We start from the raw sequence: 72,089 nt of genomic DNA on the forward strand, positions 1-72,089 counted from the left end.
GCAATTTTGGAGTGTGTGGTGTGTGAAGACGTGACTATTGACACACAGCCATGGCAACTACATATTTTTACATGAGCGTGTATTCCATGAGCTTTGTTCACTTCACAATCTTCATACCTCACACTGATGAAGAGAAACAGACCTTAAACTTTTAATAGTCTAATTTGGTTTCAACTTAAATTAAAAATGGTGTGTGTGTGGTGAAGGTTGCCCCTTCACTTTAAAAGTACTTTCCAGGAAAAGACAACTAACCCACACACACTAAACAAATATATTTGAGGTCTGTAGCTAAAACCCTCTACCCACATAAATAGGTGCTGTATTGTATTTGTATGTTAGCATTTTTGCCCATACCCTGAGCCCACAAATAAAACTGGCAAGTTGCATTTATTCATCTTTCTTACATCTTTGACAGAATTATTTTGGTCGTCCACAGTTGCTAGCAGGAACACAACCAAACTTATTCCCCATGCACTTTGCCCATCTCAACAGTGAAAAAGGCCAATTTGTGGTTGTGATTAGGACTTCTGCTAAGAGCGTAAGGTGTTGATGATGCTTGTGTCTTATTTAAACACCCACGATTAGAATGGTCCCAAAATGTTTACATGTTGTCTAATGAAAGACATGCAGTATGATAGTTTATTTTGTGGCATGAGAAGGTATACCCCTCTTGTGCACACAAGTAAAGATAAAATAAGAAAAAAAAGATGAATTTCTACTTTTATCACTGATTTTGAAAAGGTGTCACCAGCAGTACAGAGAATCATAATATTCTTCCACTCACAATACTGTTTATCTCTACTGTTTACAAAGTACCACATTTTCCCTTAGCGCTGTGCTATCACTTCTCAGAGTCTGACACCTGTACTGATGAAAGAACAACCAAACACATAAAGTAGAAAAGAGATGAAGATTTTAGTCATAAATCTCATGTGTGTGTGGTGTGTGCATACGTGACACAAGGCACCTACCCCAAAAGCCCAACATCATGTTTCATCAAAAGCTGAGCCTTTCCGTAGCTTTTTGCACCTTGCAAATATCACACCTTTCATAGCCACCAGCCAAAGACACAGTGCTGTTGCAGATTATTGCATACTTGAGGGTTGCATTGCTAAAGAAAAGAAAAACATATGACACCTCTTACAGTACATACTGTAATACAAAACAAATACAGTAAATATGAAATTCAGCTATATGCCTCAAGACAGCTCTATGCTAAATATTCTGTGGTATGCTATAGTACAGGGGTGGCTAACCAGTCCAGCTCAAAGAGCCTAAACAAAACCCAACACCATTTCGAAGAGCCACACGAATCTAGGTTCCCACTTTTGGTGAAGAAAAGCCCCTACTTAAAACCTATTATGTTCCCTGTGACCCAGCAAAACTAGGGGGGTCTGGGGGCATGCTCCCCCATAAGATTTTTTTGAAAATAACCTTTTAAATAGTGTCCTCTCGTGGGTTTTAGGAAGAGAAATAAACAAATTTTGATTTAAAATATGGCACAAAAATAAACATATTGAAGACATCTGCTGAGATAGGTGCTAATTATACTGTAGCATGGTAGGGATTTGCAGCTCAAGTGAGTAGGTTAACGTTGTAGGCTAGAGTCCACTAGCTAGTTATAGCTGGCGAAGCTACTGAGTAAGGTAGCATACCCGCAGGATCAATGAACCGGCATGATAAAAAAGAGCCACGACATCTATAATTAACTCGAGATGATTTAACCATTTCGTTTCTTTTACTATTTTAAACTTCATATATATTTTTCGGTGGGGCTAAGGAAACTTTTGGGGGGGCTACTGCAGGGATCACTTCTCAAGATCTGTACATAACTGTGTCTCAATTATGTTGTTAATGTCAGATATCCTCTGTTCAATTTTCGTGCCTGACAGCTGCAGGTCTGACACAGACCGCTATGATCCGTAATTTTCAGGGTTGAGGATAGCAACGACATCACGTACACAAGACCTCACAAACTCTCCCTCACTATATTACTTTTTTGCTCGAGCAATATTGCATGACACCTGATACGATGCCAACGTGACCGTTTCAGAGTACTTCGTGAATTTCCGAAAAAGCTGAGTCTGACTGACGTTTCAAAGTATTTACCTTGTGCTTGCACAGCTCTGTGCCTTTAGGAACTCCTGGGCCATGTTAGCATGGTGTGTGGAGAGACGGCGCTCCAAGTTTGAGGCTTTAAAATGCGACAGTGACGTCTAGCATATTAAGCAGAGGTGTTTTCCATTTCGCTCCGCAAAGAATTCCTCCCATTCAGGCAAAAAACGTCCGGTGTTCATCTTCATATTTTCGTTTAGCTTTACCCTTTCCTGGATTAATGGCATTCTGTCAGTAGCTACTGCTAGTCTGGCTAGTAACTCTCTGAGAATGGGTGCACACATTAGAATGTTTCATGTTTGAAACATTAACGTTACTTAAAGACATCTCTCAAGATCGCGTGATGACAAAATATACATGAATAAATACCACATTCAAATCGGACAGCTTTTTGTCTGTATTGCCAAATATATGCATATGCATTTTAGATGTTTATTTTACAATATGAAAATTCTGTACACCAAGAGCAAAGTCAGTGAGCAGTCGAGCTGGAGCCGAGCCGCACGTCAGCCGGCAAAGAGCCGCATGCGGCTCGCGAGCCGCAGGTTCGCCACCCCTGCTATAGTACAAAAGAGTGTGCAGACACTTCTCATTCCCAGTGCAGGAAGTGGACAACAACACATGAGAGTGCCACTAGAAGTGTCCTGCAGCCCTAATGCTGTGTGTGTGTGTGTGTGTGTGTGTGTGTGTGTGTGTGAGAGAGTGCCACTAGAAGTGTCCTGCAGCCCTAATGCTGATCTGTGGTGTCCTGAATTTAGCGTGACATTTTTGTGAACTTCACATTTACAGTACTGTAACATTCTCCCTTGCCTTTAATTTTTTACAGGCTAAATTCACATATGCTATCCTGTTTTAACAATGTAACAGTCAGTTCAAAGGGATGTGTTAGGGCATTTTCAAACAGTTCTGACAAGATACCATTATGTTTCAACTAATTTATTTGTTTGGAACAACAAAAGAAGCACTACAGTTTACTCCTTGTAAAACCGTCCACATTGTACATCATTGTCCTACTTTGTAATCTCGTCTGACACATTCATTTTCAAGAGATTGCTCGACAATACTATTGGTCAGCTTTAACCAAACCTTTCATTAATTTTCTTTGGTGTGAACATGACTATGTTTTTTTTTTTTTTAATCAGAATTGAATTGAATTTCACATGGAACCTTTTTAATGCAGTTCCCTCTGTCGAGTTAAAGCTTTGATTATTAAAATCCTTTTTTAAGCATTATTTTGAGTTCCAACAATAATCATTGAAACCTATAAACTGTAAATGTTCTGTTATGTGTATATGAAAGGGTCAAAACATCACTGGTACATACTCATCACTTCTCAGAGAAAACATTTTGCTGATATTGGGGAGATTGACCTCTAGACTTGGTTAAGGTCACTGGCTTTAGTGTTGGAACAGCAATATTTACAGGTTCTTTGTTAAGAACAGCTTGTGAGGGACCGAGGCGGCCACCCCACGTTTTGGGATGTGGGCGACTGGACTTGAAATAACGAAATAAACACACATCAATCAAAGACACAAACAGTAAAAAGAGTTCACAAGAACTAGGCAAACTAGGCACATTCTAGGCACAAACTGTATTCACTCGTCTAAATACAGGGTTCACTTAACCTCACAGCAGGTAAATGTTCTTTTTCTCTCACGCCACACATGCCTCTCATGCCTCTTTCATCCTCCCCTCATGGAATGAGGCCCTCTTTAAATAACACAGCCCATTGGGCTAAATTGGTCCAATCAGCTCCAATTGGATCCAACCATTGACGTGGAGGAGCCCAGACCCCTCCATTGTAGTGGGGGAGCCCTCCCCACATTAGTCCCAAACTCCACTCCAGTGCGTGGAGAGAAGGGTGAATTCACCTTCTCACACAGCTGCAGCACAAAATGTCCATAAAATGTCTGGTTTCAAAAGTCCTTAGCTTGTTAGCTGCATACACATACGCACACAGCAACACTCATACTAGGTTGAATGACGAAGACCATCAAACCACAATTTTGTAACTATATTCTACTGTTTCAGTTTCAGCTTCACTCACTTATTCAAACATACAGACAGCAGCACAGTGCTCAGTCATGCATAACACACATAGACCCTCACAACTGTCTTGACTATAGAGCAAGTGCCTAGACTAACGGAAGATCTGAAATAATTAAGTTGTCAATTTTGGAGTGTGTGGTGTGTGAAGACGTGACTACTGACACACACCCATGGCAACTACATATTTTTACATGAGCGTGTATTTCATGAGCTTTGTTCACCTCACTATCTTCACACCTCACACTGATAAAGAGAAACAGACCTCAAACTTTTAATAGTAATTCTGTTTAAACTTAAATAAAAATGGTGTGTGAGTTTGTATGCGTATGTGTATGCGTATGTGTATTTGTGTGTATGTTTGTGTGTGTGTGTGTGTGTGTGTGTGTGTGTGTGTGTGTGTGTGTGTGTGTGTGTGTGTGTGGTGAAGATTGTTTGGTGAAGTACTTTCCAAGGAGAAGACAACTAACCCACACAATAAACACATACAATTGAGGTCTTTAGCTAATATTCACTTAAAAAAAAAAAAAACTCTACCAACATAAATGGGTGCTGAATTGTATTAGCATGTTAGCATTTTTGGCTATACCCTGTGCCGACAAATAAAACTGGCCAGTTGCATTTATTCATCTTTCTTCGAACCGTGACTAAAAAATACAGTCATCCACCTAGTTGTTAGTAGGAACACAACCAAACGTAATCCCCAGGCACTTTGGCCATCTCAACATTGCAATAGGATAAGGCACATTTGTGGTTGTGGTTAGGACTTCTACTAAGTGCGGAAGGTGTTGATGATGCTTGTGTCTAATTTAAACACCCATGAGCTGTAGAGTTCCATTACTGGAACTCCAAATCAACCAATGCAACCTACATGAATCAGGTCAGTTTATTTAGGTACTTGTGTCCTTAAGTACAGACCTGAGAAGATTCCTAGTACACTCAAGAATGAACAAGCTAAATTAGGACTGGCTAATGTGAATACTGCTCAGCGAAGTCTGTCCCTGGAAAAAAGATAGTTATGTCTGATGCAGTGCAAACTGACCTAATTTTTAACTAATATATTAAAACAATAAAGAAAATCTTTATTTGGCTTAAATGCAAACAAGTAAGTGAATGCTGATGTAGGATTCACGTCAACATAAGATTAAAGTTGTTTTTAAATCTGCTTTATAAATAAATTTGACTTGACTTGACTTGACATATGATGTACTGTGAATACTTAGTATGCATCCCTTGTTCCCCTCCAAGGTCAGATCATAAATTATTAAACAAGAAAACCATGTTTTTTTTTAATGATGTTTATACAATGTTTTGCAAGCAGCATGGAGGGCCCTTCAACAGCTGATAGCCACAGAAAGAACGCTGCTGCTGAATGAAGCTCAGTGCGCCTCAGGTTGCCATATCAGAGTAGCAGAGAAGAAGACGCCTGTTAGATCTTGTATCTTAAAGCCCACACCCCTCACCCCTTTTCTCATTTTCCATCATCAGTGGGTGAGACCTGTGGTTTCTGATCTAGGCTACGACCGAAGGTAGGTGTTGCTGCAGTCATGCTGACAGCTGATTTGGTCATAAATCTCATTGACTGGTTAAGCTATAAAATCCCTCCTCATAAGACCTGTCAGTCGTTACAGCGACCTGTATAGACCTATTAGACCAACGTGAAGCTAGGATGGAGATGAAAAAACTACTTTTGTGTTTGGCCCTGCTGGTCCTGCTATCTGGCTGTGTCAATTGTACAATTGGGAAATGTAAGTGTCTTGAATCTATGTTGTCTATGGCACAAAACAAAGTGGGGTCTTGCTTTGTGGTGCTACTACGCTGGGCACAGTGGGGAGTTTACATGTTTACTTTAGCTTCCACAGCAATGTTAGCTGTGACTATTTTGTGTGTATATCCCTGTGTCTTTATATCTTCATTTCTACCACTGGGTAACATTGTAGTTCCCGCTCCAATCAGAGTAAAATGTTCTCAAGCTTGCAAGCAAATTGGCAAGATTGTCGTTTATGTTGGTTCAGACAGGGCAAATGGCACACAATAAAACAGACCTTAACTTTTCATGTATCCTAAATATGTACCCAAACCTTGCCGGTAGTTTTGTGATGTGGTTTGGGGAGGAGTTGTTACTTCCTTTGTGACTGACACTCAAAACTGCTCTGAGGTAAAGCTGAGTTATTGAAGTTATTTTGAGACAGATAGCTTCTGGTTTTGGTCACTGAGGAGCGGAGAAGAGTAATCGACGCAATGAGGTGTACTTTGGTGATTGTCATCATGGGGGCTCTGCTTGTGGCTGTCATAGGACAGCGGGGTCGCTGTAAGTATCTTAGGAAAAGAGAAACATATTCCTTGGCATTTCTGGATAAATGGATCTAGGGACAGTTAAAACTCTTACTTTTTTATGTAATCAAATAACAATGTAATTTATTCGAGGGAATTCTTTTTTATTTTAATGTCTATATCCCTGCATATTCAGGTGAAAATGATTTCATCATTCAGATAAATTTACTCCAACTGCAAGATGCAACTGGATTATCACACTGTTCGCCTAAACAAAGTTTAGCTTGTTTTGTTTGCTTGTAAGTGGTTGCCAGAAATGTTGTGTCTTTTCTATGCTATTCTGGATAAACGAAACAAATTCTGTTGCTTGATTATAGGAATAATGATGAGAACTGTCATAATGTTGATGTGCATAGCCTACTTTACCTTGTCATAGTGCCGTTTCCTGTTGTCACACACACTCTTATGTGTGGTTATGCCACTCTGTCTCTTTCGAGTCTCTGTTGGTTTCGGTGTCTGGTTGGACTGTGTCTCAGTGAACGATTACAGCTCAGTTCCACCGCTGCTTAACTACTCTGTTTCTCCATTGCAGACCGCAGGCCAACCAGGGTGAGGACCGAGTGCTGTACGAGCGTCAACCGTGCCGTCATCCCCAACATCAAGGCAGCCAAGATCCAGAATGCCCTGCCTCCGTGTGTGGAGGCCATGGTGTGAGTGGACATCTTACTATAATCCAGAATGGTTCTGACTGGCCCATTACAATATTAGACGTTCCTCTTTTCCCATGTTTAACTCACAGAGACTTCATACAGGCCTTAGGCCAAGTAATACAACTGTGTAGATATACATACAGGCCTTAGGCCAAGAGGTATACATCAATTTGCTAGCTAGCCATACAAAATGCTCAGTCATGGGGAGTATATACTTCTCAGCTCCGAGAGAACACAAGTCATTTGGGATGGGATGGGACCTCCTGAGTGTGTTTGATAGTCCAATAAATAATGGCTTGTATTGCTATTGTAATGTATTTATGTGAATACACTTTAATTGCAGTTTTACCACTGAGGACGGGAAAGAGTACTGCACCGATCCAAAGGCAGCCTGGGTACCTGCAATTCTGAGAGGTATGTTTTTAAAAGATGTATACATACACATGTGAGTTCTTTCACTACATTGACAAATATTCTCATTGTGGTTTAACATGTCTCGTATTTCACATGATAAATGAATAATGTGTATACTTGTTGACAAGAAATGGAATGTCTGCAACATCCCAGAAAAGAAAGTAACAGTTGCAGTGGCAAAAAACAGTTTTAGACAGTTTAGGAGATACTTGAACAACCAGAGTTCAAGTATCTCCAGAAATGTATTTTCCTATGCTAAGCTTATCAATTTGTTTCTAAAATAACTAAGTAATACTGTATGGTAGTAAGTACTAAATGAGCAAATGGAGGATGGAAGTAAACTGAACACAGTTAAGATAGCCTACACACTCCTGACATGCTGCTATATCTAATAATCGCATATCTAATAATACATTTATATATTTATCTATGTTCTATGCAGGTTTGAACATGACCCAATGAACAAGATTGGTGTTCTGGAATACACCACCCAGGATTTCTTCTCACAAGTGGAAACAGTGAAATATGTTCTTGTATTATATTCACTGTATTGGAGCTTATTTGAATTGGACCTTTGGTGGGGACTTTTTGTGACTTTTTTTATGCTTTAAAAAAAATAATAATGCTTTAACTATTGGTCTTCATATAATTTAATTTCATATACCTATGCACGTGCACACACACACACACACACACACACACACACACACACACACACACAGACATACACATACACACACACACACACACACACACACACACTTACAGTGTGTCTTAACAGACTTTTCATAAAATGGTTGTTGACTGTTGATTGATCATGTCCCTCACACACACTTAGGCAAGACAAGTTTATGTACAACATTCCATACACTGAGGCAATTAAATATGCTTTACATAAATAAAAAACAAAAGGAATATTTTTTTGTTGTTGTTGTTATTGTTCTGTAGAATTTGGCCCAAAGGCAGCATGTGAAGACCAGAACAGAAGAGGTCAGAGAACTGATCCCAGAGGGATTCCGCAAATCATGGCCACTCTATCAGATTCATAACTGCCAATGCTGAAGTAACTCCAGCCTTCTAAACAAGACCTGAACCAATTTTAAGGACTGCTCTGAAAAGTCATACCCGATTCTCCAACATGTCCAGCAGTATTCTGTGATCCACAGCGTCAAATGCAGCACTGAGATCTAGTAAAACCAGAACTGATATTTTACCTCAATCAGTATTCAGCCATGTATTATTTAAAGGACCCATCGTATGCCCATTTTACCACAAGTTGATATGGTTCCTTGGGGTCTTAATGAAATGTCTGTAACATATTTTGGTCAAAATACCACAAGGATCATTATTAATGGCATCCTTTTTACCCTGCCAAACACAGCCATTCTGTCAGCGAGCTGTTTTGAGCGCCTATGCTAATGAGCCAGCTAACCCCTCCCCCCGCCCTCCTCCCCCCTCCTCTACGGTTTTGGGCTAAAACATGGCGACTGGATACGAGATTGTTCAGACCCTGAACAAGAAGAGGCTCCCAAACAAGTTCAGGACGTTTCTGAATGGTAAGTACACTTTGTCACTTCACTTGTTTTTACTTTGGCTAAGGTCATACGGTCTAGTCGGTGACGAGAACATCGCACTGCTAGATACTAGTGTGTGCATGTACGAGTATGTCACAAATACAGTGTGTTTATGTAAGTTACTGTTTGTAAAAAGTGTTTATGTAAATGCAAGTAACGGGAACGCCATTATGCCTGCTACACGAGTAAAGCTCCAGCTGTAAAGTAAAATGTTTTCTGACAACAGTAATGGACCAAGCAGGTTGTAGTGGCTAAAGTTCCCTTCTTGTTATCAGGAATTCATTTTCAACATATTCATTCACTTAACCACTCTAGACGGAAAGAACGAGTCTCTACGCGTGTTTAGTGCGTTTAACAACGGTAGAAAACAGTGTTTTCGCTCCGTCTTTACTGAATACTGAACAATGAAATAAATCGCACAGTTCTTATACATTCCATCAATGCGCGAGCAGACTACGTCGTAGCTCACTACCACGCGCACTCCAAAGCAACTCTTATGTCCCATGCATATCTGGTTATTCTAAGCAATGCATGTACACTAAACATATATTAAACTGAAATGCAAAACTATAAAATACAATTATGCAATCATTATAATGAGCAATCTCTAAATATGAATCTAAACAAAATAATATCTTAATCTGAGTCTAAATTACAATGTGGAAAATGGCACTAACACAGATGTAGAACATAACGTAACGTGTTTACCTCCGTTTATTAGCGTTCAAACATTGTTTTCTCATTATATCGTTTGTATTTGTCAACTTGTGTCTGTAATTGTAACACAACATTCAAATACACTTCACCTGCAATGTTTTGCACCTGCACTTTTTAAAACCCTTTATCTATACAGGCGTATTTGTGCCAAGTGTGAGCAAATGCCTACAGAGCCTGAGAATGGATGCTGCAGGGAGATGCCACAGGTAAAATTATTTGTGAATGACATGGTAATTATGCAGTCATCTTGTTTTATATTCCATGATACTTACACTTTCAATATTCAAGGTAACAAGAAGACTACTGCAGCATCCAAACCAACCAACGTGCATCATCCGGGACTTTTAGCTGTGTGATTGAATGTGTTCTCACTACAGAATGCATTCAACATCTATAGAGCAGACTATGGGTCTTATGTCTAAGGGGAATATAGCAGTAAGTTGTTTTGTTTTTTATGCATATGAGTCATCAGCGATTTCTGCAATACAAATATAACTGGGGAAGAAAATACAATAAATTCATCTTCCCTCTGTCTTACTTTGCTTACTGCTCATCTTGCATGTGTCAACTGTTGACATGTTACATACCAAAACTGTTTCTATAGACTTGCTTCAAAGAATGCCACAGAGCTTTTTAAACATAGTTATTAAATGTACTGGCTAGTACATGGGTAATAAATACAAAAAAGACCAATTATAATAAAAACATTGATTACAAAATCACACTTTGTGCCATCAGTAGCCATACTGTTAACAAAGGAAGACTCAATAGATGTGTGTCACCATTTATTCTCTAAATACAATGTAAACTTTGCTCAGACGTTACAGGTATTTGGTGTACAGAAGCTTTGTTAGCTGGTCTTGGGGCTTTCTGGGACGGAGAATCTGGGTGGTCCTGCTCTCCTGCTCCAGATGCTGCTTTGGAGGATCTGTCTGACAGGCCACATGATGTAGCCTAGGACACTGTTCAGATGTTCTTCCTTAACCACAAGAGCAGCAATGTTATTCATGTTTTTTCCTGAATGTAATAAAAGGAAAATACTCCATACTGTAAATAAAATGTCATCTCACTGACCATTATCCTTGCACTGCGATGCATGAAACATGAACTAAAAGCCAATACTTCTCTAGCATTTGAAGAAATGTTGTATTCCATTACACCTAATATCAGTTTCACAACACAGAAAAGTAGGTACAATAACATTGGCATACTACCAACCCGGCATTTTTCTCATAAATCATTATGAAATAATCATACAGTGAACAGTATTTTTAACTTGTGCTGTACTATACACAAAACCCTCAAATGCAGTGGCGTAACGTAGTAACGACGGGCCCAGGTGCAAGATATTATTACGGGCCCCCCTAGTGAATGCTTAAAAAAAAAAAAATAATCATACCGTAAAAAATGTTCGCTATAACTATTTACCCAACTTGTAGCCTAGTAATCCTGCCCTACCATAATGTATGTAGGCTATAACTTGTCTTGAAATGTATATCTATCACAATAGCCGTAGGTTACCTGTTGCATGGTTGCTGATACACCACTGAGGGCAGAAGCAGCGATGCTAATCCCAGTTGAACTGCTGCACTGCTGACTCCGTGGGCTGGCTACTCGTTGACGGGCTAGCTAAAAAGCCAAAATAATCTAATTTAGGCAGCTTTGCCGCCTTCTCCTCCTGTTCTTTTTTCTCTTGCCCTTTTCTACTTCCACTCTTGTGCTTAAAAGGCATTGTTACGAGTAAAGTTGTGCTGTGCTCAATGAACTAGGACCTAATTACTAGGTTATCAGACCTTCAAATTGGATTAACTATAGCATATTGTGTTGTCACATGATCAAATAGATACTTGACAATTGACAACAACATAAATATTACCCAGCAATCATCATTGCTAATCACAAAAATACTAAAGAAAATAAGAACTTAGTTTCTATAGCGTATGTAGGATAGGCATATGATTTTGTTATAAATTGCTACTTTTCCCGAAAAAATTATAAAAACCATGACTGAGATAAGTTTGCCTTTTCAAGCGTATAAATAGCATTTGACACTGCTGTTTGTTTAACAGTGCATATTAACATAATCATATCTGAGAAAATATGATGACACTGCACTGCTGGTGGGCCCGTCGAGCGACGTGTTTGGAGGGGGGGCCCGTCTACGGGCCCCGAAACCCCACATGTATTGTATTTCTTTGGGCCCGGCTACGGGCCCCGAAACCCCACGGGCCCAGGTGCAGCCGCACCTGCTGCACCCCCTATAGTTACGCCCCTGCTCAAATGCCCCACATTGACAAACCTTTGGTAACTGCAGGTGAGTCTAAGCTGCTTATCAAGTCGTTTATGAATGATGCCTTTTTAGTGCGAGAATTCTCTAACCTTAACAACAGGAATCATACATTTTAGCGATACATTATTATCCGTTGGTTAATCAACTACTATTATTAGCTATGATACTGTCTTGAGCAATCTACAGCGCTAATAGCTAGCGAGCTGTTTACGGCCACAACCCACACAAAGTTCTAAATGCCCGTGATATGTTGTGCTGTTGGACGTGACAACAGACGCCAAAGAAACCTAGATGTACAATTGATACAATCGTGAATAATTGCTGTGTCTTCTCTCTGCAGCTAAACTCTCCTGAGCAAGCTAGAGTGCTAATAGCTAGCGAGCTGTATAGCTCTTTTCTATGGGCTTTAGCTACAACTCGTTAGCCCATATTGACACTCTCATGCTAACGTCGTTAACCACCACACTGAATGGGCAAGTAACAGAATTCTTTTTTAAAAATACTTACATTTCCCTCGCCTGAAGTTCATTCAGGGACATTGCCTTCAAATATGAATTCAATCCATTTCGTTCGTGTCTTCTGAGGCTGGAACGTGATGTAGAGATCTGTGCAGCCCACCACAGCGCATCTTGAGTACTTAGTTTGCTTCATGCTGCTAGCTAGCTAGCTATTCAAAGTATATCCGAGCTTTGCAATAATGGCTTGCGCTCTGGCAAATATGTAATGAGTGTGTGGGGGGGGGGGGGGGCGGGGGATGGGGGGGGGGGTGGGCCAAGGCCATGTAGGGAACCTCCCAATGTGTTGTGACAGGCCAACACACGGGAATCTCATTCGCAGACTCAATCATGACGTTTCTGACCTAGAGGAACCATAACAAAGATCGCCAATGGTTTTTTTCCAGCGTTTTTGGGTTGGTAGACACGCCAGATACCCAAATGAACGTGTAGAAGCACTAAAAAAGTGGAATTTTCATAATATGGCACCTTTAACACTTTTATGAGGATCGTTTCAATACTGTGGAGATGTTGGAAGCCTGATTGAAGTTTGTCAAAATGACCATTTGAGTTCATAAAATTGCTCAGCTGATTGAAAGCAATGATTTGATAAAGGAAGATTTGAGACAGCCCTATAGTTGTTAAACACAGAAGCATCCAGAAGCAACACAGAAGCATCCAGAAGCATCCATAAAATTATGTAAATTAACCCACCACACAACAATCTCTAATTTGATGCTATTGGGCTATTTAATTCACAAGTAGCACTATCTGTTGGCCTGCAAGCTCATATACAGGCTACCTCTTGAGACAACCAACCAGCCCTTATGTAAGAGAATGGTAATAGACATATGATGTTCATATATATCCGTTTAGAACCTACCCAGTCTTGGATTCAAAATGTTGTACGTTTTTGGCTTACTCTGTATTTCATAGGCTCTTAATTCAATCAGTTAAATATATTTTAAGGACTTTTGTCTGTTTTGCTATTTGCTATATGGATGACCAGTTGATGCCTGTGACCAGAATCTTCCATAATTTAGTACTTTTTATGTTTTGCCCTGACAGCCGTTCTCATATTGTTACTGGACCACTGATCTAGTAGCATTACATTATAAGGCTGATGCTGTTCATGTCAATATCTTGGTTAAATGCAGGTGTAACCCAGCCAGCACTGCCCCCATGTGGTGAGTTCATGAAATGGACATCTCTCACTCCGAGCTGATTTAGAATTGTTGTATGTAATATGTGGATGTATTTTGCAACAGCTCAACTGTCTTCTTTTTGTAAAAGCATCCACCTCCTGAAGTGTGGCTGTCCTCTGATGCCCGGGAGATAGCCCACCTGAGTACTGAAGGCCTGGGGAGAACCTGCCCCCCAGTACCAACAGCGCCCCATGCGGGAATTGAACCCAGGACCTTCTTGCTGTAAGGGGGCAGTGCAAGCATCTAAGCCACCGTGCCAGTTAAACAGAACTATTTACAGTTTATTGAATAGGTGAAAATGGAATACATTTTAAAACAGTAATATAACCCATTTATTTATGTTGAGCTATGTTGACTTTTGTCGTGCTCTGCAAGATTTCCTCCAGAAAAAAGAATCTTCTCCTAAGTCTAGTCTCTGGCTACACCTGTACCGTGTCAGCCTCTTCCGCTTTGGCTTTTTTCTCTCGCTTTGCTTTCTTCTTCTTCAGATCCTCAGCCTGCTGCCTCTCCTTAGCTTCCTGTGTTTTGTCTTCATTCAGATCAGTCTTGTACTTTTTTCATTTTTTCTTTTTGGAACTTTTTCTTCCTTCTTGCAGCAGCCTTGGTCTTCTGTGATCTTCTCATTTTCTGTGGTCTTGGCCCTTCATCTTTTGGTCGATCTCACCTTGCTCTGCATAATGACCTGCTCAATTTCCTTACAGTAGCAGGAAGTCTAAGAACAGTAAAAAAGATCAGATTGTCTGTGTAGGAATTACAGTTCAGTGGTAATAATACAAGTTATAAGCTGTCACAGTTAAATTATAGCTTTAACGTGGCAACCGCATGGTACCTGGAGGCCATCATAAAGGCATCACTTGTGCTTTGAAGCTTCATCCATTCATTCCTCAGCCATCCGTTCTAAGAGAAACAGCAGCCTCTTCTTTTCCAGTGCCAGCCCTCCTTCTGTCCCTCATCTGTGACCCTCTTTACCTCATAATTCCTTTGAGGGAAAGAATCTCTGTATTTGTCCTGCTCTTTGTTTCTGAGGGGCTCCATTGCTGCTTCCAGTCTTTGATTCTCTTTCTGTCATTCTTCTTTCTCAGACCTTTAGAAGGTCTCCAGCTCCATGATGTCTTGCAACAGCTCTTCTTTTGTAATTCTCATCGCCTGCTCTTTCTGGTGTGCCTCCTCAGCCATCTCAGTAAGGACCAGTTTAGGCTTTTCAGTTATGGTCTTACCCATGACTGCCCTCAAAGCCTCACTTAGTCAATTAATTGTGTAAATCTTTTTTATTTTTTTAAAGATTCATTTTTGGGCTTTAATCGGACAGGACAGCGAAGAGAGACCGGAAATGAGCTGGAGAGAGATTGGGAGTGGGATCGGGAAATGACCAGCGAGTCAGATTCGAACCCGGGTCCCTGTGGGCGTTCAGACTCATTTGTGGTACTGAAGAAACCGGTATTTGAGATTTATAGTTAATAAGGATATGCCATAGTCAATAATTCAATGTACTTTTATTTGGACTTAAGTTAGAATGTAATCATTTCTGGTTAGAGAAGATAGATTATCCTGAGGAGTGAGGTGTGACAAGTGGTCTCACTCCCTTCCCCCATGTCAAATCAAGGTGCCTTGTGTAAGATAAATTCAGTTTAGGTATGAATTTATTAACATTTTATTTCTATTAACAATGTATGCCCATTTAACCAGTATAACTGAGCAGTTGGACAGCAGGTTTCAGACAGAGGGGCCTAAGATAACATTCAAAGAACTGCTTTCAAGTTCAAGAATGACCAGTGACATAAATTCCAAGGTCATAGGGCACCCTGGGCAGGAGACAGAGGATATAGGGAGACGATCTGTACCAGGGAGTGGAGATTCACAGAAACTTAATGGTCAGGCCAGAAATTACGACTGAAACATGCAAGTCACAGAGAGGCGTATACGTGTGGGGCCCAGGAAGCACCATCAGTGAAGACTAGACTTATAAACCATTGTTATCACATGTAAAATTCAGAACGCGTTCTCCAGCCGTGGGTGACAGAGCCATTGTGAGCTCTGCATCTCCGGCTGAATCTTGTCAAATCTTAAAACCAGTAAACTCAACTGTATCAAACCAAGTGCTACGTGTGGCGGTCCATTACTCTGATTTCTCTGTAAACCAGCACGCAGATAGATAATTTAAACTTAACACTTGTCTCCAAGGCCTATTGAATATAGGGTGACACCCCTGTTTCTCAGAGAGTATTTAAGAGCAAATCCTTCAATGGATAAATCAGATGAGTCTGAGGTGAAGCTTTGAGTGAAACTTCAGGCTTTGTCTCCCTTGGAATGGCCACCATTGTACACAATTAAACCTGAATCCTGACTGATTAAATCTAAAGCAGCTTCCACACTGCCCCGACAAACGCCAACATTCTCCAACTAACGCCAACATTCTAAAGTTGGCAGTTGTTGGCAGTAGTTGGTACCTGTCTTTAGAATGTCCAGTAAACCAACTGCCAGCTCCACACTGCTCAGACTTTTTCCAACTAGCTACTTATTTTTTCAATTGTGTGTTAAATTATTTTAAGATGGATGAGGTTGATACCTAGATTAACGTTTGCTTGTCAAAACATATTTGGAAAACAAGTAATTTGATTAGGGTGCCTAAATATTTGCACAGCCTATTTTTCACATTTGATTTCATTTCACACAACTAAACACTGCTACACTCAGTGGTTAAATTGGCTTTTGTGAGGAGTCGGAGCCCTTGTGTGCGGTCAATGGTCATCTTTCAAAAGCATCTTTATTTATATCACTCTTACTTACATTATGAATGAATGCATTATTACACTAAAGGGGCTCTTTTTCCACTTCTAATGTGTAGGGGTTGAATAGTTTTTCAAACAGACAGGCTACAATTCAATGTATTATCTTTTTAATATCATCAAACAACATTAAGAAACCTATTTATTATTAACACATAACAAAGCTGCATGAAGAATATCAAATGTATGTTCATGAGTACATTAGTGCAGCTATCATTAAAACAGACATTGGTATGTATACAGTATATCATCACTTGTTTCAGGATCATTGGAATCTATTACAGTTTTTCAAAATTACTTTGCACCAACAACCTTAAGTTAGCCTATGTGAACTTAAATATTGTGTGTAATTCAGAGCTGAAACCACAACATAGGGACACATGTCCTTATATTATATTATCCTAGTATTTTAGCTAAACTGGTATTGTCAAAAATATATTTTTAAGCAAGTATTGGAAAACTAATAGTTGAGTTTGATTATTTCAGTTAGGCCTATATTGCAAAGATCATAGGAATCTAGGTAACACTGAAGACCCCTTTGTTAGTCAATGAACTATGAAATAGGCTAACTAATTGTGTAACTTAATTGGAGACTGTAAACAGAGGCAATATTTAATTTATTTGTCAAAATTGGGATTATTGGCCTGATTATACAGTATGTGAGAAGATCATTACGTGAAGATCCCCATCAACATGTAAACTGGATAATTTGATGATACTCTGAAGACAGCATAGCGTCAAGAGAACACGTAGGCTACAGGATTTGACATTTGCTAGCGGCTAGCTAGCCAGTGGTTTGTATGGTGTTGCTTGCTTTTTAGTGCGGGCGTCATTGGCCATCATATGCGTTTGGCTGTGCCCTTGTTCACCTATGGATATTTGCTCCTTGATGCGAGTTCAACTGCACTTTGTCGCAAAGTTGTGCCATGTTTTTTCTTTGGGTTAGATAGGATGGCTAGTTGGCTATTAGGTTATGTTCTGAATGAAGGCTAAGCTGCTTGGCTGCGTCCTTTAAGTTAGGTTAGTTTATTTGTTGTTTCAGGCTGAAATGTCAGTGTGAATACCAAAAACAGATCATAGAACACTAACCTTCTTCACACATTCTAGCGGTGGCGCTTTGATGGACAACTTATTAACAACAACAATTATCCTTTAGAAAAACGTCTTAACAATCACCAAAGATTATAGGTGTCGATTTTTGACGTTCACTGACGTGCACTTCACGAGAGAATCAGTAGAATGCCTCTCATAATTCCATGTATCATTGATGGGCTACAGTGTCTTTGAGTAGTCTTGTGAGTTATATAATATCATATTGCAATGCGTTTGGTCAGGAGATGAACAAATATTAAAAGTAGTATATGATTATTTTACACTGAGGGAGACGGGTCTGAGCTCCGGCGGGGTTTGTTGTGGATCTAAGGAGTCGGAGCGCTCCGGCCCAATTTAACCTCTGGCTACACTAAATACCTTTGTCTGGAAAACACCCCAGTACTCAGTGTTAACTAGAAAATGAACAATATACCACTGTGATCTTTTTTTGGTGAAGACAGAGTAAATTATCATGCAGCCTCAGAGGGGTGCCAAAACGTTTTCATACAACAGCATAAAAGCAGGCGGCGTGCATATTAATATTTCGAAAACCAACGCGGTACGTGGAACGAAGTGGGAGTGGCCGATAGCTAACATAAGTGCAAACGTACTCCTGTAAAGTGTCAACATTAATTTTAATATTTAGAAACACGTTTTCTTGCAGTGTTAAACGAGTCGTAGAAGTTGAAATACCGGTAGACATATATGTCTCGAAAATCGTTCGTTTGGGGAAGCTAATACATAACGTTAATCTATAAATAGACTAGGACAAACTGGCTGATAACCATCATAACTTCGACATCCAAGAGAGCTCGAGGATGTAATGCACGCAAGTTGAGCCTAGTTGTCAAGGTAATGAGCTGTCAGAATGTTGGAGTTCGTTGGAATGGTCAGACATTCTCCAACTTTACCCGATCCGACCCGATCCGACTAAACATGTTGAACTCTTCCGACAATACCCGACTAACGCCAACATTCTCCAACTAACACCAACTGCCGGCCCACACTGACCCGACCGTTGGAGAATGTTGGCGTTAGTTGGAGAATGTTGGCGTTTGTCGGGGCAGTGTGGAAGCTGCTTAAGACTGGATCTCCAATATATGGTATAACATTAAATACTATTAGATGGAGGTCCCACCGAGATACACTCTTGTATTTGCTGATTCGAGTTTGCGTGTGTCCTCATCACCCCGGTTGGCAAAACACGTGTAAGTACTTTTTTTTAATTCTTAGTGCTTACCTAATTTTGGGAAATATGTGCCATAGATTCCAGTAATTTCCAACAGGAAGTCCCTGTGTGGAGATAGACAAATTTGAGCTTCCTTGAAGCTCCATATTCAAGTGTTCTGCCAGAAACTGGAGTAATTCTCCCCTGTTCTGAAAGACACTCCACGGACTTACCAAAAGTTCCATTCAGGCTCTAGAAGAGACTTCACCAGTATCTGGTGCAACACAGTCTGAGCTGGGGTTGTGCATTTGTTCCACGGATCTAGTTTTGCCGCTCAGATATTTAATCCCAAGAGAATAGAAGTGTTTGTGTTCATAATGGGTGTTTGGAAAAGGATCTTCAGCGTTTAAATATTTGAATTTGAATTAGAATGTGTAAATTGTTTACATTAAATTGTCGAGACCTAGTTCTTGGATTTGACCAGCCATGATTCAAGCCATAAGATTCCTTCGAGTGTCCAGATTTCACAATGCTTTTGAAAAAGTCAGATGTTAAGACTGCTAAATGTAAGACTGTTTCTATTCACACAAAAGTTACAGACAGCACTCACACATACCATTTAATTCACACTTCAGATACAGCCGCCCCTGTGACCTTGATGGCCCATTAGGCTGAAGTGAGCACACCCTAGCCAGATAGCAGGACTACAGACTTTAAGCATTTTGTGCCTACACATGATTTTCTTAACCCAAGTTAAAATCATTGTATGAAGTGTTACAATTACGAGTAATTGTAAGCATATTTTTTTGGAACAAAGTCTTCATCCTGCATAGATGTGTTTAAGGTACATGAAGAACATGGCTGAGTAATGTTCTCACAGCAGATGTTAAGACTGCTGTTAGATCAAAAGGGGGAGGAGCTGAGATGATAACTGCAGAATGTGTTTTTTCTCAAAACAGGTTTTAGCTGCTGAATTTCTGACTTCATCAAATGATCCAGGAGCACTGAATTAATTAAGGAATGCCTTAAATGGTTTGGCATTCAAGGGCCATTGGAATCTGGATGAAAAAGGCACCTTATGGAATCATTCTTTAATTTAATACATCTTGCTTCCTTTCTTTTAGGGATGGACACCTCTGTCTCCTGAGCAAGCGAATGAATGTATGTGTGTCTGTGTGCCGGCCGGCCGTATGAATGCACTTACAGGACTGTTTAACCTACATTTGACCACTGACTTTGTCTTTAGGTGAAATTGTTTTCTCTTCAGGAAAGGCTAGATTTGCCAAGTTGATCTTTGCCATGGAGGTATGGAGCCAAATTCTGTGTTTCATGTGGGCGTCTTTTCAGGCCCTGAACTCAAACCTGAATGGATATCTAGGATTAACTTTACATTGTGGTTAAAACAATAAAAAGATTTTCTCTAATTTTGCATCTCCTTAATTTCTTTATTAAACATTTTAACGTCCTGCTAAAACTGAATATAATTGATGTGTTAAAGGCAGGCTATCCATGTATAACAGGGCAATCTTGTCCAGCTGTTGAGGGAAGCAAATTGATTACAGTATTACTGGAGAAAATCTGGATGTTCAGGAGGTAGAATTTCTTTATTGGGTTCTCTATGGCAAACCAAGTTTAAGAAGCCACCTTCAGTCAAATGTCCTTTCTTTTGAACTGTTAAGCTTTAGGTGTGTTTTTAACATGCTGCCATTGGTTATTCCAGAGACTCAAATGCTCCTTAAAATGGACAAAATTGTAAGCACCCTGCATCAGTGTTTCAATGATCTCCTGTTAACCACATATAGGCAGGTTTCATTTATATAGCAAGTTCTTAAATTCATTTCAGATGGTGTATTCTAAAGAACATGGAACAATACAAAAGCCAAAAGGGAGGAACTGTAACTTCAAGGTCAATTTCAAAAGTAAATGCAGTGCATTTGAGCAGCCTACTGCAAGCGTCTAAGAACAGTTGAGTCTTGCTGGCTACAGGTACTGACAACATCCTTGATGTCATCTGGAAGTTGGTTCTGGAGCTGAGCATCATTGCGTAAAGCTGATTCACCTTTTAATATATCTTTAGATGTGACTGGTCTTACCAGCATATTTTTCTCCAGTGATCTAAGAGGTCAAGCAGGTGTGGACTGCTGAAACGTATCTGAAATTGACTGCTGGACACTTGCTGTGATCTGTAAGGGATAATGTATATAGTCTGTATATTTCAAATACACAACTGTTTATATGTAATTTTACTGTAAAAAGACTACTACATATAATACCAATTCTTGTGTCAGCCTAGGGCGTAAGCAAAGTTATTCAGTTTTACACATTGAACAGCCATTATATTCATTTAAGTGGCTTTATAAGGTCTAGTTGATGTTCTAAACTGATATATAAAAGAATATATATATATACAGTATATACTATCATAGTTACTGTATATATAGTTACATAACTCACCCAAGGCGATGTTCATGAGCTTTAAGAAATGACAGCCACCCTTATGTCCACAAAGTTTTATTGTGTAGATGAATTTTCCAACACCACAGAATAAAAATTACACCAAGGAGCTTCATAACATCAAGAACAATAAAAATATACATTATGAAACTATGGTATTTTGCTAATCTTACCTGATTACACAATATTACAAACAGAATTAAAAGCAAAACCACTACATGTTTTAACATGTACAGACTCATGAATACAATCATTACACTGTAATTATATAATCTTACAATAGCAATGCAAAATGCAGTTTTGTTATTTTTACCTGATTACATGATATTATCACGTCCTTACATTTTTGTAATATGTACTGTCACTATTGCAATTTCAATTTCAGTTTAACACAAAATATGAATTTATTCAGACGTGTTTTTCTACGCATTAGTTTAAAGTGCAGTGTCAAAGACAACCTTCTCATTCTCATGTTCATAATCATCATTAGAATGCTCCCTCAGTATTGTTGCCAGAGTACCAACTGTACTGTTAGGATCCAATAATTTAACAAGAGGGATATTTACACCTCTTTCCTGGAAGATCTGATTCTGGAGAGTCATAGCTAACATGGAGTGAACACCAAGAGTCGAGAGGGATGTTTCCTCATCTAGCTCATCATACTCAACACTGATGGTTTCACTGAGCACAGACCGGACATATTCACTTGGTGAAGACACTGAGGTTTTTTGGGCTGATACATGATCAGACATTTTGGCTCCCCGGAGACTGTCCTCCACTATTGCTCTCAAGCGCATGTAGAAGAAGGTGTTTTGAGAGCGAACATGGAACCGAATGCTTGTGAAGTTGAATTTACACGCTGCCTGTTGTGGTTTGTTTAACAGGAGGCATTGCTCAAGGCTCTCATGAATTTCAGAGACGTCCAAAACCATCAACCCCTGTGCCTCAAGAAACTTCTGAAGTTGCTCTTTGTTCAGCAGAAGACCAAGGTTCAGGGCCCCCCAGTTGATGGACTGGCCAGGAAGTCCAAGGTTCCTGCGGTACTGACAAAATGCATCCAAAAATGCATTTGCAGAGGCATAGTTTGTCTGAGAGGCATTTCCCAGGAATGAAGCGATAGAGGAGTAGCAGACAAAATATTCTAGCTCACAGTGCCGGGTGGCATGGTGCAGATTCAACACACCATTCACTTTTGGACACATGACTTTCTCATAGAGGGACTTATTGAGGCCTTCAAGAAGCCCATCGTGAAGCACAACTGCACTGTGGAATACTCCTCTGATTGGACAAGTGGGAAAACTCTGACCAACCTGAGTGACTGCTTGCTGGACATTTGCAGAATTGGACACGTCACATTTAAGGCTAGTAATGACGGCAGACCATTGGTTCTGGACATTGCTTATGTCATCCAGGACCTGTGGGGGAAGGACTGCTCCTGGAGAAGATAACAATGTGTCCTCCACCTCTCTGGGCAATGAACTTCACCGTTTCAAAGGCCCAGCCCAGACAGTCCACCGGTCACAATGTTACACTGCCTTCTTGTGGAATAGCTGCTTGGGTTTGGGCAGCAAAGGGATATCAGACAGATCAGTGCTGTTTTTTCAGCATCAGCACCGGCAAGTGTCTTACAACTGAAGTAAGATTCTAAATCCTCGATGGGAAGGATTTGAAAAGTGGACTTCTTAAAAGCCAGTGACTTCTTGTCCAACTGGCATTAATCTGAGCCACCGGTAGATATGTGGCTTGTGCATTCGCAGGGACAACTTTTGCAAAAATGCTGGACATGGAGATGATCCGCATATGTTCACCTCTGCAAGCCCTTTGAGTGAATAAGGTGTTTGTGTACATGTCACAAATGATAATGGTTTCTGTATTAGTGGACATTTCCCCACTTTTTCAACCATAGATTCATGAAATGGAGGAAGTAGAACAAATGCATCAACTTTGTCAAAACGGGAGCTAGGATCAGCTCCTACTGTGACATTCCACCTTGTCTTTTTTGCTGTGAGCATCAGGATCCTCACAAGATTAGAGTCAGGGGCAGAGGTGATAATGCCCAAATGGCCGTGTTGTTTTGGCTTTGACAATGCATGATGCAAGACCTCCATGCAAGAGCAAAATGTGACAGGCATGGAGCTTCTTTGAAGACGGGAAGTTTCTTTGTTTGTAGCAAACCTCTGCTGGAATAACACTTTTGAAGCTGCTGCTATGGGGTAGCAGGCTGCAATGTGGTCTCCCACTCTCAGTTTGCTCACACTCTTCCCCACAGCTGTGACTGTGCCACTGAAATCAAGAGCCAGGAGCTTTGTGGTTCTGAGATGTGTGTTTATTCCAGTATATTGTCTGGCCAAAATTGAAGTCAGAGGCACTGACTGGAAGTAGTCTGAGGAATGCACACATATTTCATTGAGTTCAACCTCAACATTTTGCTCATCAATCTGACCAGCCTCTTTCTCAAATGGAATGGCTGACAATCTGGTCATTTTATAAGGGTCAGCCGTCTGCAAAGAAAAGCATTCTGCCTGTGAACAGTGATCCTTACTCTCAGGAACTATGTAAGGCTGGTGTAGAGGTATGAGTAATTTTGTGGCTGGAGAACTTGCCCATCTTTCACCACCAGTTCTGGGTATTTGCTGCAGGGGGTAGGAGGTCAGACCTGCGAAAGGGCCCCGATGTCTTCAGATGACACAGAGCTAATGTCAATCAGCTGAAAGGAGAGGTTTGAGATCTCGCTGCACATGCTCGTGTCATGCCAGAAAGCACAACCCTGGACTTATGTGGATCTATTCTGTCTCCAGTAGACTGATAAGTCACCACTCTGATGGAGTGTGAGAAATTAATATCCTTCAGATAGACAAACTATCTGCCGGAGAATTCTCACAGCAACCGGCAATGTTCTCTAGGATTGTAATCAGCTTCTCGGTTGGTTATGTCACCATGACCCACATGAACACAAACCTCTGATTGAAGGATCTGTTCCTCACATCAGGATCTTTCAGCCCTGAGAGCATGCTGGGGAATCCATGATTCAACATACATTGGCACTTTGTAGGGTAAAAACCCTGGAGGCTGGGCTCAAAGTGCTTTTTCAATGCTTCAGAGACCCCTAACTGGTCAGCAAAGACCAATGCTCTGGGGAACAAAAATGGCCTTCACTGCTTCAGACTTTATTGGCAACAAACAGTTGTTATGGTAGAAGTACTCATCCACAACTCGAGAGCGACTTCCAAGGAACCTGACCATCAGATGCTTCAGTTCAATCAAAACTGCACCCTCTTTGTCTGTGAAACACCCACAGATTTCAAAATCATCTGCTCCCACAGTCACTGCTCTCAAATAGACTACCATTTCGTTCTGCAGAGGCTGCATGACTGTTACGTCCCTATTCTTGAGGGAAACCCGGGCCGGGCAAGAAATCATGGACTGTGACAGGCACCAGCTGCATCAAATAGTCTAACACAACGGGATGAATGTGGTAATGTGTAGCTGAGGAACAGCTCCTCAGGTACAGTTACAACAGAATAAGCTTCCCTGAGGTCCTCTCCATAGTACACATCTCCTTTGTTCCTGAACACTGTACCATACTCAAACCCCCCTAGACAGAGAGACTTGTAGAACTCATCAGCATTTACAACTGACTGACATCTCTGGCGGATGCTGTCCAGTGCTATTCTCTGCTCCTCAACAACCCTCCCTTGCCTGTGCTCCACTGTGCCAGAGGCATAGGTGGCCGACTGGGAGAATATTTTGAAATTGGTCAGATTATCTGCTGGTTCAAGCTGTGCTTTCATGTCAGGGGCGTTCTGGCTGAAAATAAAAGGACTCTGAAATTGATACTGAGCTGCAGCGTGTTGAGTGGGACCTTGGGTTTGGCATTCCATATATGCAGCAAGGCCCAGCTCAACATAAAAGGCCCCTGGAATGATTGCAACTCCATTATTTTTGTGTTCATACAAATACGACAGTGAGTCAGATGTCAGATCACAAGTGAAGGTATTACCATCTGTCCTAGACTTGGATATCACAGGATGGCTGTTAGTGTTGGTGTTGTGTGCTGACTCAATAATTACATCTTTTTTAACATTGTCAAACTGATATCTTGGAAATGGTGTTGGTAGGGCCCTAAAGCCTTTGTAAAATTGGTCCCAGTCTACATTAAACCCAGTGTCAAACAATGTTCCTACTGTCATGAGCATTGCCTCGTGATCTTTTTCTGGCTGCACAGAGGAGAGAACTGTAACATCTTTACCCAGAGTCTCTATGATGTTCCTCTGCAAAGCTGGTCTTGGGCCGATCTCTACAAAGACCACATTCTTTCGGTCTTTGGCTGCTGCTCTCACAGCTTGTTCAAACAATACAGGCTCACGGATGTTCTGGGCCCAGTACTCGCCACTGACAAAATCTGTAGGGGACACGGCATTTCCTGTCACTGTTGAGAAGAGTTCTGTCTCCTTGGCATGTTCTTGCATGATTCCTATACGATCCCTAACCTCCGATAGAATGGAGTCCATCATGTGACTATGGTAGGCAGCAGGAACATCCAAAATGCGAAGAAAAGTATTTTGGGATTTGTCACTGCTGCTTATATTTTGGTGTAGTTTGACAATGGCCTCTGCATCCCCTGATGCTGTACAAGACTGAGGACTGTTGTATGCTGCCAGACAAACCTTTCCTGAGTAAGCGGGCAGAAGATTTAAGACCTCTGGACACTTGCCATGTTGCTGACAACCAGGCATTTTCCCTCCTGTGACCCTTGCTTTGGTAAGCACTGCGGTTAATCGGATGACTTTCACTGCATCCTCAAGACGCACAACAGGCCAGAGCAATTGAGCTAGCAGCAACCTCTCAACAGAATGCCCCAAAGGACAGGGCATTCTGTCTGACACCCAGTGTTTCAGGAGAGTAAGCAATAGCAACTTGGATAGCCCAAAGAGCAGTGGGCTTGGGATGACTCAGGCTTTGAGAATCATCATTTCTAATCTGTCTCTGCCCTCCTAGCTGTTCGTATGATGCTTAACCTTCGTAGCCTTTGGAAAAGAGTTTCAATCTCCTTTTACTTCTGTTGGAAAATAGGCCTCTTCTCTGAGGAGCTGCCTGCACATTGCCTCTGTAAGTTACACCATTGCCACAGAATACAAACACTAATTTGGGGTCTGCTTTTGACCGGACTATCTTTTTGTTGAGAGCAGATCTAAGCTGGTCTGTCAAGTCTGTTATTGTGGTGGAGTGTAAGGCCATTCTGTATCTGTGCTTTAAGTGAGTTCTCCTGCATGCTGATGTGTACGCTATAGCTTGGAGATCAGCCATGATCTCTTTCTCAAGTTTATCTGCTGTGTCTTCAATTGTCATGGTAAGTGATTTTTCAGAGGCTGCAGAGAGCACAAAAAACTGATGATTTTTGCTAACTGAAGCTTTTAGTATTTGTGGCTGTTTGTGCTGCTGGACAATTGCATGGGCATTGGTCCCACCAAAACCAAAGTTATTGATTCCTGCCACTCTTCCATCTGGATAAGTGCTTTTCCATTTCTCTACCCTAGTTGGTATTCTGAGATTCAGAGCTTTTGCATCTATGCTAGTGTTGTCTTCTGAGTAGAACACTGATGGAACAATCGTCTCATGTTTCATCATAAGGAGCACCTTAATCAATCCTGCTACACCAGCTGCTGATTCAGTGTGTCCAATGTTACTTTTCACAGAGCCTATAATAAGAGTCTCTGATCCTGGGGGTCTGGCTTTGGCAATAACGTTAGAGATGCTGCTTGCCTCTATTGGGTCACCTACTGGTGTTCCAGTCCCATGAGCCTCTATGTACTGGACACTCGTCAGGTCACTCTCTGTGGAGTAGATCCTGCTGAGAAGCTCTTTCTGCTGAACCATGGACGGCTTGGTGATCGGAGTTACAGTGCGACCATCTTGGTTTACTGCAGTCTTCCTGATTATGCCCCAAACATGATCAGCGTCTTTAAGAGCCTTAAAGAAATACAGATGTGTTTTCAAAATGCAGCTAGTTTAAAGCTGACCCCAACTCCAATATTATTTAACCTCCAAAGGTACCTTTTTCAATGGCTTCAGCAGGACAACTCCACAGCCCTCCCCTCTGCCGTAGCCATCTGCCCTGCTAGTGAATGGTTTACTGGTGCCATCGGGTGATATCATCTTGGCTTTGCTGAGGGCCACAAAGACTCTTGGATCAATGATGCAGTTCACACCACAACACAGGGCCATCTCACAGTCACCTGCCACATTAAACACAAATCAGATCAGTGAGTTTTCAACACTTTCACATGTAAAATCTCATAGATGTAAAGTAAAGTTTTATAGACTTGAGAGTCTCCTGAGTCATACTCTTCACACTAGGGTAATACATGAGGGGTAATAAACCTTGTTTTATGGCCTGGCATGCAATGTGAAGAGCAACAAGAGATGAGGAGCAGGCACAGTCAATGGACAGGGAGGGTCCAGTAAAGTTGAAGGCGTAGGAGATCCGATTAGCAGCGATGCTCATAGCTGATCCAGTGCTAGTGCTGTGGTTGATGATTTTTGGGCTGTCATTCACCCTGGACAGCTCATAGTCTCGGTTCATCAAACCTAATATAAAATAAACAAAGAAAAACAATCCACAACAATGGACCTATCAGAGAATTAAGAAGTACACCTACATGAAAAAAAATCATTTTCAGAAATGTTTCAAGGATATGGCATGACAAACATAAGGTAAATTATGGATAGAGGATATTCTGAAATTATATTTGATTACTGTGTTATATTTCAAGCATATGTATTTAGCATATTTCATTAGGATATAACTATGTTTTCTTTTTTTTGCTCCCTCTATGTGTGGAGGGCGCGATTGTTAGGTGTATAGTGTAGGGCCCGCCTCACTGAAGACCACAATACCCATAATTCTCTGCTCAACCCCCACACCTTCTCACCTTTCCGCAACAGTATTGAATATAGCAGTACTGTAAATGGTTACGCGTTCTCGCCTTTAAAACCATCGGCGAAAACAAAAGTCGTTCTCTCTAAAGGTGGTTTAAGACCTGACGAGCTGTCGCAATCTTTCTCCACTGGATCTGTGCCCTGCGCTGTCCATCGGGCATCAAGAACGCACCATCAGTTGCCAAGCAAGAGCGATCTTAAGAAAGACTGGCATCTGGGCAGAGTTAGTCTTAGAGGTGTGTTTAGTTTAAGTGAGAAAAGTGTTGTCATTTTAAATAATGTGTTAGATGTGCACACTGTAAATCACATTGAATTCGGTCTTTGACCGTTCATTATTTTTTTTTGTCTTGTTGCTAATCTGATATATAGATCGTGCATGCACCATCTCTCTCTCTCTCTCTCTCTCTCTCTCTCTCTCTAACTCCCTTTTATCTCAATCTGAACACACACGTCCACATTGTGATTTCAGCAGGGGCGGTTTGTCCTTAAGGCCGATTTGGGCGGCGCACTGCCAATTCTGTCCGATTCTACCACTGCTACAGTGGTTATGAGTGCTGTAGACCATCTGATCTGCCTCTGAATGTCATTGTCCAATCAGGGTTAAGACGTAATTCGAATGGTCCCACCACTTTTGGGGCAATTTCAGCCAGGTTGAAAATCGCCCAAGACGTCTCTCATACACTCTCATGTAAAAAAAAATTTGTTTTCACATAACATGGCTTTCAATGCAATTTACATGGGTTCCGGGAGAGCTCTCCCCAACGTGCTTTTGTCATACGTAACTGCGTATAAGTACATCATACTCCTTCGATCAAGTTACATTCTGTTAAGATGGCTAACGTTCAGTGTTACAACTCCATTCTCTCTTTGAAAGAAACTCCTTTTAGTTGGCATACGTATCAAGATAAATTGACAACAAAACAATTAGGACCTCCTAGGCCATATGTATCCATTCAACAGGTTTCTACAAAGAGGGTGGGGGGATCCTACACCCGAGGATTTTACAAGAATTTGTACGAAAGAAAATCGTGGCTAGCAGGCTGTGAAGTGGCTATCACGGTCTGTGTTTCTATCAGATTACTTAATGATGCAAACACACTCAGTGGCAGTGACATGACCTTAAACATGACAGTGAATGTGAGCAATGCTTAAAAACAAGTCCATCCCAACCTGTGGGCATGTTAGCATTCCCAGGCCAGGAAACAGATCTACTTCACCAAAACACCTTTCAAACCCATGCAAAGCCTTTTTTCCTTGATTTAAAAATCAGTGCTATCAATCAGTCATTCAAAGTAAATCATAAGTCAAATTATTATCACCACTGTCTTCCACCTCTGTAAAACATAGGTAATAGGTCACTAGACAATAGGGCATCAGACATTTGCCACTGTATGCTTTATGCTTTCATTGTCTGGAAAATTATCTTTATTTCTGTGATCCTGTACTTTTGCAATCTCTACTACTTTACCTTCATTTATGTATTTTGTGGGAATATGACCATGTTGTGAGAAAACACAAAATAAATTCTACGGAAAACATACCATCAGGGATTTCATATGTTTTAGAAGAAACTACAAATTCACTTGTGACATGTGTTTATCATTGTGAGCACATTGGGGGCACTATAGATATTGTAATATGGTGTCCACATCATATCATACACTACCGTGGTGCAATACTTGTGGAAAATAATTTTGAAGTATGAAGCCCTGGCCAACCTTACATATGCCTGGTTACTTGACAACGTGTACTTATCAAAGATCTGACCATCAAACACCTGAGATAAAAAAATAAATTAAATAGTCCTAAGCACTGATCAAAGTGCACCTTACCCAAGAACACTCCTGTTCTGGTGCCACTGGCCTTCTCCATGGGTATCCCAGCATTCTCCAGAGCTCTGTAGGAACACTGCAGCAGCAGCTTGTGCTGAGGATCCATCTGGTCTGTCTCAGCATCGGTGATGCCAAAGAATTTGTGGTCAAACTCATTAAACCTAGAAACAAAAGCAAGAATGCTTTTAATGTTTAGATTATGTAAATTCATATAGTACAGCAGTTTAAATATGTTTTAGACTTGTCTAGGCTGGATCCATGAGACAGATAGATAGATAGATAGATAGATAGATAGATAGATAGATAGATAGATAGATAGATAGAGAAAGAGATAGAGAGATAGATAGATAGATAGATAGGGGTTCATAAAATCAGTCTGTAAAATGTTATAGTAGCCATAAAGTGCTAGATCACCAATGAAGTGTTAAATTACCCATGAATGAGTGCAGCTTTAGAGGTGCGAGATTTCCCAGGTTTGTTATCATCTTGGTCACACCAGTAGGAGCAGTCAAACCTCTCATTTGGAATCTCAACCGTACAGTTCTTCGCATTCCGAAGTACATCCCAGAAGTGGTCCAATCCCTCTCCTTAACGTTTATGTATGATAGGGTGGAAAATATAATTTAGTTGATTTACACATAGCAAGTTCAATTCATTTTGGGATGTTGTGTAGACGCAGTGATAAATCAACCATCTCATTTTCTTTTCTCTCTTTTACATTTACATTTAGTCATTTAGCAGACGCTTTTGTCCAAAGCGACATACAAGGGAGAGAACAGTCAAGCTAAGAGCAATAAAAACCTGGTGTAACAATAAATACTACTTTACATAAGAAATAGAAAAACGACATAGAAAGAAAAAGAAGTGCAGGAATGTAACTGCTGAAGTGCAAGTTAAGGACTAGTCATAATGCCAGTTTAGGAAGGGAGGTGCTCTCTGAAGAGTTGGGTCTTCAAAAGCTTCTTGAAGGTAGAGAGGGACGCCCCTGCTCTGGTAGTACTAGGCAGTTCGTTCCACCAACGTGGAACTACAAATGAGAATAGTCTGGATTGCCGTGCTTGCACAGACGGCAGTGCCAAACGACGCTCACTAGACGAGCGCAGCGTCCTGGGTGTAACATTTGCCCTTACATCATAACTGTAAACATGCTTAAATACCACAGCAATAATAGACTCACCTCCCGGATAATTGCAGCCAATGCCAACAACGGCAATTTCAGCAGTCTCGTCATCCATGCCGCAATCCGTAGTTCAGATGGTTTGCGACTGTCAAACAGAGGCGCCTGTTCTTACTAGGAAAAGGTCATCAGAAAAATTTGACGTTTAGATGCTAAAACAGGTCAGTGATTCACCCACCATTCAAACGAGGCTATCGAACGTATCTGATGAGTATCTGATGTCTCTTTTTATAACAAAGGAGGCGTGTGTTTTCGTAGTTAGTGTTTAAAGTGTCTACAAGGACGATAGCAATTGGTAGTACTGTGTAGGGAAGGAGGAGAGTTTAAACACCCAGAATTCAGATATTTCATTCAACACAAGGGCACAAGTCCCCCTTGCGTTAGAAGTCTGTACTGCATAAGACACTGGAGGAGAATTCAGAACCTCCATCACTCATTTTGGATGGTGTTTTATGCAACGTAGCTCTCAAGGTGCAGTGATATAGACTACATTATTGCTGTAAATATTCTCTATGGTAGTTGGTATGGTAGCATTAATACTATGATTACCTTTACACATGTTCTTTATTGGTAATGGCTTGATTTATGGTATGTTGATTGAACATTTTTCTGCATCCTTTCTTCTCATCTTTACGGACAAAGAGATCTGATGCTTATGTCTTGTCATCTTCCTTCGGTAATGGAGGGCGAGCTATCTCTGTGTGATAGTTTGATCTAAACTTTGAAGCATCTGACTGGCTTGCTTCTGCTTAGCTTCTCTCTATTAAACCTAACCTAACAGGGGACTATCCGGAGGTGACTATCTTGCTCATGCCCAATAAGGGGATTCACTGCAGTGTGTTTAGCAGACCAAAGGATTGTTTCACCTGGAATAAACTGCTGTTCATTTCTACATCTGTGAATACATGATTTTAGATTAGTTAGCAAGATTAAGTTAGCATTTGTCCATTATCATCAACGTAGGAACTGGAGCTGGAAAACTTATTTAAAGTTGATTAATAAGACCACCACCCTTGACTTTTGCTACTTGTTATAGATCAAAACATATTAAGGTCAAATACTATGTTCCACTGCCGACTCAGAGGAATGGGAGATATATGGGGGATACGGTAATGAAATAAGGTAAAAATGTCATTCTTTGTAGTGTTACCTCCAGATCTTAGTCAATTTTTTCCCTGTATCCGGTCATGTCATGTCGTGTTTTTTGTGTTTGTCTTGTTCCTTGTTTGCCCACTCTTTACCCTAGAGCCTGTGCTCCCTGGTTCCTGGATGACTGACAGGTTGCTGAACCTATTGCAAACACTCCCTGGACACTTCTTGACACTTACCTTGTCCAGTTATATATTTAATTGAAAACAGCAGTGCCCAGAAGCTGTCACTATCCTGCCCAGTACCTCCAGATCTTAGTCAATGTTTTCCCTGTATCCTGTCATGATGTTTTTTTGTGTGTGTCTTGTTCCTTGTCTGCCCACTCTTTACCCTAGAGCCTGTGCTTCCTGGTTCCTGGATGACTGACAGAATTTCTGGCTCAATGGATGGTTGACACATAAACAGATTTAATGGCACTTCCTTACTGGCAAAGACTATTTTATAATTTTATTTTTCTTAATGCACTTCCATGTTTCTAAAGAATAACGTAGGCTATTACTTATTCATGTCAAAACCCATTCTGTAAAGAATTTAAAAAAAATGGTTGCTTTGCAGTTCAAAGAAACTATTTATTTTTACAAAGAAATATCTGGCTTATTAAAACAGACATTAATGGTTGACACATAAACAGATTTTATGGCACTTCCTTACTGATAAAGACTATTTTATGGTTATATTTGTTTTATGCACTTCCATGTTTCTGAAGAATAAGGTAGGCTATCATCTCCAGGCTATCATTTGTATCCAAAATACATCGATTTCAATAAGGTATGATACTCAACATTTTGATTAATGTGGAACAGCCAATATGTGCCATTATCACTATGTAGGTGTAGTTCCACCATAGACTACATTACCCACAATTATCTTATCACCTTAACTTCTTATCTACATTTCATTGGGACAGCATTGGTTGCAATAAAGTTGTAAAAGTGACGCATTTTTGCCCTTTAAAAGCAGTGGCGAAATCGAACTTCTCTCTGGCGGTGGGTTTACAACAGTGAACTCCATTCATAAAAGAGATACCCTCACTGCAGAACAAGAACAAAGGACAATGCAGCCACGACTCGTATCGAACATTTGGCCAAAGTTCAGAATCTACTTGGACTCGTTTAGTTGCAACCTAAGTTTATACCGGTAGAATTATACTGCAGCCCAGCAGTTTCTGAGTAAGAGAAGGTGACAGGCTCCCTTTTCGTTTCTCTACGTCGACACAAAGAACTTCTACATCCTTCGAGACCCATCGGACGACCACCAGGTTGTCCCCAGTTTCAGCTGACGAGCTGAGAAGGACACGGACACTTCCTCGAACCTACGTTCCACATTACTCAATAGAAGGCAGCAAAAACACCGTTGATCGTTAATCAAGAGTGATCCAAGTAAGGCTGACATCTGGGCAGAAATTAGTCTTATAGGTGGGTTTAATATTTGTGAGAAAGTATTGTTGTTTTATTTCATTTATGATTTAAATGCGCAATCTGTAATTCACAGTCTTCACGGCCTTTGACCGTTGACTATCTTGCTTCCATTTTCCGCCAACCAAGCACTTCGATTGCCTTCACTTATCTGGTTGTTTCATGAAGTGTAATAGACTTTGTAATGAAATTGTAATACGCTAGTATTGTGATACCATACTAAGACTGTAGCATAGTGGTACAACTAGAGTTTCCCATTAATAGTAATTTAATTATAAAACTTTAAATACTAAAATTATTACATTTTATGTGACTGATTTAATTAAACTGATATAACAACCCCAGTTTCACCTACAACTAGTAACTGTCTTTCACAGGTCAGTTTGCCTTTCTGTTCCACCACACAAGGAACATGCCCAGGCCCTTTATCTCCGTTAGCTGGCTATGCATATGCATTTATTTTAACAACGTTCATAATGTGATTTACTGTATACACTGTATATACTGGAGAGTAAATTAACATCCGTTAAACATAATTAATCCATAATTTAATTTGACCTTCTATGGAAAATGATATAATATTCCAAATGCACCAAATTGACACCCAAAATCTGACCCTCATCCTGAGTATAAGAATGTATAAGCACAATATAAATGATTCTCCATGGACGTTACTGTAGATATCTAATGTCAGTATATCTCATACAGACAGAAAGTATTTGTTTTACGACAAAAAAAAAAACTACGTATTTGACCATTTAACGTAGTCTCTTAGTGTATCCTGGCTGAACCTGACTTGACAAAAGGGAAGAAAATACCCTCACACACTGGCCCCTTCATGATGACTAATGACCCTGCTTCTCTACACAGGAACTAGGGCGTGGGGCACTCATCACATACGTGGGGCTAATTCTTTAACCACAGAATGGGTTAGAAACAGATAGTCATGGAAGCAGAATATTCAGGAGCATTTTATACTCCCTGTAGCAAAGGGAGAGCGTAGTCACCCCACCAAGACTTGAATCCGGGTCAACAAGGTGCCAAACATGCATTCTGACCACAACGCCAAAGAGCCTGGCTTGTTGGTATGGCAGTCAGAGCACATACTCATGTGTAGTGACGGCACATCTAAAAAATGGTTTTGGATTAGTTTGAAAACTGTCTGTGGGGATAGTTTTTCTTCAGTAATTACTGTAAATTGGAGACATTTGTGTTTGTGATGCTGAATTTGGAATTATTTGCATATTGTTTGGACAAAGGTTTTGGATTTCAGCCTCGGTACACAACACCAGAAACCATGTGATGATCTGAATGACAAAACTTTTACTGCATTTGCTTTCAGTTGGACAACAAAAAATGCATACATAAAATTACTCTTACAAGCAGAGTGTTGGTTGACAGTGGGGTGACATAGCAACACAAACATGCTGAAGCATCAGAAATAACATAATGAGGAAATGATGAAGGTCAAATGACAGTATTTATGATACATTGCTCTCACAAACAGAATGTTACATACAAAAAAGTGACTGAAGCTGATTATTACATTATGCTGTGTATATCAAATCAGTACATTAATGTACACACAGTTCCAGTTCCTCCCAATAAGAAGCTGTCTAAAGTCTTTATGTAGTCAAGTAGGCAATTTATAAAGATACAAAAATATATTTGCACTGTATAAAAGTAACTACAACTTAAGGACAGTCAGGATCTTTACTGTAGTCAGAGTTTTGTGTGGAATTAATGCCAGCTGAATGACCCGGAAAGTCAGGATAATTATGGGAGGAAAAATGTGCAGATGTTTGAATGCTTGCAGGTCGACATGGCAGCCTTCTATTAAAGGACGTGCTGTTCATTATTTGGGAGTGCCCTGGCCTTTGCCCTGGCTGTTGTGTAGTGTTGCTAATAGTCATTGGCTGGACCCCAGGGGTATCAACATGTGTCCTTGAAGGCTTTTCATCTTCAACACCACTGCTAATGCCACAAACTCCAAAGAATGTTAGAAACACTGGGATAAACACAAGGCCGTGGACGGCCCCAAACAAGATGACTAGAAACATGATCTTAAAGAATGTTCTGAATATGTAGCTCTTTGCTGCTGAGAGGACAACAACACCAGCAACAGTAGAGACAGCTCCTTGTATAATTGGATACCCAAGGTTGTAGAGAGCGTCTATGGCTTTCCCATTGGGTGTTTTTTCGCTGCTTGACACAAAAGCATAGGAAATGTGTGCAGAGAAATCCACAGAAAAGCCTATGCAGATTACCAGGTTGATCATAGAGATGGAGTCTAGATTAACATCCCACAAAGCCATGAAACCAGCTACACCCACTATTACAGAGGCAATGGCAAAGGTCACCCATAGAGAACAGAGAGGATGTGGAATCAACAGAAGAGAAATTACAAGCATCACCGCAGTAGCTACTACAATATTTTGGATAGTATTTCTAACAATGACTGCATACTGATCAAAGTAAATGAAGGCAGGGTGGTAGACTAACAGATCTATGTTTTGCCCACAAGTGGAAGCTGTGTCTCTGAAAAAGTTCAACATGTTCTTTTCATCAATTGCAGTGGTGATGTTAATACTGGGGATGAATAATCGAGAGGCCAGTATTTTGCCACTAGAAATATTAACATCCGGATAGAAACCTCTAATATTAAGAAATGTGGTCAAGTTTCTTATGAATACATTTTTATCTGAAATATCTAAACCAGTAGAAGCTCCATATCGCTCATAAGAATCAAGCCAAGATATAGTCATGTTTTTGGCAACAAAGTCAGATGATTCAAATTCTTTCAGGCACACGTTAAGGTTTTCACGAGCACTTGTCTCCCAATACTGGAAGTTTTCATCTTTAATAACTAACATGACAAAGGGGCCGTAAGATGAGAAATATCTGTCTTCATTGTCATAATAGCTAGCGACATACGAATCATCAGGTGCTAGATTTTTCAAATCTATGCCCTCTTCCATTTGAAAACAGCCATAAATACTACCAGCCAGATACCCTACATAGAGAAAAACCACAAACACCTTGGTCCATATAGTAGTCAAGAATGGTCCATAATACTTTTTAAAGAAGACATTGATTGGCATAATCTCCTCTGCACCTGTCTCAAGGTCATAAGTACCACCAACTGAGCAGGCATTGCTCTTCTTGTCTTCATTTGGAGTTTCAACCTTCCTGCATGTCAGCCAGTGTCTGTTGCTTCTCTCTCGTCGTCCATTCAGCGCCAGACAGGCACCGAAGAACGTGATGTTGTAGATGTAGCAGAAGAGGATGGCTGTTCCGGTGTACATGCAGAAGGACTGTACAGAGCGAAAAGGCGTCAAGAGGCCAATGTAGAAGGCCAGGGCATCAGTCAGAGTGGTGATGGTGATGGAGACAGCTGCCTCCTTGTACGTCTCTGCCATGCGATCTTCTACCTTGTCATGAACCCTCGTCCTCTGCCAGCATGAGATCATGATGAACATGTCATCCACACCAATACCTGGGGACAATCGGTATTTAAAAAGATCATACAACTGTATTTATTAGCTAATAATGCCATATTAACCACTGGGCGTGATGAATGGGAAATGCTTTATGTTGGGAAAACAAACATAATGAATGTATTGAATAACAAAGGTGATGACAAAATTGCTGTTTTACCGAGAATGAGAAAAGGGGCACTGGCAACAGGGATTGAAAATGGCATCCCACAGAAGAGAAGCAATCCAAAACTGGTAAGCACAGCAAGGCCTGTAGAGAGAACACCAGCCAAGGCCACCCACACTTTGTTTCTCACACAGTCCCACCTGAAAGAGAGAACCCAGTACACCAGCCAAGGGCCATGTCACCATCTCTGAGATACACATAGCCTCCTCATGCCATATAGCAGTCTAAAGTGTGTTCTAACATCTTTGCATGGATTTGGAGCTACAAAAAACATATTGGGATGAAGGTGACCTATCTACTCTATTAAGCTATGCATCTCCAACAACGAGTAGGCTTAGATCATGGCACATTTTAATGGTGTGTGACTGATGGATGTGTTTTCACATCCAGCATTGCTGTAAACCTACCTGAGACATGAATTAACTGCAATGTTAATGGCCAGAAAGTACGTAATGGAGAATAACGGAATAACTGTCTTTGAATTCCTCTGAAATTCTTCTTGTCTTGAAATTGAAGTGAAATAAGATACAGATATCTGAAATAAACAGATTAAACGGGTTACCTTTAATAGCACAAGGGAATAAAACAATGTCTGTATAAAAGCCTGAAGCCACACACAATTCTCGCTTCTGTTCATCTCAGTTTTGGTATCTTTTAAATAATAGAAAATCTGAACTGCCACTGCACTTTGTATTGCTTGCTGTTCGGTTTCACAGTTTCGCCAATTGTTGATCCTAAAAACTCGCCGTGATGAAATGGGTAATCAATAGATGTTGTAACAGCTCTGGATAAATGCACTTGAAGCGCACTCTCCCTTTTTATTCGCACAGAGATCTATGTGCCTAATTCTGTCGTTATGTTTCGTAGCCTACTTTATGGTCCAAATCGTGGTACTTTTCGAAACAGTTCTTTTGAGAGAAGGTCTTTGTTCGAAGAATTTAGGAAGATCAACGACGTGTAAGACCTATTGTGTGACAGCCTGTGAGGAAAAATAACATACTGTGATAAATAACAAAACAGACGAACTGACACCTGGGTAAAAAACAGGTGAATTAAAATGACAATGCGCATTGTATTGATAGTGACTAATTATGATAAACTATTTGTTGAAGCTGAATATTTGCAAGATTTTTAATTCAAGATTAAACTGAAATTGCATTTACACCAACTGAAACTGCATTAGCTTTTTGTAGCACAGGTGAAATTGGAAATCACTAATCAGTTGTTATCTGTTCATAGACATGGAAACTGATTTGCAGCTTAAAGAAAGCATCTTTGAAGTATCTGACTGCTTAGCTTCTCTCTATGAAACCTAACCTTACGGGACTATCCTGAGGTGACCATCTTGCTCATTTTATGTGATTTTGTACATGTGATCAGAATTTAGGTAACTTGGGAAAAGAGTTCCAATTGACTTTTAAGGATTTCCTCCTTTCAATCCATGTAAATAAATGTGAAAGGCGTACACTTCTATCATAAGAGGAAGATCTACAACACACTGGAATCTTTTTCAAATTTCTGCCCTCAGAATTACACCTGTGTAACGCTAAATATTTTTAATGGAAAGGGTTACCTTTAATAGCACAAGGGAATGACACATACTTACCATGTCGACTTGGATCTCTTCTGAAAATGTCTTTATAAAAGCCTGCAGCCATGCATCGTTCTCGCTTCTGTCCCTCTTAGTTTTGGCATCTTTTAAAAAATAGAAAAGCCGAACTGCCACTGCACTTTGTATTGCTTTGCTGTTTGGTTTCAGGGTCACACCGCCAATTGTTGATCCTAAAAACTCGCCGCGATGAAATGGGTATTCAATAGATGTGTTGTCAGCTTTGGATGCAATGTCTAAAACTGCATTTGAAGCGCACTTTCCCTTTGTATTCGCACAGAGATCTGCATAGATTCCTCTTAATTTTGACGTTATGTTTCGTACTTTGTGGTCCAAATCGATTACATTTCGAAACAGGTCTTTTGAGAGAAGGTCTTTGTTCGAAGAACTTTGCACGATCAGGGACGCGTAAGTCCCTTCTGTGTACAGCCTCAACTGAGAGAATTCGTCACTGTGAGGAAAATAAGTTTTGACATATTCTCTCTCTGTCTTCGCCTGACCGTTTACTGGTGTGAACTGGTCTTCGATATCGTTTGCTTCACTGTCCGCGAGAAAGTAAAACCCCCCTCCGAGACCCCCGGATAACATCAAAGGTAAAACTAAAAACACCCACGGATGTTTTCCCACGAAAAGACCAAGTTTCTGAAAGCCTATTGATATAGGCTTTTCAACGCAGTTTGTGTTGCATGCACGCATTTCTAGAATCTATATTTTCAACCTAGGCAAAGTTCTGAGCTCTTCGACTTCTTTCCAGCTCTCCAGTTATGACAAGGGCATGTCGGAGTAAATTAACCCGTGATGAATAGTTGACACATAAACAGATGGCACTTCCTTAATGACAAATGAGAGGGGGATTTGTGCCCTTGTGGGACCGGTACAGCTACCTTAGATATCTCAGTGCTTCCTTGTAGTCGGCATACCACAGAAAACGGGGGACATGATGTCACTGTGAGAGGTTAATTTAATGAATAACTAACTACCTATAACTAACAATTATCAACCAAAGAATCCAACAATTTTCTGAAAATGCACACAAAACATTAAGACCTTAAAAGACGTTATGTATCTATCAGAGATGATTATTTTGAATAGATCCTGAGTTTTAAAAGCTTGCAAAACCTTTTTGTGTTGAAGAGGATTTGGCACAGTTTGTATTTTTCACCTTACGGTGGAAACCCATGACACCGTTACGAGCGACGCGATATTCTAATCCCATGCATTTCAACGGGAGCCAATCCATTGTGACGTAGACCACCTTTTTGGGCGACGCGACCGATAAAAGTTGGAAAATGTTGAATCCTATGCAAATGAGGAGCGATTTTTTCCGCAGCGGCCAATCAGAATGTTTGGTGTCGTCTCTGACAGTTTGAAAATGCTATTTCCACACGCTACAACACGCCCACTCAAAGTGATGGAAGCGTATCGCGTCGCTGTCATGGGTTTGCACCGTTAGACCCATGGATGAGGCACGTCTTTGTTGGTTTTATGCACGTCATTTGTGTCTCTGTTTGGTCATGTCTGTGTGTACAATTGCAGGATGATTTGTGATACAGAACATCTCCAATCTGTTTCTAGAGTCTGGAAACACACACACACACACACACACCAATGTGTAGCAGGCAATGCCTGCTCAGTTGGTGGTGCTTATGACCTTGAGACAGGTGCAGAGGAGATTATGCCAATATAAACTGCCCAACCATAGATACAACAACGCATAACTGGCTGGAGACAGCCGCAACACCCGCCGCATTTTCGCGGGTGGGCACTCCTTTTTTATCGGTAGGCTAGTTATAGATATGACAATGCGCTAGGCAAAGCATCTGTAACCCTGCCCCATGCCTGACTTGGTTAAGTTACAAACTATAGTTTGCTCACAGCCTCATACTCCCATAACACACTCAGACACGCCAATGTATCACTAAACACCAATAAACACAACGATGCGCATACCGACCAAGCAACCGCAGAAATTCACTACCAACCGTAGGCTAGCTGACTGGCATTAATATAGCCATCCTAGTAGTAAACTTTTCTTAATTATGAGTTGTCATTATCCAACATCACACAACACAGAATACAGTTATCATCTTGCTGTCTCTGCAGCGGGAGAAAAAAACGCTGCTTGAATGCAGCTCCGGGGCGGGAGTGACCCTTCTCCTTGTCTGTGTCAGAGGCATTCTCATTTAATTTTCTTTTCATTGTTCTTTTCATTGTCTTAAACCACCGATCCATGACCTTCCTAATAGGTTAGGCTACTCTTTAATAGTTTAGGCTTCTACTGACTGTATTCTCTTCGTTCTGAGTTGTATGTTAGAAATAATAATTTACTTGTGGCCGTCGCGGACCACTACGGGGCACTTGTGGACCACCAGTGGTCCGCGGACCACACTTTGAGAACGACTGGTATATACAAAATATAGTAAAATAACAAAGACCTTGGTCCATTGCTTTGTCAAAAATGGTCCATAATGCTTTTTGAAGAAGACACTGATGGGCGTGTCTTCCTCTGCACCTGTGTCGAGATCATAGGCACCACCGACTGAGCAGGCATTGCTCTTCTTGTCTTTATCTGGAATTTCAACCTACCTGCATGTCAGCCAGTGTCTGTTGCTTCTCTCTCGTTGTCCATTCAGTGCCAGACAGGCACCGAAGAACGTGATGTTGTAGATGTAGCAGAAGAGGATGGCTGTTCCGGTGTACATGCAGAAGGACTGTACAGAGCGAAAAGGCGTCAAGAGGCCAAGTAGAAGGCCAGGGCATTAGTCAGAGAGGTGATGGTGATGGAGACAGCTGCCTCCTTGTACATCTCTGCCATGCAATCTTCCATCTTGTCATGAACCTGTCTTCTGCCAGCACGAGATCATGATGAACATGTCATCCACACCAATACCTAGGAACACAGGTATTTAAAAACATACAACTGTATTTATTAGCTAATAATGCCATATTAACCAATGGGCGTGATGAATCGGAAATGCTTCATGTTGGGAAAACAAACATAATGAATGTATTGAATAACCAATGTGATGACAAAATTGCCGTCTTACCGAGATTGAGAAAAGGGGCACTGGCAACCGTCATTGAAAATGGCATCCCACAGAAGAGAAGCAATCCAAAACTGGTAAACACCAGCCAAGGCCACCCACACTTTGTTTCTCACACAGTCCCACCTGAAAGAGAGAACCCAGTACACCAGCCAAGGGCCATGTCACCATCTCTGAGATACACATAGCCTCCTCGTGCCACATAGCAGTCTAAAGCGTGATACATTTATAAAGCAACTTCCTTTGCAGAACCTTTGCATAAATTTGGAGCTACAAAAAACATATTGGGTTCAGGAAGACCAATCTACTCTATTAAGCTTAACAACTTGTCGGCTTAGATCTAATCATGGCACATTTTAATGGTGTGTGAATGATGGATGTGTTTTCACATCCAACATAGCTGTAAACCTACCTGACACATGAAAAAACTGCAATGTTAATTACCAGAACGTAAGTAATGGAGAAGAATGGAATTACTGTCTTTGAATTCGTCTGAAATTCTTCTTCTCTTCAAATTGAAGTGAAATAAGATGGATACGGATATCTGAAATAAACAAAGTCGTTATGAATACAAACATGCTTGCAAGTGACATGCTGATGATAGGCATCCTTAAGTTTACTCACTGTGATAAATAATTTCACAGACAAACTGACACCTGGGTGTAAAAATAACATGACAACGTGCATTTTATTGAAAGTGACTAATTATGATAAACAATCTGTTATTTGCATGATTATTAAATTCATGATTCAACTTGTGTGGTTAAAAAGCACCAACTGAAATTGCATTAGCTTTTCCCCTTCTAATGTAGGGATTACATGTAGCACAGTTGAAATTGGAAGTCACTAATCAGTTGTGTAATCTGTTCATAGACATGGAAATCTACGTGATTACGGGTGGGGGAGAAGAGAATGTAGGTGCATTAGGTAGCTGGGTTTTAGCTGTCAAAACAAAAAGGAAAAGAAAACGTGACTTTGAAAAAGGATTTCCCCCTTTCAATCCATTTAAATAAATATGGAAGGCTTCAATCATACGAGGGAGATCTACAAGGGCGTAGGTTTGGTCTCAGCATTGGTATGGACACTGTCCAGCATGCATTTCAAAATAATGCCTTAATGAACAAAATGACCTAATGAGAAGTACATGCAATGCATTTGTTTGTTCTGAAACTAATTTTTAATATGTTGGTAATTGGTTCAGGTTTTATGGAGCTGTACTAGGCCAACATCATCTGTACTGGATTTCTGAGCAATGAAATAATGTATTAATGAATTATTTGATGCGTAATTTGGGCATCCCAATTTAAAGCACCTTTTTACTACCTAGAAGTATAACATTTATTCTCAAAATAGCCAGTGTGAATGATAACATTCATGGGTAACATTGTTTAAACATCCCTTAAAAAACAGCAATTTAATGCAATCTTTACCAAAATGGACAATTCAACATTCAACAATTCAATTCTACACAACTTTCAAAACTGATGTTTTCCCACAAAAAGACTAAGTTTCTGAAATCCTATAGATATAGGTTTTTCGATGCCGTTTGTGTTGCATGCACGCATTTCTAGCGTCTTTATTTTCAACCTAGGCAAAGTTCTGAGCTCTCCGACTTCTTTTTTGGTCATCTTCCAATGCGATTATATACAGTGGCTTATTAACAAGGACATGTCGGATTCAATGAACCCGCGATGAATAGTTGACACATAAACAGATGGCACTTCCTTAATGACAAACGAGAGGGGGATTTGTGCCCTTGGGGGACATGTACAGATACCTCAGATATCTCAGTGCTTCCTTGTAGTCGGCATACCACAGAACACTGGGGACATGATAGTAAATTATACAGGGAAAGTGTAGTAAATCAATTACAGTTCATGTCACTGTAACAGGTTAATTTAATAATTATAACTACCTATAACTAACAATTATCAAAAAAATAATCCAACAATTTTCTGATAATGCAAGCAAATCATTAAGACTTTAAAAGACGTTATGTATCTATCAGAGATGATGCTTTTGAATAGACCCTTTTTGTGTTGAAGAGGATTTGGCACAGTTTGTATTTTTCACCTTAGACCCATGGATGAGGCACTTCTTTGTTGGTTTTATGCATGTCATTTGTGTCTCTGTTTGTTCATGTCTGTGTGTATTTACATTTTCAGGATGATTTGTGATACAGAACATCTCCAATCTGTTTCTAGAGCCTGGAAACACACAAACACACACACACACACACACACACACACACACACACACACACACACACACACACACACACACACACACACACACACACACACACACACACACACACACACACACACCTCTGGCTCCCCTGGCTGTCACATGCAAGTATTCATGGCTAGAAACCTCTACTGTCTGAGAGCCCAACCATAGAACCTGAGCAGGATGATACAACAACAACAACAACAACAACAACAACAACAACAAAGCTGCCACCATGAGCATTCACTGGGGATTTCAGGCCCATTCCTTCATCAGTATTTGGTTAAATTAGGCCCATAACACCTCTAAAAGGCTCCACAGTGGTGTCTGGCGTCCCAGACCCACCCCCTCCACACTCATGATGAGTTAGAATACATGCAACTACCAGAGACAACAACAGATACACCTCAAGATAGACCTTGACAAGAATAACATATAAAAAATATATGTTAAAACAATCTATTTGACCATTTAACTTTGTCTTTTAGTTTATTCTGACTGGAACGGACTTGAAGTACTTGAAATCAAGTTAATTTGATGAAAGGGAAAAAATACCTGTTTGTGTGCCCTCACACACTGGCCCCTCCATGATGACTAATGATTCTGCTTCTCTACACAGGAACTAGGGCGTGGGGCACTCATCACATACGTGGGGCTAATTCTTTAACCACAGAATGGGTTAGAAACAGATAGTCATGAAAGCAGAATAAGGATATATTCAGGAGCATTTTATACACTCCACCCAACAAATGGGTTAGTTAGTCAGTAAAAAATGCATACATAAAATAACTCAGAATCAGAATTTGTTGCCAAGTAGGTTTACACCTATCTGGAATTTGCTCTGGTGTATAGGTGCATACAGTAAACATAAAATATACAAACACAATAAGTACTACACATAACATAAAAACATAAAAACACAATAAGTACTACACATAAGAAAAGTACTACACATCAAACACAATATATAAGATACAAATATATAACAAAAATGTATATAAAAAAGTGAAGTAGAAAGTAAAATGCAAAATGCAAGACAGGAGTGCAAAGTTAATGTGCAGTGTCTAATGTAAGACAGACTTGAGGTGTGGGGGTGGGATAAGAGTCCAAGTCAGGTGGGGGTCCCGGGCCTTGTTAATAAGGCCAACTGCAGCCATGAAGAAACTGGTTTTGTGGCATGCTGAAGCATCAGCAGTAATATATTGATGAAATGATAAAGGTCAAATGTTTGAAAGACTATTTATGATACATATCTCTCACAAACAGTATGTCACATGCAAAAAGCTGATTATCACATTGTATACTATGCTCTGTGTATTTCAAATCAACAGATTAATTTACACACAGTTCCAGTTCCTCCCAATATGAAACGGTCTACAGTCTTTATGTTGTAATCAAATTTGAATTATTATGAAAACTGGATATACTTTATATTATGATATGATGATATTATGCCAAATGGGAATTGCTTCATGTTGGGGAAAAAACTGAATGCTAACCATCTCCATCAACTTGTAGGCCTAGATGTAATCATGGCACATTTTAGGGGTGTGTGAATGGTTGGATGTGTTTTTACATCCAACATGGCTATAAACCTATCTGAGAAATGAAGCAACTGCAATATTAATGGCCAGAAAGTAAGAAATGGAGAATAATGGTATCACTGTCTTTGAATTCCTCTCAAATTGAATTCCTTTGAATTCCTCGAAACAAATGCACACATCTGGTGAAAATGGCCAAATCCAACTACTTTGTGAATCATTTGTCTGCTTGTGGTAGTAATCCAACAAAATTCTGGAAAACAGTTAAGTCTCTTAAAGCAGGGGTTCTCAAACTTTATGGGGCCCCCTCATAATCGCATGCCAAATTAAACTATATAGGCTTATAGCTATTTGTAATGTTTTATGCGTTTGGACTCTTTTACTCTAAAATCATATAGTACTAATATCACAAGAGTTTTAGATAGTCATTTTATTACATTTGGCATTACTTGACAGTATGTAGGATAGATTTTTAAATTATCTTTTTGTAAAATGTGCTTAGAAGCTAAATAATGTTTACCTTACATAAAAACATATTGATGGAAAAACATTTTTTATCAAAGCAGATTGTAGGGTTTTCCAATAAAACTCAGATTGTAGGGTTTTCCAGCGGAGATGATTCTAAAGATTTATTTTTAACAAAGACATTAACAAACATGAAATATCCACCTAATGTATCACCGACTGACACTCCGTACAAAAAATATGATTAACTATTTTCTGTGGTGGTGTTGTGTGTGTGTGTGATCAATGAGAAGGGTGTGCCTGTCTCTCAGCACATAGTTTGTCCAGTCCAGTTTATTTACCCGGTCTTGTTGTCACTGAACGATGGCAACCTTTGGAAGCCAGATATCTGCGGTGGTTTTATGTCTGTATTAGGGTTGTCACGAACACTAACAAATGGCATTCATATTAGTATTAGCCTCCAGCAAGATATGAATGAAAACTACATGGTATCATCATAGCATTGATTATACACGTATAGCGTTTTCTTTCTAGAGTTTAATTTTGACAATGAACTGGGCTACGTTCTTGCAGCCAATTTGAAAGCTATATCAATGTCTTAAACAAGAATACATGCAATAGGGCCATCCGATATGCCTTCGGCTAACCTATCTTTAAAAAAGGGCCTTCTGCAACGATAAACACGCCCCGTACTGATGGAAGATTAAATGCATCACTTGCAGATTATGGCAGTTAACATTACTAGCGTGAAAAATGCGGTTTAGTTACGTTAACCACACTGCATTATGAGCATTGTACTACGCATCGTCAAAATTCGGTGATGGGGAAAATCGCTTGTCGCTAAACTTGTGTAAACTCGTGTTAGGCTGTATATGGGTGACCATGATGGGGGTGTTCATGTTTATAATCACATTTGCTAACCTGTCGTTCTGAGAACTCTCTGAAAAGTTTGGGGTGTCTGTCTGAGAGGTGCTTAGCCATAATTGACGTGTTTACCACCCTTCGCCTGAGTGGCTTTGAAGCATGTTTTACAGACGGGTCTCTGTATGTCGATGGGCTTTCCTTCACAGTCTGCTTCCTATCCGAAGTACTTCCACATCTCACTTCTTTTTTTTCTACAAGCCGAGGACGGTCGGCAAGAGCTCCTGCATATGAGGCCATGTCTCCCCTGAGATCACTCGCTGTGAGTGAGGGCTGCCTGACTGTTGCATGTGTGAGAGCTGGGCAGCCCCGCCCTTGCAGTCAATGCGTGCAGGCAGCCTGACAGGGAGCGGAACAGTGAGTGCGCTCTGATTGCGTGCTATTTTAATGAAGTACCGATACTAAAAATATGCAAAATCGTATCATTTTTTACGTAAGGTTTCCGCGGTACCTTTCTAGTACCGGTACACCGTGCAACATTAGTCTATATGTTTTGTATACTGTATTGCAATAAATACATAAAAAAAAATAAAAAAAACCTTGGAAGCCAGACTTTTTCGCGGACCCCTAGGCAAGGCGTTGCGGACCCCTTGAGAACCACTGTCTTAATGGGGTTTCCCACCTACACTACCCCAGCAGATCATGCTGGAAGATAAAGCAATTAATGATCCTAAGGAAGTTTGTAATGCTTTCAATAATCATTTTATCCAATGCGGCATTTTGTTTGACCTTTCTAATTTCCCTGATGTACCGGATGGAGTGCTAGATAACGTCACTGATGATGCCAGGTCACTGGGAACTGACCCAACCACTTCCTTCTCTTTTAGACCAATACAACAGCATGAAGTCCTCTCTGCTCTTCGTAATTCTAAATGTATGAAGAGCTCAGTGGGTGCAGACCAGTTAGACCCACGTCTCTTGAAGCTTGCTGCCCCCATTATAGCCAGACCCTTGACCCACATTTTTAATCTGTCACTTTTTTCTGGCTATATTCCTAGCATCTGGAAATCTGCATTAGTGGTGCCCCTTCATAAAGTTGGAGACCCAAATGATATGAACAATTATAGGCCGATCTCCAAGCTCCCATGCCTAGCCAAAATGTTGGAATCCTTTGTAAATGAGCAGATTAGCTCTTTTCTATCTTTAAACTCAATGTTATGCCCCTTTCAATCAGGTTTCAGAGCTGGCCACAGTACCATTACTGCAACAACCCTTGTGGTAAATGACATAGCCTCTGCTGTAGACAAGAAACAATGTTGTGCCGCTTTATTTATTGACCTGTCGAAAGCTTTTGATACAGTAAACCATGAGATACTTTTTGGCAAACTGGACTCCCTGGGATTTGATAATGTCTCCCTCAGATAGTTCAAAAACTACTTCACGGGTAGAACACAATGTATAGATGTTGCAGGCCTTACATCTGAGACCCTAGTTATTAATTCTGGTGTCCCTCAGGGCTCTATTTTAGGCCCGGTATTGTTCTCACTTCACATCAATAATATCTGTGAGACTGTGACCATCTAGAACAGACCTGGACAAAGTGCGGCCCCAGGGCCATTTGCGGCCCGTTGGCTGTCCCTGACCGGCCCGCGGTGGTCAATGGTAAATTAGGAATCAAACGTAAATACCTGTACTTATTATACGGCTCTCCGGAATGTTCCAAAAAGTTCTGTTGATTTGAATGGGCCATCGCGTGAAGAACTAAACGGCAACAAAATCATTAAAAAGAGGTATTTTGGAAGAATGTCTTCTATTGTTTTGGCAAGTAACCGTATAATAAGCAGGATATTTTTTTCCATAAAAATATATTTATTTATTTCCGTAGGCCTACATTCGTGCGTGTGGGTGTGCCTGTGAGCATTTGCGCTGATAAACATTGATATTACTATTAATTTGTATACTTATACTATTGCATTGCAAGCTTGCTCTCGTGTGTGTGTGTGTGTGTGTGTGTGTGTGTGCCATGTGTATTGGTCGTCTGGGCACACCTTTAATACTGCAAAAACATGCTCATTTTCAAAATCGTTTTTGTGAATGATGATTAAATGTTGATTAAATAATGTTGGCGTTTTTACTATGCCTGCACCACATTTTTGATAGCCTAAATGTAACATCTACTCCTACCAGTAGCAGTTAATCAAAACCATACAATTTAATGTTTTTTATAAAGAGATACAACTTATATTGAGCAGAATTGAGTTCAGCCTATTGGTCCGGCCCTCCACAACAGTCCCACTATCTCATGTGGCCCCTTGGGGAAATGAATTGCCCACCCCTGATCTAGAACATTGCAAAGTCCATTTTTATGCCGATGATACAATTTTGTATGCAGCAGCGCCCTCTATAGATCAAGCAGTTTCAAACCTTCAACATGCTTTTGATTGTGTATAGGATTCCCTAAAGTCCCTCAAATAGATGCTGAATGAATCTAAGACTAAGTTCATGATTTTCTCCAATGGTAGAAAAAATTGTCCCCCCAACCCATAGGATATGCACCCGTTCTGGGACTAATATTGAGCAAGTTCCTTGCTATAAATACCTAGGTATCTGGCTAGATGATAGGCTGTTATTTAAATCACATGTTCTTGACCTAGCTAAGAAGGTTAAAATTAAACTGGGCGCTCTTTATAGAATAAGATCTTGTTTTACTTTTGAAAACCGAATGGAAATAGTGCAATTAACAATTTTGTCAGTTCTTGACTATGGTGACATTGTTTACATGTATGCTGCACCCTCTACCTTAAAATTCCCGGACTCTGTTTACCATAGTGCTATTCGCTTTGTTACAGGAGACGCTTTCAGGACCCACCACTGTCACTTATACAAGAATGTTGGTTGGTCCCCTCTAGCAGACAGGAGGGAAAAACACTGTCTTTTATTTGTTTACAAAGCCTTAGTGGGAAAACTGCCTAATTATCTCATGTCACTTTTAAAATTAAAATCCATCTGTCATAACACACGGTCACAGGCCTCATCTCCCTTGAAATCCCCCTTACAAAAATAATATAGGTAAAATAGCTTTTAAGTTCTTTGCTTCCCATAAATGGAACACTGTTTAAGTGGATTTGAAACTAACAAAGAATGTGTCTGTCAACTAATTTAAGAGCCTTTTAGATGTGCCTCAATGCTGTTATTTTTTATTTTATTTTTATACTTAATTTCTGAGTTGTTTAATGTGTTTTGTTAGTTTATTTTGTCTGTTTTGTTTTGTTATGGTTTGTTTATTTATTGTTCTTCTGTATTATGTAGCCTCAATCAGGGCATTGCTGCAAAAGAGCCCTGTGCTCAGTCAATTCTCCCTGAATAAATAATGATGATGATGAAATTCTTCTTCTATAAGAAGAAGAATAAAAGTTGACATTCTCTCTCCGTCTTAGCCTGACCGTTTGCTTGTGTGAACTGGCCTTCAAAATCAATTGCTTCTTATATGCATCTATATTTTCAACCTAGCGCAGTTCTGAGCTGTCCGACTTCTTGAATAAACACAGTGGCCTGATTACAAGGAAATGTCTGACTCAATAAACCGGTGAATTTCTAGCTCAATGAATGGAGACTCATAAACCGATTGTATGGCACTTCCTTACTGATAAAGACTACATGGTTTTATTTTTCTTAATGCACTTTCGTGTTTCTGAACAATAAGGTAGGCTGTTATCAGTTTAAAGTAGGATGGTTTATGCAATTAGCTCGCAAGGTTTGTGATGATAACATACAGTGGCCTATTTACAAGGAAATGTCTGGTTCAATTAACCAGTCATGAATGGTTGACACATAAACCGATTTTATGGCACTTCCTTATTGACAAAGACTATGCTTTTATTTTATTTAATTATGCACTTCCATGTATCTGAAGAATAAGATAGGCTATTACTCATTCATGTCAAAACATTTCTACATTTACATTGTGTAAAAAAGTGTTGTTGTAACCAAATACCCTGCTAGTTCATATGTAGGCCTCGGTTGGCCTACATCACCCATGACTACTGGAGATGTAAATATTATTTATGGTGGTTAAATGCCCTCCCCACAAACATAAACAGAACTAAACGTATATTTAGAGCATTAAATACTATGATTACCCGTTCTTTATTGTTTCTTTACATTTTTCTGCATCCTTTCTATGATCTTTACGGGCAAAGTGATCCGATGCTTATGTCTTGTCATGTTCCTTTGGTAATGGAGGGCGAGCTATCTCTGTGTGATAGTTTGATCTAAACTTTGAAGCATCTGACTGGCTTCCTCTAACAGGGGACTACCCTGAGGTGAATATCTTGCTCATTGTTATGTGTGTTTGTTCACGCTATCAGAATGTAGGTAACTTGGAGGAAGAGTTTTTTGTATTCTGCACGACAAGGCCACAATAACAAAGCAAGGGGATTCACTGCAGTGTGTTTAGCAGACCAAAGGAATATTTCACCTGGAATAAACTGCTGTTCATTTCTACATCTGTGAATACATGATACAACATTACTAAGTTACTCAAGTAATGGAGTGGATCTGCTGGTAGGTCACCACTCTACACATAGTTTCGAGCTATTCATCCTCCTCAGCTCTAAAACTACTTGGCAGAATAGGTCACAACAATCTCCTACATCTGCAAGCACATGGTCAACCGTCTGAGAAGACCCCACACGAATAAAAACATCTGTAAAAGTTTTTGCGACATCAGACATATTCATGACGTGAGAAAATTCAATATACTTGGCCACTCTTATATATTTTGTATCATTCCCTGCAGTCCCATTCTTCTATTGTATCATTCCCTGCAGTCTCACTCTTGTATCTATTGTATCATTCCCTGCAGTCTCAATCTTTTCCCATGACTGTAACGCCACAAACTCACCCTGAAATGGTGGTTCTTTACTCTTCTATTTTACCTGCTTTTTCATGATCTGTCCTTCCAGCTTATGCTTTAGCAATAGCATTATCAATGTTTTTAGTCATTTTCTACACATCGAACCACCTGGCGGAAGGCCAAATTTCTCCACCCATATTGCCAGCTGAGCAACACTCATAGTTATCACTATAGCAGAGGTGCATACTTTTTCTGTGTCAAATTTCTTTTTGCTAGAATTTGATAGAACTTTCCCATTTTTCCCTGCCTTTGCCATTTTTCATTATGTTACTGAATCAGCAGGGATCAGTAGCCTACATGAGGACACGCACATACACATAAACAACTTACTGCATACTAACCTTTACAATTAAACATTAATTTATTATTACAAGTTATGAAGCCAAGCAATTCTGCATATAAAACCTGTTAATCTCAGAAAATGTTGTACATACAGAACTAGTTACTAGTTATCAGCAACATGAAAAATAAACGCCAAATCTCAGATTTTACACATTCAATATTTACACATTCAACATTTTGCCATTCCATTTTATGCCAGCCCCAACCAATTTTAACAATTATCTCCATTGTTTGTAATTTTTGCAAATTTTCCGTGATGGGATTAGAGTTTTCAATTCTTACACTTTCCCCACAAAACCCCAAACAATGTCAGGAACACCGGGATGAACACAATGCCATGAAGTGCCCCGAATGAGAGCACCAGAAACATGATCTTAAAGAAGGTTCTGAAGATGTAGCTCTTTGCTGCTGAAAGGACAATAACACCAGCAATTGTGGATAAAGCTCCCTGGATTATTGGATACCCAAGGTTATAGAGAGCATCTACAGCTTTGTCATTAGCGTTTTTCTGTTTGCTTGAAACAAAAGCATAGGAAATATGTGCAGAGAAGTCCACAGCAAAGCCAATGCAGATTACCAGGTTGATCATAGAGATGGGGTCTAGATTGACATCCCACAAAGCCATGAAACCAGCTACACCCACTATTACAGAGGCAACGGCAAAGGCCACCCACAGAGAACAAAGAGGATTTGGCATCAGCAGAAGAGAAATTACAAGCATCACCACAGTAGCTACTCCAATATTTTGGATAGTATTGCTAACAATGACTGCATACTGATCAAAGTAAATGAAGGCAGGGTGGTAGACCATTAAATCTACCCCATTTTTAGACTTACAATTACTAGCAGTCTCTCTAAAAAAACTCAAGATGTTTTTCTCATCTACTGAAGTCTTGATGTTAACTGTTGGTACAAACATTCGGGAAGCTTCAATCATATCGTTTTGAATATGAACATCTTCACTGAAACCTTTCAGTTTAAGGGCGCTTGGTAAAAACTTCATGAAATGTTCCTTCTGTGAGATATTCAGTTTTACATCATGTGCATATGTCATAAAATAATCAAGCCATGAAATAGTCATGTTTTTGGCCACCATGTCTGAATTTTCAAACTCTCTAACACAAGCCAAGAGATCATCTCGTGCAGCTTTATTCCAATACTGAAATGTTGCATCTTTCACAATTACCATAACAAATGGGCCATACTCCCTGAAATAGTGATCCTCATTATCATAGTAGTTAACTATGTATGAGTCATCTGCTGCTACATTTTCCAGATCAATACCCACCTTCATTTGAGAACAACCATATATGCTAACACACACATATACAAAATAGAGTAAAATAACAAAGACCTTGGTCCATCGCTTTGTCAAAAATGGTCCATAATGCTTTTTGAAGAAGACACTGATGGGCGTGTCTTCCTCTGCACCTGTGTCCGGATCATAAGCACCACCGACTGAGCAGGCATTGCTCTTCTTGTCTTTATCTGGGATTTCAACCTTCCTGAATGTCAGCCAGTGTCTGTTGCTTCTCTCTCGTTGTCCATTCAGTGCCAGAAAGGCACCGAAGAACGTGATGTTGTAGATGTAGCAGAAGAGGATGGCTGTTCCGGTGTACATGCAGAAGGACTGTACAGAGCGAAAAGGCGTCAAGAGGCCAATGTAGAAGGCCAGGGCATCAGTCAGAGTGGTGATGGTGATGGAGACAGCTGCCTCCTTGTACGTCTCTGCCATGCGATCTTCTACCTTGTCATGAACCTTCGTCCTCTGCCAGCATTTGATCATGATGAACATATTATCCACACCAATACCTATAGAGAGGGTTTCGCAAAGCAAAATTCCACATTTCGTGTGTTTGGTGTCCTAATATGTTTGTATAATCAACAGACATTTCCCCAAATTTTCCCTGTTTGTTAGTTTGTGTTTTTAATAGTATTTTCTTTAAAGACCTTATACATGTTCTATGAAAAAAATAAGAGATGATCTTTGCCAGGTCAGTTCATTCTCCAAAACGACCATGACTTAAAAAGAAACATCATTGAGTTGTCTGAGTTAACTGTGTGCTCCCATGTTGTCTGGACAGGGAGCATGTATATCAGGAGTAGAGGTCATTATCAGCAACTGAAGATGACGGCCCTTTTTTCTCTTTCGGTTTAGAAGGAGAGTATATAACTAAGAGCATAACTAGAAAACCGTCTGACCCAAGATGACAGCACCGTGTCTGGCAGTATAACAAGAATATCTATAACAGTCTATACACCAGGCCAGATCAGTTTGGAGCAAGATTTTAGATTAGTTTGTTAAAGGGGATGAGAGAATCACTTAAATATAGCTTTCAGAGGCAAGTATCATTGAAAAGACTGAGATGTTCATCAAAACAGGCAATCATGTGCAGTACCACTTTATAGCTAATGTAAGCAATGTCTTTAAAAAAAAAATGTTTTAGGAATATGTTAGATAAAGAGACACTAGATATAGATATTACTGTAACACATATAACACATCAGTAAACTTTCGCAGAAGATCTGCTAGGCAGAAGGTGTAGGCCAATGAGGCAAACTATTCCACACAATTGCCCAGCATATTCAGGAATTCTGGAAACTACCAGAGGATCTGCTCTCCCAGTGTCATGTCTGCGCTGAACTCCGCTTCTGCCACGCCCCCTCCGCCTACCACACCCCCAGCTGCACCTTGTTCACTCTTACCTGAGTTTGGATCACACACACCTTGCACCCTCCTATTTAACCTTCTCACTCCCCTCACTCCGGTGTCTGGTCTTACATCACTTATGGGATTTATCGCAAGGCGACACGAGCTCCAGATCTACAGTCTCCGCACTTCACGCAGGTTTACGCCGCGACATACAGGTCGTTCTGTTTTTAGTTTGTTCCGCGCTCTGGTGCCGTTTAGTTTCCCTAGTCCGCAACTCCCAGGTCGTTTTGTGTTCAAGTTTAGTCATAGTTATCCCTCATTTAGCCTTTAGAGGTGTTGTGTATTGATATTGTCGCTACAGCTCCCATGATCCTTCAGGTCATGGGGGAACTATAAAGAGAGGCTGCGCTCCCCATGTTTGCTCTCTTGTACTCTTGATGGACTCTGCCTTCACTCCACTCTGCGCTCCTGATGAGCCAGGGCCACCTGTTATTAATAGTTAATAAATACCAGTTTACATTAATGGCATCTCCAACGCCTCTGTTTTGATGCGTGCCCCCACACGAACACAACAAGAGGGTTGTAGTTTTTGATCCTGATCTTTTGTGCTTTCCAGTTTCGTTTAAATTAGTGCTGTCAAACGATTAAAATATTTAATCGCGATTAATCGCATTTATGTCATAGTTAACTCAAAATGAATCGCGATTAATCGCAATTTTTTGTCTATTCTAAATGTCCCTTCGTTTATTTATTTTTTCCATAATTTTATTTGTATTGTAATGCCCTTATCAACATGGAAAAGTGGATTGGCTTGATTTATGCAAATGTTTTATTTTATTGAAAACCAACATTGCCAAACAGGGCGGTACAAAATAAAATTATAAAGTGCACATTTCAGGTAAACAAGGACTCAGCCTATAGTGCAGTTAAACCATGGCTTAATATTTTCTTTTTTTCAAGTTTGCTGGGAACATAGCAGTCAGGCCTCTTATTTCAGAAACAATGAACCGTAACAGTTAGGTTACCAATAAAAGGTAAGCCTACTACTTCTTTGCTTTCAGCCAGCTGCCTGTTGACATTTTCAGACAACAGTGAAGCTGGCTTCTTTTGCACAACACAACTTTTAAAAGTAAACTTTCCATTCCGAAGCTTTTTATCATCCTTTTCGGCGTATCGCGCTCACCATTCACTCAAAACGTAACTTTAGCCTACTACACAGCTTGCGAGGCCAAAAAGAATGTTAATCTAAAAAAAAATAAAAAATAGCGTCAATCTCGCGATAAAAAAATGTACGGCGTTAAAATGGGTTTGCGTTAACGCCGTTAATAACGCGTTAAACTGACACCACTAGTTTAAATATATCCCCTGAGCTTTCATCCCGTTTTTGCTTTTTGTTCCCGTTTTTTCCCCTGTCCCTTGGCTGTGACTGGTTCAATAAACTGTCAATCTACCTTCAGTCCGTGTGTCGTCTTATGTCTGTGACTTCTATTCATTCCCCTCCCACCGAAATCATGGACGAATAAATGTGAAAAAAAAAATGTGTCCATGGACCACTGATTCTTTGGTAAGTTGTAGGGATCACTGATGAGTCCAACTTCCTTTATCTTAAGCAGATAATCACTTGTTTTACTCCTGGTTTTGCAGTTTCCCCAGCCATACTGCAATATGTTTTGCCACTCAGTTCGACTGAGTATATTCTGGGGAAAAGTGACATCAATGCAAACCCTCTATTGGCAAGAAGTGGCGATATGATATCCATTATGATACAGGGGTTAATATTAAATATATTGCGATGTATTGTGATACTCTAAGCAAAGCGATATATTGCGTTTCATTTTTGTTAGATTTAGTTAGATTTCTACGGTCATGTTCTACCTTCCCATGTTGTCAGACACTTACATTAACATTATGAGTCCGTGGCAAAAAGAAGCAGTTTACTTTCACGTCGATGCATGCCCCATGGGATTACATTGTATAGCTGTTTTGCGGTTTCCGGTTATAGCGTTCTAACTCAGTACAGGATCAGGAATCTGATTGTTTTTGTCCCTAGTAAATATTTGGACCTAAAAAGATGGGAAAATAAGGCCCAGGTTAAAAAATCCTAAGGTTTCCATTTAGCTGAATATTTATTCAGTAAATAAAACCATTTACATTTTCACTAATTTTAGGTCAACTTGAAGTATATAGTGCTCCCCGTATACACTGCTGCCGTCTGGTAGACGCTACCGGAGCCGAGCACGGACTACCAGACTCACAAACAGTTTTTACCCCCAGGCTGTAAGGTTTCTGAATCAGCAACACTGAACAGTCGCCATCACCTTGTACTTCACACTCATACAAAAACACTTGCTACGTATATATATATGCACATATTTTTATTCAACTTAATATTCCCCACCCTGGAAACTGCCCTTCTTGTATTTCAAACTGTTGTTACTTGTTATATGTTATAGTGTTATACAGTATGTTATTTTTGGTATATGTTATTTTTGTTACCTGTTGTATGCCGTCTACTGCGTAGATGTTGGCTGCCAAGTCGTCAGAATTTCGCTGCGCTGAAGCAATTTGGTGTATGCGACAATAAACACTTTGACTTTGACTTTGACTTTCCCCCTCTCATTTTATAATTCAGTGACTACGACAGGAAAATAGGTCCATGGTCTACATATCAGACACTTTGAAATAGAGATAGAAGTTATCCATCTACCACAATCTGGAATCTTACCAAGAATCAGAAACGGGGAGGTTGCCACAGCCATTGCAAATGGCATCCCACAATACAAAAGCAGTCCAAAGCTGGACAGCACAGACAGTCCTGCAGAAATCACCCCAAACGTGGCAACCGTGACCTTGTTCCTCACACAGTCCAACCTGAACACAAGTGGCAGATTGTTACCACGCAAAATTAGGCACCATAGTTAGTTAAAACCTGCTATACAGGGTAACTGGAATACATTTCTTGCATCATCTAAATACTCTTAGCTGTATGGGTAGATGACATACCTTAGGCAAGAAAGAATTGATATGGTGATAGTCAAAATATATGTGACAGAAAACAACTTGGTCACACTTTTGGCATTCTTTTTCAGCTCTTGTTCCCTTGACAACGTTGTGAAAACTGAAATGGAGCCCTGCAATAAACACATTCCATGGAACCGACACATACAGGCAGATTTCAAATGAATTACAGTAGTTTGCCCCATACTATGTGTGTGTGCCTGTTAGAATGGTTAATGTTTGATTCTGTGTTTAAGGCTCCATTTTAGAATATTAGAAAGTATTAATGTTTCCCTGCTTGTGTTAATGTTCACCTAACAGAAACTTGGGGACTTTTTAACCTGGGCCCTGTTTCCCCATATTTTTAGTTCCAAATATTGTTTATCTAAATAACTGCAAAGAAACTGCAGAAAATTATAATTTTTGTCCCTAGTAAAAACTTTGACCCAAAAAGATCCTGAGGTTTCCCTAATAGGTGCTTGTAAGATTTCTGATTAAAGCAGTGTTTAGAAGGGATGTAGGTATTAATGACACTAACAATTAATTTTACAACTATGTAGGCCTACACATGGTGTGTGTGTGTGTGTGTGTGTGTGTGTGTGTGTGTTTGTGAGAGTATCATCTTCTGTGCACATCATGATCATATGTACACACAAATTGCACATACGACAATGGTGGGCTTACCAGTTCAGGTTCTTTATCCGATGAGAAGGTGTCAACGAACAAACTCAGCCAGGCGTCAGTGACATTTTCGATATCATCTTTTAGGAAGTAGAACAGTCTTATTGCATTGGCGGTTTCTATTCTCTTGGTCTCTTGTCTGTATTTCACGCCGCCTACAACTGCTCCCAAGTACGTCCTTGTTTCATGATAAGGGTAATTTAGCGTCAAATTTTCAATGTTGCTCGAATCGTAGTTTACAATATCTAAAACCTCGCTCGAGACACATTTGCTTTTCTCCTTAGCACACAGGGTTGCATAGGTATAATTTGTACTAGTCTTGAGACTTTGCACTCTAAGATCTAATTTAATAATTTCTTGAAACGCCTTAACTGTGAGTATATTAGGCTTAACCACTATAATTAACGACGCGTAAACGCCCTCAGTGTAGAGCCTCATGCGAGAAAATTCTTCGCGGTGAGGAAAATGCTGTTTGACAAATGCCCTCTCCTCCTTTGCTAGGCCGTTTCTGGGTGTAAATTGGTTTTCGATGTCATGTACCTCTCCTTGGTGGAGGAAGTAAAATCCTCCTCCGAGAATGCCAGATATCAGTAGAGGAACAATCAAAAACAACCACGGATATTTACCGATGCAGCGTCCAAGGTTTTGGAAGGCAGTCGCGACAGGCTTTTCAATACAGTTTGTGTTGTAGTTAGGCATTTTTAGTTTTCTAACTACCAAATGCTTAGTATTGGCTTACCCTGATCCCATGAAAGGGAACACGGCTGATCTGAGCGCTTTGGCTTTAGCGAGTGGGGTGGATGTGGAATGCACAGGTGACCGTTCGCAAAAGTCCTCCCTAGAACGGCCCTCGTCCAATCCTACCTCAGCACGAGAAGCCCCTACGACAAACTTTGAGGTCTGAGCAACATGGTGAAAGGGTGTGCCTACGGGACTTGTAGATCTGACACAAGGTACCCTGAGAGATTAGAGCGAGGTGTCGGCTCTTTTCGCATTTCTAAAGCCCAAAACACAGGAGGAAAGGTGCCGGCTGTGGATTAAATAGTGTGGGATACCTCACTCCCAACTCAATATATCGAAGATCAACAAACACAATTGCATAACATGACCAAGTGTTACTTCTGGGACATTTCTGATAAGAAAGTCTTCTGTATTTTTCTGATATGAGTTTGTATTTATGGTGACGTAAATTATAATTTAAGACAGTGAAATAGGTCTATATATTTGTGTAAATTCACTGTGAGCCACTTCACCCGGAGTCAAATTCCTTGTTTGTGCAAACTTACTTGGCCAATGAACGTGATTCTGATTCTGATTCTGATACTGATATTTAAATGTTATTTTGGTTATCATCTGCTTTGCTAAAGTGGTAAAAACTTACCATGTAGACCTACATAGACAAGAAAAAGCAGTGACTTCACTTTTTTATAATTTTATTTCCAAATAAAATAATTTCCCATAATAATTGTCTGTGTCCACGTGGCATACGCAGCTTTTCAAGCGTGTGACCTATTGCCCCCTACAGGCATAATTAACATACACTGATACTGCAAAAGCATGGAATAATAATTTTAAGTCCAATAGACTGATGCTGCAATAACTATGAATTGTACCCCCCTCAATATTGGGGTGAACTCTCTTCATTAGAGGGTGTAGAACATGATTCTAAAATAAAAAGTGGGGAATTGTTATCCATGTGGCGGACGCAAGCTTTCAAGCGTATCGGTATATAAGGTTCACTAGATATAGGATGAGACAATACCGTTTACTGTATACCGATATAGTTTGATGTGCCGTTACATAACATGTCTATTCTGTAAAGCTTCTCATCTTCTCTCACACTCTCTGTGCCACCCCCCCCCCGCCCCCGACACACACACACACACACACACACACACACACACACACACAAACACCACACACACACACACTCTCCTCTAGACATCATAGTGGCCAGTGATGGATGGAATGCTTCCAATAGATGTGTGCCTAAAGACTTGTAAACTGTATTGTTTATACAACTAAAAACTTCAAACCAATGTCCAGTGTTACTTTTCACAGAGCCTATAATGAGAGTCTCTGATCCTGGGGGTCTGGCTTTGGCAATAGTGTTAGAGATGCTGCTTGCCTCTATTGGGTCACCTACTGGTGTTCCAGTCCCATGAGCCTCTATGTACTGGACACTCGTCAGGTCACTCTCTGTGGAGTAGATCCTGCTGAGAAGCTCTTCCTGCTGGACCATGGACGGCTTGGTGATTGGTGCGGCCATTCACTGCAGTTTTTCTGATAATTCCCATGTATGATCACTATTAAAGCCTAGGATATACAAGGAATATAGGAATATTCTTTTACATCATAAATGTTTTAATTTAGTATGTAGTGTACATGAATGTAATGTACTGAATGCAAATGTCATGATGCCTATCAGTCAGGTAAATCTAAATGTTTTTAAATGCTAATGTTGATCTAAATGCTTTAGCAGAACCAATCCACAGCTTTCTCTTCTGCTGGAGAAAGGGCTCACTAGTGTCATCTAGTGCCATCAGGTGAGATCATCTTTGCTTTAGTCAGTGTGTTTACATGATGGTATAATTCGAATCTTTGCTTAGTCGGACTATGCTATCTTTCGGGGCAAGTGCTATTATCCCAATATACATGGCAGTGAATAAATCGAATCATTGGTCGAAAGCATGTCATATCCGATACGATAGGTGGCGCTGTTTTCATTACAACTAGTGGTGATACAGCCATGTCCGCTTGACCTCTTCACCACTACCAACAACAACAGTTGATTGAGCATGAATCGCGTCTGTTCATCGGTCCAGAAATGCGTGTTGCCTCTTGGGTTGTCCATCGCGTTGTTTGTTTGTTTCTGCTTGGCCAACGTGTTTATAAGTTACATTATTCAAAGGTGAAAGATAAAAGGCGAGAGAAACGCATGCACATTCACACACACACACGCGCAAATAATGGGTTACAGCCAAAACGCATTGCCCTTCTGCCAGTTGCATCAAATTGTTTAAGTACTTCTTCTCTGTCGATTTCCAAATCTGTGTGAATATTCATAAGAGCAAGTCCAGTCAGTCTTTTGTCAGTCATCGTACTTCGTAAGATATGTCTTAAGACGCCCCATTGTACTGAATGACCGCTCAGCAGACGCTGTGGAAACGGGCAAATGTGCCGAACTTTCCAGGGCTTGATAAAGCGCACTGCATTTGGGCTGTAGCTCATTTAGCTGTTTCCAGCTCTATATCTGCATCGTCAACGCTGGGCATTAGTTGTCCGTACTCCGATTTTATAGTTTCCCCATTGTAATAAATATGCATTCATGATATTTTTCTATGACCGAGTTTGACAGGTAAGGTAATAGTCGAGTGACAGCTGATTTCACAAGCATTAACTTTAAACCAGAATATTATAACGTGCCGGCATAGTCGCCCCGTAATGCCGTGCAGCGGGCGCATACTGTTATACTTTATGTGATGCACTAGCGCTCAACGACGTTCCCTAGGCTATATGTTCCTTACCGTTCTAATTACATGTCGTTGTTCTGTGTTGGGACAGAGCTTATACAGGTGGGTGACGGTAGCACAGTCTGTTCGTGGGCATAAAGCCCGTGCCATTGTGACAGTGTGTTGTGTTTTAGTGTTTAATAAAAAGCCATAACAAATATACCAAGCTTCCGTGATTTGTTACAATATAATGGTCTTGCTTCTATAATGTATGAACACGTAGGTTACAGGGTGGGTGTGGCAGAGAGAGAGAGGGAGAGCGATGATGCACACGGATATATCAGATTTAGCGACCGGAGCAAAGTTATGTTGCTGTAACGTTGAACTCTTTGCAATCAATAAATACAGTACTTAATAGGCTAATTGATACAATATCTCCTTGTTTGAGTGTGGTTGTTTGAGTGCAATGGGAGTGTATGATCGTGTTTCTCAAACTTTTTCAGACCAAGGACCACTTAGCCAATAAAAAAAAATTTGCGGACCATTTAACTAAATATCCCCGGAACAACATGCCTCCTACCCAAGACCTGGCGCCAGACAATTGTTAGCGCACACATGATTTTCGCGGGCTCTCCTTTTGTACGTACCAGTAGGCTAGTTATAGATATGACAATGCGCAAGGCAAAGCATCTGGAACCCTGCTCCATGCGTGACTTGGTTATGTTACAAACTATAGTTCGCTCACAGCCTCATACTCCCATCACACACTCAGACAGACATCACAAAACACAACGATGCGCATACTGACCGCAGTATTTCACTACCAACAGTAGGCTAGCCCACTGGCATTAATACAGCCATCCTAGTAGTCAACTTTTCATAATTAAAAGCTGTCATTATCCAACGTCACACAACACAGAATATAGCCTAGTTATCATCTTGCTGTCTCAGCGGGAGAAAAACACAGTGTTTTGAATGCAACTCCGCGGCGAGATAATGCCCTATGAGGCTGAACCACTTTCTCCTTGTCTATGTTAGAGGCTTTCTCATTTAATTTTCTTTTCATAGTTCCTGTCTTAAGCCACCAATCCATGACCTTGTTAATAGATTAGGCAACTCTTTATTAGATTAGGCTACTACTGGCTGTGTTCTCTTCGTTCTGAGTTGTATGTTAGAAATGTCGCAATAATTTACTTGTGGCCGTCGCGGACCACACTTCATCATATTTGATAGAATGAAGAACAAATTAGTTGTGAATACTATCACCGAGTTTGAAAGGTATTTGGTCAGGTAACAGCCCTTTGACAGCTGATTTGCTTTCTGATTTGACAGTACTGCTGTGTGTTTTAAGCAAATAAAATGTGGACTGTTTACAAGCGGGCACCTGCTATCGTTGATTATACAGTAAATACGTTGTGAAATGAAACAAAAACACATCACAGTTAAAGATGTATTAGTATTGATTGATTCACATCGATATGAATGGATGACATGACTAACAAGTGGTGGGAAATTAATATGAAAGTATTTGTTCGGTGAATTAGCGCGCTCTGTCCAAACAGTCGCAGTCAACGTTTTTGTCAACACTGGCACCACATAAGTATCGTAATTTGAACGTCCTTATACGTTTTTAAGGAGGGGTTGTAAAGGTACTCATATCTTCGGACCTCTTCTGTTATGTTTGTTCATAGTCAACAAGAATAAGCTTGTGAGACAGTCTGCAGGATATTCATAAATAAACGTGTCATTAGTATGAACAGTTGAGACAACGTATCGTCTCTTTCGTCTTCCGGGTCACGACCTGGCAGGGAGGGAGGGAGGAGGGCGGCGGGATCTCAAGCATGCGCAAAGACGCAAAGTCCAGTTCCTTATCCAATTCACCGTTACATGCCGCAATAGTCGAACTATCAACTGGATCGGATCGAGTTATCCAGGGGTGTTAGTCTGACTATGTGCGGTCCGACTACGATCCGACTAAGGTGCTTACATGAAACGGATAATGCGATTTCAGTCCGACTAAGGCAGTTATTCGAATCCATGTAACCACGATGATGATGACCAAGATGACCAAGATGATAGTGGTAGCATTTGCTGAATTTAAGCACATTTTCCTACATATTGAGAAAATAATTCTCAAATCTTTTGGGTACATAGGCAAATGTACTTGTTTTAGTGTAGTTGTACTGATTTCAAGATAAATTGCCTAGCATATAGCCTCATTCCAAGATGATGGGGCTATCATTTGCTAAATATAAGCACATTTTTCTATATATTGAGAAAATAATTCTGACATTCTTTTGTATTCGGGCATATGTGCTTGTTTTTAGTGTAGTTGTACTGATCTCAAGATAAATTGCCTAGCATGTAGACTCATTCTAAAATGATGGTGCTAACATTTGCTGAATTTAAGCACATATTCCTACTTATTGAGAACATTATTCTTAAATCTTTTGGGTATATAGGCAAATGTACTTGTTTTTAGTGTAGTTGTACTGATTTCAAGATAAATGACCTAGCATATAGCTTCATTTCAAGATGATGGTGCTAGCATTTGCTGAATATAAGCATGTTTTCCTCATTCACTTTAACCTGCTAAAGGATGATAAAGTCTGTTCTTAAAGCAAAAGTTTGACTTAGTTTAATACTGTCTTTGCACTGTATAGTATTTTGTCTACAGGAATACATAATTGCTGTGCTGTGCTGTAAAAAATGTTTTATAGATCAGAAGGACAAGATGCTTGAAATAAGAAATTCTGACTTTGACAAAGCAGTTTTGTACTTATAATGCCTTATAATTATGACAATTCTAGTTTCAAGCATTAACGTGCTCAGAACCAGTAATAAAATCTCAGTAACAAGTAATAAAACCTTATTAAGATAATTAAGGACTGAAACACTTGAAGCAAGTGAAATGCTCTAACATAAAAAATGCCTGGTAAGAAGAAATATCTTGTCAGACAAAAACAAGCATATATTGCCTTGATTGAAGATATTTCATCTTACTAAGATTTCACTTTTTGCAGTGTGCTGACAAAGTGTTTTGACGTCAGAGAACGCTAACTTCGTTCTATATAAACCTTGTGTGATGTGTTTTATTTAGCTTCTCTCTTGTTTGCTGCAGTCTGGAAGTGAGCCCGGGCTCTCTCTCTCTCTGAGAGTGGGCCCGTGCCTCTCTCTGGTCTTCCAGGACATGGGTGCAATGTGTGTTGCTGAATAAATATACTTATATGCAACTCCAGAGTCCTGAGTGAACTTGAGTGAATTTTCACCTAACACTACTGTCAGTAGCAACATTCCAATGCATGGGTCATCTAAAAATCAATGAAGTATTTGGGAAACAAGGAATAAGCCCCCTTTCTTGCAGACATGTCAACTTCCAAAACACCCTGTAACTCCAAATGCAGCCTCTAGATTCCTTCAAAGGTTTCCCCCAATACACATGCGGACCCTGTTTGCCCCTAAACTGGTGGAGAGTTGAAATATATATCCACACTGTCTGAATGGTAATGTGTACACCACGTCAAGTCTTAACAGCAACACTATGCAGGTTTATATGTTTTTGTAGACAACTAGTTTTTATAACATCTTAAAATTCATTTTGATTTATACACAGCCAAATGAAAGGGAGGGAAACCAAGAATGTTCCAAATATATTTTTGTGCTCCAGATCAGAAAACCTTGAGAAATGTTAGAACAGGGTTTACAGCACAATGCCACCATATAGATCACCAAATTACACCAGTCAGCAAGGTAGCTCATTGTGCCGTTATTGGTCTTTGTGTAACGGGTGTATAGGCGAGATATTGTACCACCAGGGGGCGCTAATGTAGCAGAATACGCCAGCCCTCAAAGGGGCAATGATTAATAACAACAGAATCAAGAGAGTACAGCCAATGTTGTCGTATATTCTATTTAATCATATTATATCATAAAAGGCAGGGTAAAGAGCCAAAATGATGAGTTGGGCACTCCACCTATCCCTAAATAAATGAATTGATAAATAGTAAGCAGCAATAAATAGGCAACAGCATATTTACATACAAGTCAACAGCATAGATAATCAGACAACAGCATATAGTCAATAGCATAGATAATCAGTGGCGACAAATATGACTGGCAAGCAATGGTAAAGTACAGACAGCAGATCAATTAAGATGGACACCAGGGTGAACACGGACTACAATCGCAGGATCAATTAGAGGCACCAAGCCTAAAAATGACATACACCATCTCCGTAGGCTACAGAGCCTACAGGGCGAGGAATCACAGGTATGGGCGTGTCTGGTGGAGAAACTCCCTATACTAGCAGTCTTCCTTTGGGGAGTGTGGGGGCGGGTCCTCAGCATTTGTTTAACCACGGTAGTAGTTGAAAACACTGTGCGCTTTCAGTAATGAGCTCTAGGGCATGATGATGTTGGCCCCAAAGCCAATAAAAAAATAACAGAATGAAATAGTTCAAGACGTTTAGTACACGTTGTTTACAGTGTTGGTGTTGCTACATAGCTAGCCGCTGTTAGTCATCACATTTAGTCACTTCTAATAGCAAGGCAGTATAATGAATCAGGTTGAGTTACAATTATACCTCGCCATTAGAGCAACAATTCGATATTAACTGATTGGGACCACACCAGCCAGAGGATTTCAACATCATTCAGTCAGGAAAGGACAAAAAACCCTCCTTCAACGTAGTGGATCAAGATAAAAACAAGGCAATGTTAGCGTCACTGCCAAAAACCATAATCGCTACGTCAGTGACCACTGCTGAGTCGGAGAGACACTTTTCAACACTGAATAGGAGTGAGACATTTACACACAATACCACGGGGCAACAGAGGTCAAGTGCACTTGCTATGCTATCCATCAAAAACGTATTCATGGATTGGTGGACTTTGACTGAAAAGTATGCCCAGATGAGATAGCCTCATGCATCTTTCCTTCTCAAGCACTGAACGGCACATCACTTGGTGAGTCTATTTGCATGATTAAGAGGTGGGGTATTACGAACGAAGGTTAGGACCGGTAAGGAGTCAATCCGTCAATTACTGGATCAATTACCGAGAACATGAGAACAGAAATCAGTATTCTTTTGAGTCCACCAAACCATTCCCTAATGCTGTTTTTGTGGAGGAAGTTTAAATTGACTCCAATGACCACATATAGTACATAATTAAGTATACAGCTTCTAATAAAACCCCTCCCATTCTCATGAATGATATCCCTATGGATGACTTTGAGGAATGTAAGTATAGTTTTCTGTAAGCCCAATGGTGAAAATAAAAGATTACAGATGGGGTCAAAGATTGCCAGTGGAGAATCTGGTCCTAATGACATCACATATTATTTCACTTAATTTAAAGATGTTTTAGTATTCACCACCCAAACACCCAACTAAACTCTTTGGATAGTCTGGGGAGCTCTCTATGTCCATTAAGACATTTAGGGCCTCATTTACTAACAGGATTGCGCCCGTTTCAGGCGTAAAATAGCGGGTAAAAACCTAAAACTGTATTTACAAAGGTGGCGCACTTTAGATTACCGCTGCTGGGAGGGCATAAGGGAAAGTGGGTGTTCGTCGCAAAGAGATGGGAGGAGATGCGTAAAGTGCGCCTAATTATGTATTAGTAACGAAACAAGAGGTGTTTTAGCATGACATATCAGCTGCTAAATGAAAACTATGTGCCTGCGAGAAATTTGAAAAATACGAACATCAGAAATGTTCATTGTATGGTTTACTTTAAACCGTATTTTCACCCATAGTTCAAGCAAACCGAACGTCTGAAAATTTCAGTTTCCCCTGCCCTGTCCACGCTACAACTCCAGTTTTCAAATGTATCTGCCTAGGGCAGCATTTTTGAAAATCATGGTTTTCAGTGTTGGAAATTGCACCGTTTTAAAGTAAGGGTGTCGTGTATTCCTACCAGACTATTTAACAGGATGCTATGGAGCAGTTAACCTGGCTAATAACTATCCTGGCTATCTCTAGCTTAGGGAACCATATTAACAGTTTGCAGTTGCCTGTGTGTGATTAACTCATGTTAATATGTGTGAATATGAACTTTTGAACATAAACTCGTTAATATGAAGCTGCACAGGTACCCTGAGGGGTAACCATAGCAACCCAGAAACTCAATGTTCGCTGAAAAGTTTCATTTCCCAAAATCAGCTCACCAATAAAAGACAGTCTTAAATTCAAAGTGATCACAACTTTTAACGGAGAAATATGTATGAGTTTCTATATTTACCTGGGTTAGTTTGCTGTAACCTCGTGAACCAAAAGCTCTAATTCTAATTTTAGCTCATCATCCATGGTGGTACAATCAGGCTCTTTCTTCCCTATTTTAGCGGAGCGCTAAATAACACTAATGGGCGGTGTTAGGCGCAGATGACGTGACAAGGGTTCTTGTTTGATAAATAGGATGCAAAATACCGTGCGCTATATGCGGTTTGGCAAAGGCGCTGATTGCGCTGCGGTCGCAATGTTAGTAAATGAGGCCCTTAGTGTTATATGTGAACTGTATATGGGACCTGCATTCCTGATCTTGTATTTCAGGATGTGGTAGGGTTCCTGATCGAATCTCACACGGAAACAATTTCACCGGGGTAAATGCAGTTTCTCTTCCGCAGGCTGTGCATAACAACATTTTTTCTTATAAATTCTTTCACTTCTTTGTCAGACATTTCGTGCAAACACTGAACTATCTGGAACTGAGTTCCTTGGTGCAATGACACGTAAATAAGGTGAACATGAACTCTTTAATCAGGAAGTGTGCATTGGATTTTAATTAAAATGTTGTCTTACTCAACCAGATCACTTAGCAGTCAATAAGGCAGTAGCTTTTTTTTAAACCATTTAAAAAGCGTCTCATCACACTTAATTTACCTCAGTTGTGATAAATATATAGCATATAAATCCTCCCCCGTTTGTGCATTTTAACTGAGTACTGTCAGGCTTTTCTCAGGGATTGAACCCGAGATGCTGGATGTGGGGAACCAGCGCTTAGCCCAGTGTGCCAATGAGAGGACCCAGTTGCAGGATGTTGAAAAGGATGGTTTATTGCAAAACAGTGGTAATCCAAAACACAGGAAAGCAGTGGAAAATCCAAAAACACAGAAGATACGAAACGAGGGCAAAAGGCCATAAACTAAAGCAGCTACTAAAAGTGTAGCTATGAGTGGAACTACGCCCTAGCAGCGAGAGGCGATGCTTGAGAGCAACGCAACAAAAAGCAGTACGAGAACTGCACAGTGAACAAACCTTAAACTCGCGCTAGGCATAGCAAGGAAAACACTAACGACCCGATGAGGGCCACAGAGATTAGCCAGGTATTTATACCCTGGCTAATAGAGAGAAGTGACAATCACAAAAAACGCCAGACAGGTGAGAGCACACAATGGGGAACAGGTGAGAACACAAATCACAATGGGGAACAGGTGAGGGCACACAAAGACAACAAAGGCACATGTGGACACAAATGAGTTCATGATGTCCTTTGGCCACCAGAGGCCGCCAATGTGCCAAACGGTTGCCCGAAGTCGTGACAAGTACCAAACATGGCCAACAAAACACAGCTCAAAAAAGCAAAAAGAAAGACCTTATTTTATGACACTAAAAATGACTGAACTGAACCTAGTTTTCTGACATAGTGACACATTTTGTTACTGTATATTTCCCTCATGCTGACCTGGCACCATAGGCGGAGATCCGGGGGGGGGGGGACGTGTCCTCTACACGGACATGTCCTCTTTTTGAGACCTAAAAAAAATGCGTCCGTCAGGGATTCCAAAATCGGCCGAGTCATTACGTCCCTGCATGTGAAAAAGATGGCAAAACTTCATTGCAGGGGTAGGGGGCGGGGTCATCTGCAATTTTCCTGTGCCCCCCCCCCCCCAGGAATTACTCTCTGAAATTGTACCGTGTATCGTCGTCGTCGTCGTCGTCCCCCCCCCCCCCCCCCAACAACGAAATGGGATCTCCGCCCCTGCCTGGCACATCCACTCTGGCTCACTGACACATGTCCTGCATTTGGATATATTGAATCTAGCCTTACCATCAAGGTTCGAAACACAAGTACATATAGAGTGTCAATGAAACTGATATATGCTTGACAAACAATGATAAATGGTTTAATGACTTACACAGTGACTAGATGTTTAGATCTTTTGGGAGATATGACCATTCAATAGAGAAGCTGCATATGCATAATACATTTTGATCAGCATGACATATGCAATTGATAATGTAGGTAACTGCAAACAATAATACCAACTCATCTGCATGAATTCACGATAGCATTTGTAATTTGTTCAAAATAATGAGAAAAGTGACTAGCTGATGTGGAGGTTGAACAGGTAGGTTTAAGAATTTAAATTCTGATCTGAGAATTGTACCAAAGCGACTGAATAAAACTGCAATACGCCCTTGTCAGCAAATGAATAGCCGTTGAGACTAACTCCGAGTTCCAGACGGTCCAAATTGAACTCCACCAAGTGCCAATCGAGCATCACAGTGCAGGTACGTGCAGTGAAAAAAAACGCATTTGACTAAGGACAAATGCATTTGTCAGATGGCTCTATGACATTGATGAAAAAACACAGGTAACAGGAAAACTGTAAATAAGTATCAAAGTTCCTCAAGTTTGACATCTGTTGAGCGCGGAGTAGGCTACGTGGAGAGGACGCGTTGGTATTGCAATTACACCATCCACCGAGACACGATGAATAAGAGGTGGAAAATGACTAATATAAGTCAAAGCATTTTGTTAACCATTTATAGTCAAATCATATTTTACAAAAGTATTGTACAGGCAGCTGTGTTGCATGTCGGATTTTCCAGGTGGAGCGTAACGCATTTTCCTCTGCTTTATGAGAGTGCAAGAGGCTGCGGATATAAGGGGATTCTGCACAGCAGTTCAGCACCTGTGTCCACAGTACCCTCGACTCGTGTTGCACGTCTCTGCTGAGGTGAAAAGCAGTGAGCGGTGGCATGTCAGTGATATTGCAGATGAAATGACATTCTGCCCAGTGACCAGAGATGGAAGTCAGTTAAATAAACCCTCTGGGGTCCTGGGTCTGTCAAGGCACTTTTGAGCGCTTCTGTATTGCTATGGCATTTTTATTTTTATTTTTATTACGGACGTGTGAGAATGACTAATCTAAAGAAGAGCGACACACATAGACACGCACGCTCTCTTTTTCTCTCTCTGACTGTGTGTGTGTGTGTGGGTGTGTGTGTGTGTTTGTTTGCGTGGGAGAGAAAGAGAGGGAGGGAGAGCATCGAACTCCTGCCTCTCACATTAATTTGCGCTGTTGCGATCATGTGGCCAAACACCTTCAGCGTGCGAGACATAATATCCAGCTGGACCCTATATAAACCACCCTCACCGATCTATTTACGGAGACTGTCAGTGCGTTCTCAAGGCTGAAGCAATTCAGGAGATTACAACTTAAAACACTCTCTCTCAATTGGTAACAATGTCTGACGAATGGGGATACTCAGCAGACAACGGTGAGACGCGGTGTGGCTACACTGGCACTTAAGGGTATCTCACGTGTAACCTACAGCTTATGTTAGAATAAATGGAAAACCTATGGTCATAACTAAATAAATCATTCTGGTATGGTTTTCCAGTTGTCTGCAGTCCTACGTGTTATTTTGACATCGTAAGAAGACCTGTGACATCGCATCGCCATATTCTATTTAAAATGTCCTCTATTTGGTCTATATATCTTTTTAAATAGTAGGCTATATAGACAATCAATTGGCAACACAGAATAGATGTCACTGTC

The 72,089-nt window shown here is 40.4% G+C and overlaps 4 protein-coding genes and 2 pseudogenes across 4 annotated transcripts; 2 read left to right on the plus strand and 4 right to left on the minus strand.

Moving 5' to 3' along the window:
• Positions 1-6,308: 6,308 nt before the first annotated feature.
• LOC116224480 (interleukin-8-like) lies at positions 6,309-8,469 on the plus strand. Its single transcript, XM_031584440.2, has 4 exons — positions 6,309-6,472; positions 7,028-7,145; positions 7,489-7,559; positions 8,002-8,469. The coding sequence occupies exons 1-4, from the start codon at positions 6,403-6,405 to the stop codon at positions 8,019-8,021; spliced, it is 279 nt and encodes a 92-aa protein (XP_031440300.2). The 5' UTR covers positions 6,309-6,402; the 3' UTR covers positions 8,022-8,469.
• Positions 8,470-21,421: 12,952 nt separating this feature from the next.
• Positions 21,422-31,790, minus strand: LOC105907121 (annotated as a pseudogene).
• A 3,592-nt stretch (positions 31,791-35,382) lies between these two features.
• On the minus strand, positions 35,383-38,701 carry LOC105910880 (patched domain-containing protein 3-like). The gene is made up of 3 exons (XM_031583853.2): positions 37,922-38,701; positions 37,509-37,654; positions 35,383-37,347 (listed from the first exon to the last, which is right to left on the minus strand). Exons 1-3 carry the CDS (start codon positions 38,149-38,151, stop codon positions 35,546-35,548), a joined length of 2,178 nt encoding a protein of 725 aa, XP_031439713.1. The 5' UTR covers positions 38,152-38,701; the 3' UTR covers positions 35,383-35,545.
• Positions 38,702-38,752: 51 nt separating this feature from the next.
• On the minus strand, positions 38,753-40,132 carry LOC116224390 (patched domain-containing protein 3-like). The gene has a single exon (XM_031583854.2). It carries the CDS (start codon positions 39,817-39,819, stop codon positions 39,061-39,063), a length of 759 nt encoding a protein of 252 aa, XP_031439714.1. The 5' UTR covers positions 39,820-40,132; the 3' UTR covers positions 38,753-39,060.
• A 12,388-nt stretch (positions 40,133-52,520) lies between these two features.
• On the minus strand, positions 52,521-59,638 carry ptchd3a (patched domain containing 3a). Its single transcript, XM_031583852.2, has 4 exons — positions 58,855-59,638; positions 58,177-58,304; positions 57,899-58,044; positions 52,521-54,332 (listed from the first exon to the last, which is right to left on the minus strand). Exons 1-4 carry the CDS (start codon positions 59,548-59,550, stop codon positions 52,792-52,794), a joined length of 2,511 nt encoding a protein of 836 aa, XP_031439712.1. The 5' UTR covers positions 59,551-59,638; the 3' UTR covers positions 52,521-52,791.
• An 11,726-nt stretch (positions 59,639-71,364) lies between these two features.
• LOC105910882 overlaps positions 71,365-72,089 on the plus strand; it is a 6,248-nt pseudogene continuing 5,523 nt past the window's right edge.

Source organism: Clupea harengus, chromosome 17 (genome assembly GCF_900700415.2).
Source record: "Clupea harengus chromosome 17, Ch_v2.0.2, whole genome shotgun sequence".
Taxonomy (NCBI): domain Eukaryota; kingdom Metazoa; phylum Chordata; class Actinopteri; order Clupeiformes; family Clupeidae; genus Clupea; species Clupea harengus.

Bases quoted from the DNA above. Each gene is read 5' to 3' on its own strand.
- LOC116224480 (XM_031584440.2), top strand. From the start codon at position 6,403: ATGAGGTGTACTTTGGTGATTGTCATCATGGGGGCTCTGCTTGTGGCT. The intron at 6,473-7,027 runs GTAAGTATCTTA...TCTCCATTGCAG, and splicing joins CATAGGACAGCGGGGTCGCT to ACCGCAGGCCAACCAGGGTG. The intron at 7,560-8,001 runs GTATGTTTTTAA...TGTTCTATGCAG, and splicing joins GGTACCTGCAATTCTGAGAG to GTTTGAACATGACCCAATGA.
- LOC105910880 (XM_031583853.2), bottom strand. From the start codon at position 38,151: ATGAACAGAAGCGAGAATTGTGTGTGGCTTCAGGCTTTTATACAGACA. The intron at 37,655-37,921 runs GTAGGTTTACAG...TCTCTCTTTCAG, and splicing joins GCAGTTAATTCATGTCTCAG to GTGGGACTGTGTGAGAAACA. The intron at 37,348-37,508 runs GTAAAACAGCAA...GATTGTCCCCAG, and splicing joins TGCCCCTTTTCTCATTCTCG to GTATTGGTGTGGATGACATG.
- LOC116224390 (XM_031583854.2), bottom strand. From the start codon at position 39,819: ATGCGTGCATGCAACACAAACTGCGTTGAAAAGCCTATATCAATAGGC.
- ptchd3a (XM_031583852.2), bottom strand. From the start codon at position 59,550: ATGCCTAACTACAACACAAACTGTATTGAAAAGCCTGTCGCGACTGCC. The intron at 58,305-58,854 runs GTAAGCCCACCA...TGTTTATTGCAG, and splicing joins CGGATAAAGAACCTGAACTG to GGCTCCATTTCAGTTTTCAC. The intron at 58,045-58,176 runs GTATGTCATCTA...ACTTGTGTTCAG, and splicing joins TCAATTCTTTCTTGCCTAAG to GTTGGACTGTGTGAGGAACA.